This window comes from Dermacentor variabilis, chromosome 3 (assembly GCF_050947875.1).
Source record: "Dermacentor variabilis isolate Ectoservices chromosome 3, ASM5094787v1, whole genome shotgun sequence".
Taxonomy (NCBI): domain Eukaryota; kingdom Metazoa; phylum Arthropoda; class Arachnida; order Ixodida; family Ixodidae; genus Dermacentor; species Dermacentor variabilis.
Genome location: NC_134570.1, coordinates 190,650,839 through 190,722,927, shown reverse-complemented (window position 1 = coordinate 190,722,927; position 72,089 = coordinate 190,650,839). Strand labels below are relative to the sequence as shown.

At 48.7% G+C, this 72,089-nt stretch overlaps 1 protein-coding gene across 1 annotated transcript; it reads left to right on the top strand.

Moving 5' to 3' along the window:
* Positions 1-16,021: 16,021 nt before the first annotated feature.
* On the top strand, positions 16,022-65,781 carry LOC142574962 (2-Hydroxyacid oxidase 1-like). Its single transcript, XM_075683942.1, has 8 exons — positions 16,022-16,085; positions 23,926-24,088; positions 25,856-26,007; positions 34,264-34,519; positions 35,134-35,297; positions 53,562-53,653; positions 65,209-65,367; positions 65,773-65,781. The coding sequence occupies exons 2-8, from the start codon at positions 23,940-23,942 to the stop codon at positions 65,779-65,781; spliced, it is 981 nt and encodes a 326-aa protein (XP_075540057.1). The 5' UTR covers positions 16,022-16,085; positions 23,926-23,939.
* The last annotated feature ends 6,308 nt before the right edge of the window (positions 65,782-72,089 follow it).

The following is a 72,089-nucleotide window of genomic DNA, read 5'->3' as shown; positions in this document are numbered from 1 at the left end:
ACAGAGCAGCCAAAGCAGCTCATTTCTTTTTGTGATCGAAAACGTCCTCCTTAGGCAGGGCGCTTCGTGACGCGCCATGAAGGCGGACGCTATCATGGGGCTGACGCCTCGATGGGATCGTCCTCTAGAAGCGGGCAGGTGGCGCGCCAGCTGTCGGGGCAGCACCGTACATTGCGAGGAGAGGGTCTCCTGTGTTTGCCGCAAGATGGCTCTGCGTGCGCGCCAAGCGCAGAAGAAATGTTGCGGAAACGTACTTCGCTACACGTTCAACTGCGACTTTTGAAATTTACATGCTCATAATTACCGATATACACCGCAGTATAAGTTTCTACGGCCCCGTTTCTAAGGCAACACCGCATTCACTAGAGGCGCTTTTGTCCCGCTTGGAAGCATCGAACTCATGGCTGAACTTCGCGTTCGGCTTTCGAGGAGGGCGGAGGCGTGATGGCTCGCTCCATGCGAGGTTCTTAGGCAGCAGCCGTTGGCCGCGGTGACAGCTTTTCTTCTGCACCCTCAGATTGTAGGATGTTGTTGCCAACATTGCCTTCAGGCGAGAGCATGCAGCAGTGCGTTTTTTTTTGTACGGTGACCTGGCAAGAAGACCATATCGGCTGGAAGATTTTCGCGACCCATTGGAGGAAGCTGGTATCATCAAGAACATCACGGGTATAGGAGCCTTCCAGATGAATCACATCTGGCTAGTCAAGTTGCGCACCAAGGCGGATAAGGATGCTCTCCTGAAAACGGGTGGACTTCAAGTCAAGGGCGGCTTCTGCATTGTCATTGACACCGTCCAACAAGATGTCACCGTGAAAGTGCACTCGGTCGACTTTGCTGTCCAAAGTGAGAGCTTTCGGCAAGCGTTGAGTAGCTTTGGTGACGTCATTGACGTGTCGAACGACAACTGGTCCGTCACCAGTTTTGAACATGCGACGTCCACGACGAGGGTCGTGCGAATGAGACATAAAGAAGGTGTTGAGCTTGATGACCTGCCTCATCTTTTCAAGTTAGGAAGTGGCACCGTCCTTCTTGTGGCCCCGGGCCGGTCCCCGCTATGTTTGAGGTGCCGCAGGCAAGGACACATTCGACGGGACTGCCAGACGCCACGTTGTGGTGTGCGCCGGGCGTTCGGACACGAAAGCAATGATTGTGCAAGAAGCTACGCTAGAGTAACTAAAACGGTTCTCCCAACAGAAGTCCAAGAGAATATAATGGACGCGGAGCAGGCCGAAAAGTCTGCCCCGAACAGCAACACCAAGGAACGCGAAGACAAGGCCCCGAAGACGTACGCCGAGAAAGCTAGAGGGACGACACCTGACAACCGCGACTTGAGGAAGGCAACTGAGTTGCGTGCCGAAATAGGCTGCACGCAAGAGCCACTGCTCTTAAGTCAAGCAAGTGAAGAAGAAGACATGAGCGACAGCACCGAGATCACTACAGCCGAAGATAAAGCAGACGCTACGGGGGCGACCGCGGCACGCGGGAAGCGTCCCAGAACAGGAATTCCGAAGTTGACGGAGTATAGCACCGAACGCAAGGATAAACGCCTGGAGCGTCAGTGGCATCGCGTTGCTGGCGCTAAGGGTAAAAAATATGTCCCAGAAGGCTGGTCGGCGTCATCGTGCCGGTTCGGGGTCAGGGACGCGATAAGTAATACCTCGGTATTCCCACTGCAGGGTGGAGCCACGGTAAGCGTTGGACTGGTGGTTCGCGCCTACAATCATCATGATTAGTACGCCTATACCTGCACCATTATGCGTCAGTACACTCAAAGTACGGGGTTTAGGGGCTAGTCGCAAGCAATATCAGGTCAAACGCATAATATAAGAAAAAGACCTAGATTTGCTTGCGGTCCAGGAGACTAAGGTTAGCAGAGAGGAGGCGACCGAAGGCTTGGTAGCAAAATTTTCTTTAAGGTACAATGTATGCGTGAGCCACGCGGTGGGAACTTCAGCCGGGTGTATGTTGCTTGTTAAAAGTTCAATTGGCATTGTCTTTGAAACGGTTACGAGTTGCTTGCAAGGACGTTTTGTTTTGTGCGATCTTTCTTACGGGGAAACGAAATTTAGATTTATTTGTGTCTATGCACCTACAAGGCCGCATGAAAGATGTCTGTTCTTTCGCGAATTGAGTATATATTTTGATTGTGAGAGGTCTTTGATTGTGTTGAGTGACTACAATTGTGTCCTTATTCAGGAAGACCGTTCAACCACTGCTAGTGTAAATAATGAAAGTGTTGCGTATTTTAAAGAATGCGTGAGCAAATTCTCTTTAAATGATGCGGCACAGTTCGCAAGAAGTGGAAGTCGCCAGCACATCACACACTTTCAAGGCACCAGCCATGCACGACTAGATCGAGTATATGTGTGTTGGGAGATTGCGCCTTTGTGTCAGAACTAAGAAGTTGATGCTGTTTCTTTCAGTGATCATTGTTTAGTGACCTTCGAGATCGGTTAAAAGCAAAAAAGGAAACTTGAATGGGAAAGGTGGAAATCGAACGCCAAGCTTATCAAGGAAGACGTGTTCATAGATGAAATAAAAAAAAGAAATATAGCAGTTCTTTAATGACACACTACGCAGTGCCGCAGAGAAATGGATGTTATTTAAAGTAAGGGTAAAACTGAACGCAGTAGAAAGAGGTGTGCATATGAAGCATCAAGCTCAAAAACATGGACAGGGTCTGCGGCAGGAGCTCGAAGACTTGGTGCGAATCGAAACAGCTAATCTGGGTTTGGTGACGCAAGAACTGCAAGCCATTAAAAGAAAACTAGAAAGCTTAGAAGAGGATAAATACAGAGGTGCAATTATACGTGCACGAGCTGAAAAATATCTCGCGGGGGAAGTACCAACAAAGCGATCTTTGTCAGATGAAAAGGCGTACGCTCGAGGAAATGAAATATTGGAAATAGAATATAATGGTAAGATATTCAGAGAACAGAAAGTTATCATGACGGCATTTGAAAGTTACTATAAAGAGTTCTTTGCTTGTCGTGAGCCAAAGGTGCCGGGCTACGAGGGGGACTTTTTGGCAGAAATGCCGACGCTAGGCAAAGAGAAAACGAATTCATTAGAAATGAATATTGGTATGGAAGAGATTGAGAGGGCTATTGAAGAACTAAGCTCGGGTAAATCTCCTGGTCCAAATGGGATTACCGCGACATTTTACACGGCGTTCAAGACGGATATGGCAACAGCATTGCATGAAGTATTTTCAGAGGCGCTCGAGCGGGGGACTTTGCCTCCATCGTTCAATCGTGCGCACACAGTACTAAGCCCCAAAGGCAAAGATAGAAATATATTACTTAAAGTAACGGGATACAGGCCAATTAGGTTGACAAATGTTGCCTACAAGGTTTTCATGAAAGTTCTTGCAGCACGGCTGCAGGGAGTTCAAAGGAAGTTAGTTGGGCCGCATCAGACATGCGGCATCAGGGGGAGGAAAACATTTACAAATACTCATACAGCTAGAAGCATTTTAGAATATTGCGATAGCCCTCTCCTCAAGGTAGCGATGCTGCAAATAGATCTAGCTAAGGCTTTTGACATGGCACCACATAGAGTTCTCTTTTATTAATTAATTATGTCATGTGTCATGACATATTTGTCATGTGTAAAGGCATCAAAATGGCATATCAAAGCACATGTACCAATTTAATTGTTAATGGTGAACTCTCACAACGCATTCAAGTACTCTCTTCCGTTCGACAAGGTTGTCCGTTAAGTCCTTTACTTCTTGCTTTATTTTTGGAGCCGCTCTATAGAAAAATTGTTAATAGTACAGAAATCCGAGGTTTTAAGATACAGTCATGTGAAGTACATGTTCGAGCTTATGCCAATGACGTTGCCCTATTTGCTGCAGATAGAGAGAGTGTTAGCGCATTATTAAGAATTACTGAAAGGTTTTGCGAGAAAAGCGGTAGTGAAATCAATAAGCAAAAGTGTATTGGTCTCTGGCAGGGCCATTGGAATGCCACGCCGGGTGTTTTTGAAAATATCCGGTGGCTCACGACACGTAGCACTTACCTGCGGGTACCTTGGGATGGGTATCGTGAGAACCGAGTCACTATGGCTCGAAAAAAAAAAAAAACGGATGAAATGAGTGCGATGGCCGAAGTGTGGGGTGGCTGTGAATTGTCGATTTTTGCACGTGCCACTATTTGTAACGTCTTTCTCGCTGCGAAAATTATGTATCTTCTGCAGGCACTGTATTGTACACGTAAGCACATTCAAAAATTTCACCGAATCTTTGCCACGTTTATCTGGTGTTCTACGTGGGAGCGAATATCAAGGACAAATTTGTTCCGTCGAGTAAAGAAAGGTAGTCTGTCGGTGTGCCATTTTTTTATTCAGGAAGTTGTATGACGTTTCATACTGATAAGGGACGAAAGAGACCCTTTTCAGTGCTATTTATTGCAAACCATGTTAACAGTTTCTATGCCTGATTTTTTTTTTGTTCAGCCAATGGCCCTCATTACACAATTTCAAGGTTGTTGCGTGAAGTTGTAACGTCCTCTCGTTTCCTTAGGGCGCGATTTTTTCTTAAGTACCTCTCCAATGTCAAAAGAAAGCGTCTTATGAAGGATCTAATTGCAAGTGTGTTCCTTGTTCCATTGTATCGGTTAATGTTTCAAGAAGGGCCTGGGCAAGACGTACTTAAAAGGGTTAAAAATATGTGGATACCGGCAAACGTAACAAAATTCTTCTTCAAGCTTCCCACAGGAAGCTTGCGTGTTAAAATGTGATTAAGGATTTATGTGCCATGAGGAAGCAGATGCTTTCTGTGCAACAAAGCTGAAACAATCTAACATGTTTTCATTGATTGTAATAATGGCATATTCTTTTGGGATATATTACAGAGAACGTTAAAGGCAGACCTGCCCCTCAATTCACATGGCATTCGTTCTTTACCACCTGAACGCGATTTTTAACAGATGGATGTTATCTATTTACTTGGGCTGCACGCAGTCTGGCGTAGTCTGTTGGCATATAGACATTGTGATGTTAAAGGCCGATCTGTGTATGAATATTTTGTGGAAATGGTTGTGAAGGTACGTGACGTGTACAAGACGAATGACTGTGATGAAGCGGTGGTATGGTATGGTATGAAGAACTTTATTGAGGTCCTGAGGGATCCGTCTGGGACTGATGCGGGCCGCTCCCACGTCGGTACAGAGAGGCCGAGCCCCTCTGCCATCACACGGGCCCTCTGGACAGCCCTGAGTTGGTCCGCTAGCACTTCACTGTGCAGCATTCGCTGCCACCACTGTTCACCTCGAGAACCATCACCGGCCAACGCCAAGCAGCGCCACAGCATGTGTTGTAAATCGAGCAAACCCCCACACTTACTACAATAGACTGAAACCCCGCAGTCCGGATTAATTTTATTCATGATGACCGGGTTAGGGTACGTCCGTGTCTGCAGAAGCCTTAATGTAACCGCCTGCGGCCTACTTAATTTAGGATGTGGCAACGGGAATGCCCTGCGCCCTAAGTAATAGTGCTTGGTGATTTCGTTGTAGGTTAACAGTTGGTCCCTGTACTCAGGAGCGGGAGATCCAGCCCCTTCAGGGAGTACACGGCACACTAATCCTCGTGCCTCCCTGTCCGCCACCTCGTTGAGGTTACGCGGGGCTCCCTCCACTGTCCCCATGTGCGCCGGGAACCAAGTAACGGTATGCGAAGTGATATCCCTACCCTGCAGCAGTCTGTTAGCCGGTTCCGCAACAAGTCCTCTCGAGAAGGCTGTAATCGCAGATCGCGAGTCGCTAAACACCAAAACTCTTCTAGAATCAAGTAGTGCTAGAGCAATAGCCACCTGTTCAGCAACCCCCGGGTCTTTGGTATAAATGGAAGCAGCATTTCTAACGCTCCCTTTGCCATCTACTACCACCACCGAATAAGCATTTTTACCATTAATCCATGCGGCGTCAACAAACGCAGACTCCTCCTCCTGATCCTTTGCCTCTCGCAACAAAGCCCTAGCTCTCGCGACCCGCCTCCCTACATTGTGCACGGGGTGCACATTCCGCGGAAATGGACGAACCATGATATTTGCCCTAAGGTTCACGTTCAACTCGTGTAGAGGCGCCCTATCGTGCGACACAGCCACCGATCCTTCAATTGACTGTAATAAATACCTACCCGCTGGTGTACCTAGCAACCGCTCCCTCTGTGCGGTACGTTGAGCCTCAGCAATTTCATCTAAAGTATTATGCAAACCCAGTTGTAACAACATATCGTTTGACGTAGTAATAGGCAGACCAAGCGCAGCCTTGATGGCTTTTCTGATTAATGCTTCCAATTTATTTTTCTCCCCCCTATTCCAATATAGCATAGCTGCCACATACGAGAAATGACACATAATAAATGCGTGAACTAAGCGCATCGCACCTTCTTCTCCTAAACCCCTATGCCTATTAGAGATCCGTCTTATAAGTCTTATGGCCTCCTCCGTTTTCTTGGTAATACGCTGAATGGTTCTAATGTTCGATCCGTTCGCTTCAAGTACAAAACCCAGGACCCTGATTGCTTCAACTTTGGGTATCACCGACCCTTCCCTAGTATGAATTCTAATGCAAGGCTCAACTTCCGGTACCCAACCCCTCGGCCTACGACCTAGCTTCTTAGATTTGAAGATCAACAACTCCGACTTTTTAGTGGAGCACTTGAGCCCCATGAGACCCAGGTACTCCTCCGTAAGCGTTACCACCTGCTGCAGCCTAGCCTCAAGCTCTCCATCACTACCACCGACACTCCATATAGTAATGTCATCCGCGTAGATAGAATAGCCAATATCCTGGACAGTGTCCAGTCTATTAGCCAACTTCGACATCGCCAGATTGAATAACATAGGCGAGAGTACGGATCCCTGCGGAGTACCACAGCAACCCAATTTAACGACTTCCGATTTTATCTCCCCAAACCTGAGACATGTCTTTCTATCCGTAAGGAAAGCCTTGACAAAATTGAAAAGCCGCTGCCCCATATTCAAGTCCGATAGCACCCGTAGAATGAAAGAATGTCGGATTTTATCGAAAGCTTTTTCCACATCAAGTCCAATTAGTGCCTTAGTATCCCTTGTTCGCCGGTCAAGGATCTGATGCTTAATCCTGATCATAGCATCCTGAGTCGAGAGGCCGGGCCGAAATCCTATCATCGAATGCGGAAAGACCCCATTGCCCTCAACATAACGCGTTAGCCTATTTAAAATGGCATGCTCAGCGACTTTTCCCAAACACGACGTCAGGGAAATAGGTCTGAGATTTTCAAGCCCTATGGCCTTGCCCGGTTTGGGTATCAGAACAGTAGTTGCCAGTTTCCACTCTTCCGGGAAAGAGCCTTCCTTCCATAGGCAATTGATCTGCCGCGTAAGGAACTCAATTGACCCATCGTCTAAATTCCGTAGCATTTTATTCGTAATGCCATCCGGCCCTGATGCCGATCGACCATTAAGATTCTGCAGCGCCATCCTGATATCACTTTCAGTAAATTCCGCGTCCATAGCTACATTTTCGTCTCCACTATATTCCAAAACCACATCAGGTGTATCGTGCCAGGTCTCCAAAGGAAGGTATCTCTGAGCCAAATCCTTTAGCAACTCCTGCTCCGTGGAGTCCCGACACGCCTGATGGACCAGCTTACCTATCACAGTCCTCTGATTAGACTTAGTGTTTGTCTCATCTAGTAAATGTCTGAGCAAACTCCATGCGCCTCCCCTCTTAATGCGACCATCAATAGAATTGCACACTTCATCCCATTGCTGCTTGCACAATACCCGACAATGGTCTTCAATTTCCTGATTAACCACTGCTATACGCTTTCTAAGCCTTCTATTTAATCTCTGACCCTTCCATCTCGCTAACATCGACTGCTTTGCTTCCAACAAATGTGCCAGGCGACTATCCATGTGTTCCGTGTCAATATCGGTCTGAACCTCTTTAGTGGACGCCTCAACGTCACTTTTAAGCTGACTAGTCCACTGTTCCAAGGTCAACTCATTTCCTTCATCATCGATTCTCTGCGCTCTTCTTTTCCTAAATGCATCCCAGTCAACCATCCTGAATGTGCGCTCCTTTTTATTAGCCACTGCCAAAGTAATCATAAGTATGTAATGATCGCTACCAAAATCTTTATTAGAATTGGACCAGGACGAATCCACCACCCCCCGAACAAAAGTGAGATCAGGTGTCGAATCTCTACATGTCGACGTGCCACATCTGGTGGGATACGAGGGGTCTGTAATTAGAGTTAAATTCAAGTCTAGTGCCTGCTGCCATAGTCTCTCCCCCTTAATAGTGCTATAAACATACTTCCACACATGATATGGTGCATTGAAGTCCCCTCCAATAAGCAACGGTGCATCCTTAGCCAGATTGGTTGCCTTGGTCAAGAGAGATTTGAAACTCTGCTTCGTGTCCCGGGGGCTACTGTACAGGTTAAGCAGGTAAACGCTCCTCTGACATGACCTTTGCCGACCTAAGATTACTTCCACCATAATATATTCAATCTTGCAATCTGCCATGTGAAGATCATGTCTAATGTATGCCAACCTCCTATTAATGAGAGTAGCGAGTCCTCTGCCCTGTTCATTATCCTTAACTTCCGCTTTGAAATTCGTTAAGGTCACGTTAGACGTCAGTGTTTCCTGTAACATGATAACTTGAGGCTTGACACCATGCGTTCTAACAAACTGCTGCAGAGACGCCTTCTTATGATTGAACCCCCTACAATTCCACTGCCAAATACTAAATGAACTATTTAATAGAGCCATCTTGACCACGGAAATTTGGTGAACTATTTTTGAGCTCAAGTCCACTCGGCGACTTACCCTGCTGGGCTAGCGGCCGAGTGCACTCCCGCTCCATAACAGGGACCACTGTCTCGTTTAGATATATTTCAATTTTGCCTAATCTCTGATCCGTGATATTTTCCCGTTCTTCTATCCGCTCCAGTCTACTAATGATCTGATTTACACTTTCTTGCAATGTCGCCATCATTGCTTTAAGCTCGGAACCGACTTTACCCTGAATCCGGACGGTCGAGGATAAGGCCCTCTTTTTCGGAGCAGGCGTCTCTTCGTCCGCCATGTTCTGTTCTGCGACCTCCACAGACCTTGGTACCTCAACCGAGTCATCATTTTTCCCAGTCTGTCTTAAGCTATCGTTGTTACCGGAAGGTAAGCACTTCCTAAGTACAGCTATCTCTTTGATAAGCCCGTCAATGGCTGCTTTTAAACTACGATTCGCTCTCTCCAATTGCGCAATCCTATCCCTATCCTTATTACCATCCACATGCTCCTGGCGCTGCTCGGGCGCTCGGCCGGCGCTGATGCCACCCTTGACCTTGTCAGCCCAGGTGGTCTGGCTCCCAGCTGCGCCGCCGTCGCCACCAGCTGCAGGAAAGCGCACCCGCGCCTCCATAGAAACGGATCGGCTCCTGGTCGTACGAGTCCCAGAAGATGGCCGCTGCCTCGACCTGGAGCGGCTCCTAGAGCGCGAGCGTCCCTTAGAGCGTTGGCGGGCGCTCACCAGCTGCACCATCTCGGCTGCCTCTTGTTCCGCCGTTAGCTCCGCCCTGGCTCTCTCCTGTCGTCGAACACGCACGACGTAGGGAAGCTGGTATCGTTGTCTGCATTGTTTATCCGCGGTCAGGTGTCGTCCGCCACAAAGCTTGCAACAAGGCACACAGTTGTGATCCTCTTCAGGGTTCCGAGCCCCGCATCCTCGGCATTCAAAACAATCGGGGGCTGGGCAGACGTCCGCCCGATGTCCAAGCTTGCCACACACATAACATACATCCAACTGCTTTCGATACAGGAAGCACCGTACCAGAGTTGGCCCATATCTGACGAAATTGGGCACCTTTAACCCATCGAAAACAATGATGACTGATCCTGTGTTTTTGATGCGTTTGGCCGCCATAGCCAGCGGATTGCGATCGTTAACAATGTTCCGCTCAAGTGTCGCGGGGCCATCCATAATGTCTACATTGCGAATGACCCCCTTACACGTAGTGTGTGGGGCCGTCTCGTACGCACTGATTTCAAAATCCTTGTCTGCCACTCTGATTGACCTGAGTCTCACATATCGTTCAGCGTTGCTCCTTTCTGGCGTACTAGCCACCAAGATATTTTGCATAAAGTTCGGGCAAATAACATCTTCCCGAATCTGTTCAATACCGAGGCCTGCCGCCTCTACGATTGCCTTGCCCACCGCTGTAGAGCTAACTTTCTCCAAATTCAGTCCACCCCGTGGGCGAATGACTATTTTGATGTGTTCTTGTGGCATCGGTGGCATGCGCGACGCCTTCACAATGCGATTCTTGATTGCCGAGCCTCCGCGCCGTTCACTTGCGCCCCGTCGTTCAGGCATCTCACTTGGCGAACCGCCATCACCTAATCCATGCCTCGTCGTAGTTCTAGATTTTCGGTTGGACACTGTCCGCCATCCCAGGTCTTCAGTAAAGTCCTCCGCCGGGAGCACTTCCCCTTCAACGTGCATTGCTGCCATGCCGCGCTAGGTCTACCAGACGCTAGCTCTCAGCCAGCCTGGCGTGAGCACAAAAGTTCCAATGAAGTCCAAAAAAGGGGTGGCCCACCTCAAAATCAGGTATCCGCTGAATCTTCTCTTCTTCACGGATCCGATGATAACAAATTTACACCACTAGGTGACCAAAAAAGGCTCGGAAGCTTCGAAAAAGACGGACCCATAAAAGCCCACAAGCCTCCTTCGAACTTCGTCGTCGTCCGGTCATGAAGCGGTGGTGTCAATGCTTGATATTTTGACATATATAAACCGAGTGTGATCTATGATCACAAACTCTTTTGAGGCTTGTAGCCAAGCTGGAAATAAAGAAAAAGAAGAACTCATGGCTGAGTCGTAGCGTCTCTGTCTCGCACTCTGGAGACCCTGGGTCGATTCCCACCCAGCCTTGCAAGTTGTTTTTATTTATGAATTGCCTTCCGAGATTTTTCGCTCATGGCCAACGCTGCCGACACCGACGACATCGGCTTTTCTTAGCAGTTTTAACGCTATCGCGTTAAAACTGCTAAGACAGAGTGATCCACCCCCTGGGCGACGTGAATTACGAGGTCGTTCCTGACAGTGACAGCAGCTCCAGTCGCCCCAAACACTTACTCGAAGTGTTGCACCTGGTACAGATGAAGTCACACGCGTCAAACAAGCGTTTTTTTTTGCGTATGTTACTCTCAATACAATGCTCAATGCTGAATACATCATCATTGATTCTCAGGCGGTCATAAGAAATTAGGCGTATGGTAGGATCTCTCCTAAAGCATAGCAAATCATCAGAGTCAACGAAGCAAAATTCTCCAACGCAGAGAAAAGCGGCAGACAATTGATCTGGTTCCCAGCGCATACGACTCCAGGCATTCCCGCAATCAACCCCATCGAGGTAGCACACCGCAAAGCTCGAGGTCTTACTCGCCGAGCTGAGCAAGGGGTGACTTTCAACGGTCAGCAGAACGCGAAGGAGGAGATCCGGAAAGAAAAAGACAGATTAACAAGATTTAGTGACATTACCAAGTTCTATCAAAACTCGGACGCGAATATAACCACAGCCTCACACTAAACTGAACACAGGTGAGTGCGTTAGTTGGAGGTGATTTTAAACATAAACTTGTACGAGTTCCGTACAACTAAATACTTTCAACCCCAAGATATACGGGAGCCATATATGCAAGCTATGCATGTCTTCTAGAGCCACCCTTCAAGAGATGTTTTCTGGATTTAAAATGTATCAAGATTAAATGGCAGTCAGTCCGGAAAACTTACGGGCGCTTTGGTCGGCCGCGTTTCTTAGCTCAGAACTCCAAGACCAACTTTGGGCTGTCCAGCGAGCCGTGGAGGCCGCACGGGAGCAACAGCTCCCAGTGGCCATGTAGGCGGCCCCAGACTCGGGCCTCCCAATCGCCGGATTCCAAATAAAGTTATCTCACTCACTCATTACTGATTACAGTATGGCCTAGTTTGTAATTGCTGCCACTGGACAAACTACGACTTATTTAGTTTTTGGATGAGGCGGTGGACAAATACACCTCGGAATTTCGCAAAACATTCGAACCAAGTTCAGATGAATTGGCTTTTGTGATTTGGGAGGTATAGATAATCTTTTTACGTGGAAAAGTTGATTGGTCCGGTAATTGCTTTTTAAGCATGTTAGGCTCTCCATTAACTTTTCTTTCTGTCCGCTGCAGCGGACGTGTGGCTATGGCAGTGGCGTAGCTAGGTCGTCTGGCACCCGGGGCACATTTGTCTTCCGTCCCCCCCCCCCCCGCCCCCCCGAGGTGTAGTCGAGGAAGGCGAGGATATCGACAATTTCCGCGTTTTGAGCACCAGTACAGCCGCCTTGGATACCGCGCACTTCCCTCGGGCCCCCCTCTCCTTAGCTTTCTTTCCCAGAGATCGCGAATGCAGCAGGTATTGTCGCGAGGAGTTACGGAGTCGCCATCTATCGGAAGCGCCTCGCTGGCGTAGTATGAGGGATCACGCGGCGCGCTCCTCGTAGGTTTTGCTGTCAGCGCTCAGTGAAAACACCACGTGGGAGCTCTCCCGGACATTTCTGTAAGTACTTTCGAAACGAGAGAAGGTTTTTACTGTCTAAATAATAATATTGGGCAAACTGAAAGCACAGAATTGTTTACAGACGCTATCTCTTTACCGAATATGTACTGTGAACGCCACTGTGCCCGGTCGCCGCGATGGAGTCTCGCAAACCGGCTGTAGGCAAACGCTGAGAGCAAACTATGTGAAATATGTTCTTATAGTGTTTGTATAACTAAATGGAGCGCAATGCAATGAAGCCTCGATGCAGCGATCGCACTGCTTCGCAGCGAGTGGCTGCGCGTCTGCATGCTTGTCCGCGCACTGTTTCGCTTTCGCCGCGTGCGCGCTTTCGCACCGTGCCATGAGCTTTAGGCCGCAGAATATGAGCATTTGACAGTATACAAGCAACCATTGTTGCGTGGGCGCTATCAGAGCTGTTCAAAAATAATTTCGTTGTAGAGACTCCAACGCCTACGGGGACTGTGATGTGCCGTCGCGACGATTAAATCTTTTTTTCTAAATTCTTGGACGTTTCAATATTATCTCTCGAGTTGCGTCGCACTATATGTTTATCGGTGTTCTCAGCGTGCGATTTCCCGCTGCTTTTTTTTTTTTTTTTGTAGTCCAGTGCATTATTTCATAACACAAACATGACCATATGCCATGCTTCTTTTTTTATGTGCTTCTTACCGCTGCCTTTCCACTCCACTGAACTTGCCAGTATCTACAGCATCGACAAGTTCCTAGACCAAATCGTCATGGCATTAGTCGGGTAGCGCACTCGGGCGAGCGTCTCAGTGCGCGTTTTTCGAGCATCGCAGACCCGTCGCCGTAGCAGAAACCTTCCTCGCGTCCGTGCTTGCTGCATACCCGAGTTGTAGCCGATGACTGTTTGCCGGTTTTAGGTTTCACGAGCCAAGCTTCACGCAGCTTCTTGTTCTGCGGCTACGTGTGAGTAAGGCTGACACCGGGCTCCGTTGCGTACGTCTGGCACTGCGGCACTGAGCAGTAGCCTACCATGTTGCGCGCCTTCAAAGGTAGCCACTACCTATTGTAGTGCTTTCAATCGTTGTAAAGGAGACATTCGAAGCGCGGAAATCTCGCCACTAAATGAGGACCGCAGCGTACGAGGGAACTTAAACTCTCGTTCTCCGCTCGCTTCGGCGCTCCCGAAGCAGCCGACGCGGCCGCTATGTCCACGTGATCCCCAATAGCACGTCACGCCGACGGTGGCGCCAGCTTTCCAGTGGTGGACCTCGAGGCCAATACACGCTGTTTTTTCTGCGCAAAATAACAAAGGGTGCTGCACTGATAACTTGTGATAAGCGCATATGCACATCTTCTGTTAGACTGTAAGGCTTGGCAACGAAAGTATACAAACGTGACATCGTTGCAAATACGGCTCACGTCACAAGTAAAAAAAACATTTTTTTAAAGTTTTAATTACCAATTTTAGTGGCAAAATTTCATTTGCAAAATTGAAGGCCGACATTCATATCTTGCCCAACAACAACTTCACAAAAATCGTCGTAGGCACTATGGCCCGCAGTATTTTGGCTGTGGGCAGCCCTGAACGAAAACGAAAATTAAATTGTGTCTCAGCGACGCTGATCTCCACACCATATTAGAAAAACGGAAAACGCTACCTGCCACCCTGCTGCGCGGGCGCCAATGCTATGACAATTACTAGTTCTCTTCATTCTGATCAATAAAGCCTTGTTTTATTTTGCTGCTATACGGACAAACGTGATTATCCGAGCAGCGGTACGACCAAAAGATTGGGAACACAATGGAGCACGCTTCGCGTCGATTCTTGGCGTCACCATAAAAAAAAAGAAGACCGCGATGAAGCCCGTGCCAGCGAAACCTGTTGGTCTGCACTCGCAATGGAGAGGGTTGAGGGATCAACCTCACTGGTCCACTATTTCATATTTCTTTCGCTACTGCGATAGTGGGCGCCGCCCGCAGTGACAAAGTACTTTAGGCTGTAGCACCCAAAACGATTTTGTTTAAGAAGTTTTTGTTGAGTTAATAATGTGACTTTGAGTCCTCAATTCCTGGAATTCAAGTGCTTCCCCTATAAGTACTAATTAAGGGATTATTAAGGTTATGGTTATTACTTATCTGCCATATTTTTCACGCTACCGAGTTCCTAGTAATCACAAATACATAACTTCATACAATATCGAGAAATATCCTTACAAATTTATCGTTTCTTTTTAATTCTGTGCAGCTGACAGAGACACTGTACTTGTGACATGAAGTCATAGAACAACAGTTTTCTGAAACTTTCGAGGGTAAGAAGGAAAGCGTGAAACATAACGGCAGGTTTCGCAGCGGCTTCTCTGTGCGAGCGGGAGAGGGTAAGTAAAAGCGAGCTGAACATCGCGGCGCCCGCGGCTATATACAGCCTGTCGAGTAACGCCGCCAAACTCTTCGGCCGCACCGAGTCTGAAGACGATCCAGAGAATCCCATTCGCGACTTTTGACGGCCGCACTTATGCAACGTCGCTCTCAACGAACGCTTCCCCGTAAACGCGAGCGCCGGGTGCGCTGGTTGAACGCCATGTTTCTGCTGTCTTTTTTCGTCTTCGCTGCGCATTCTGAACGGAAGAGGCACCCAAGAGCCTCAACGCCTTACAACGCCTCACTGTATGTTTAGCCACTCCTGCTCCCAGCATGAACGCACGGCACGAGCGCACCCCACATGAACCGTTCCGCTAAGGCGAATAGTTTAGCGACCATTTTGCGAATTAAATTTTTTAGCCCGAACATTCGTGCAAATATTTCGTGGGGTGTTGATAGAGCTGCAGCCGACAATTCTGCGGCGCAACGCAACGGGTACATGAGCTCGGGCTACTGGATACTGGAGCATTCTTTTACCATTTGCGCCCAGTCAAGCCGGCGGAAAGAGGGATGTCTTTAGGCGTATGACCCCCCCCCCCTCCGGCCCCTTGCACACGGGGCCCACGGCTCCCCCCCCCCCCCCCCGCACCCCCTGTTGCTACGCCACTGGGCTATGGTGTCACGCTGAAGAGCACGAAGTTGCGGGCTCAATTCCTAGGCGTGGCGGCCTAATTTTTGGTAGAGGCTAAAGGACAAACCCTCTGCGTACGTTAAGTAATTTTGTTATAATGGATATATTTTCACGAAATAGAAAGAAACGGCGAAGTGCTACCCGCCGCTGAGCTGTACAAACCGCGAAGGCGTGCTTATATTTATTCGGAAAAGAGAAACTCCGGAACACTGCGTAATACGGGAGTAACACTCGCCTGCTATCCGCCGCTGTTATCTCAGTCAGAGGCGTACGGAGCTGCATCACAGTGCTGTTGAAGAAAGAGCGCTGAACTGGGAATGGCTTATCTCACGCTGCGTAGGCGCCCTGCATTGTTGACGTATTATTTGTAGTCGTCCTTCTCTGTAGAACAGCACAGTAGTGCAGTGTGTGGGCGTTTCGCCGCACAGTCACGCGTGAGTCTGTCGTTTCTGGAGCTTTCAGCGGCTGCTATTCAAGTTTTCGCTGTAAGTATGGCATTATTACACAGTGGCCTTGTGTTTCAACGTGTGCCTTGATGTCTCCTTGCTTTCTACATTTATTTATTTATTTATTTATTTATTTATTTTCATGCTGTGTAACCGGAATGCTTCGAAGAGACGAGAAGCCAGAACAGATATACCAGTCTTTTAGAAAAACAGCCAGAAATATACAGCACGGAAAATGATAAACCTATTTCTGTAGCTTTAGTTGTGGCCATTAGCGTCCCCGTTCCCAATGGGGAATCCCGGTTCAGCTTTGGCCAAGTGGGTCGTGGGCAACCATCGACTGGCTGCGCGGAGCTCGGCAAACTACCTAGTGTCGTGCGTGGGGATTGACATCGGTCTCAAGTCGGCCACCTGTGAAAACGTAGGGCCAATCATTGATGCAAACCTGGCTGTAATGCCTGACATGGCCCACTGAAAATTTTTGGATGGCTCTACCTAAGGCCAGTATACTCTTCTTACACGCCTTTTGGCTAAAAAAATTTATATGCCTGAAGGTGCTTTTCTTATTGCTAGTTTCCTCAAGCATGCATGCATGCTTCTCGTTAACCCTATGCAACGTAAAACGATACAGATTTTATTAACAGAAAAGGCACAGAGGTCGGCCTGAACTTGTGCGTTCTAATTTTCTACTCTGCAAATATAGACAAATAAAACACAGAGCATCGCATGAAACACACATTTATTAAAAGATATTACGTGGGGCACATGAAGACTAGAATAAAAGCGCAAATGTGAGATGTTTTAGCATTTGCAAGAAGCTCGTAATTTTATTTTGTTTTGCTCTTCAAATTTATATTTACATTTTCTCGCGCAATGATAACAAAAATACCAAAGGTTACAACTCTGTAAATGATGCGTTTTGGAAGTCCTGGCGAGAGAACGCGAGAGAGAAAGCTCTTTGTTGAAATACCGAGGATTCTGCGGGCCTATAAGTGGGTGCCTACATGCTTGCATAGTGAAAGGGATAGAGGAAATAAGTACCCTAGGAGCAGGGGTTGGAAAAGATAAAAGGAAGAAAAAAATATCATCTTCATACTAATAAGTGAGGCAAATGTGATGGTGTTCACGTAAACTTGCTAGAGTTTGTCAATTAATCCGATTTCTTGAAAGAATATAACGAGGAATTTAAAACGTTGCTGTGGGATTGTAGGAGTACGTATAGGAGCTAGTATCCTCCTTAAATTTAGTGGTTCATTGGAAACGGGGCCCGTTTTGCCGATGGAACAAGTTTTCTTGTCTCTGTAGACTTGAAATTCCAGCAAAATGTGTTCAATTTTCAATTTACTACAGTTATCTTAATACGGGCAGGTCAGTCCAAGGCGGTACACATAGCTATTGCTCAATGCAGTGTTCAGAAGAAGACGATTATTTTGTCTCAGGATGACCGGGAAGTTGTTGTAAAAGTCTAAATTCTAGGATGGGGTCTATTGAATGAAGAAAAGAACATTGAAGCGATAGATTCGACAGACGATTCCTTTCCACGTGGGCATATTTCCTTGCCGTTGATGTTGTATAGGAGTTTGTTAATTATATTCGCCTTGAAATTACTTAAATGGGGGCTTCTGCAGGCAGCATGTCTCGCTCTTTAATTTCATAATATGCCGCGGTGTTCGGGAATCCATGGAAATACAATAGTGTGGCCAGCGATAGTAGCCTTATGGTGAATGTAACTAATTTCTCGTATCACTGGCCGTTAGTTATGATTCCTGTTATTTCGCATCAGTTTTAGCGCCACCTTTGAGTGTGTAACGTTGCCCATCGTCGAGGAGGTCGCCGAAGCATGCGAAAAACCGCTTCTTTTATGCCGTAACATTCACCTGGTGTGCTTGATGCTAACCGTTCAAGACGGTAAGAGGAGCACTGGCCAGTAGGCGATACGCACAAAGCGCCCGATGAACTCCGTTGAGAAGACCCATCGGTGAAGCTGTAAGCGGAACCCTACTATTCTTTCGTGGTGTCGTCCGCAGCGATTTGTAGAAACCCAGCCTGCGACATGTGTTCCTTCGTGATGATACCGGAAATATGTAACAGAATTTTCATAGCAGAGAGTTTCGAAGGCTATACAATCAGAGGCCTGGGCTGTTGCACCTGTGCAGTAATGGAGTCAGATATATTTTGGTTGGCCATCCCAAAGCTTTAGTTCGCACAGGTTTGAGCTATGGGCCCAAGAAAATGCTTCCTAATTAGAGTAATGTGTAGAAGACGAATGCTTAATATTTCCTGCGTGCTTAAGGTGTCAATAGGTAGGCGTTTTGCTTCTACCACAATGCAGAAACAGCGCGATCCTTTTGGAAGGGCAAGGCGTATCCGTAAACAGTTGTTTCATTCTGCATCGAATTCCTCTCTTTTGCTGGTCAACGATATTCGCTGCAGTACCAGTTGACTGTTGCATAGAAAACTGACAATGAAAGCTTTGTGCATTAGCGCCATCCAGCGGCAGTCGCTTCCTCCAATAGTTGGGCATCACCGCTTCACGTGTTACCTAAGAAGAGCGGAGACTGGCACCCGTGCGGCGATTACCGGGCGCTGAACAATATTACAGTTCCTGATCGCTAACCTCTCTCGAACATACAGCACTTCACGGGAGATTTGCACGGTGCGACGCTGACCAATGCGTAATGCGGAAACCGGGCTCTTTTCACGCGCTTCTTTGTGGACACGTTGCGGCATCTGGTGGCGCTGCCGAGAAGCCTACGCGTAACCTCTGAGACAAAAAGCGTGGCGCACCGGGGCCTGGAAACGCTTACAATGATTTCCTCGCTTGTCGCACTCCCAGTGACACCAGCTCAGTGGCCTTAGTTGGCGAGCTGTTCATTGAAGAGCGGCGCATACCAAGCGCATTCGTGGCGCAGCTCGCTGAGCGCTCACATGAAGGATGCTCATTGAAAGCGGCAATGTCCAGTGGACATGCGGCGCAGCCTGCTTGCTGTCCTTGAGGAATCATTGCGACGCGGGCTCGATTCCACCCAGCATCGTGGAAACTTAAGGGGCCCTTTGCGTTATTGTGCAGCGGAACATTCCCAGTGACGCGTACCTGGTTACCCTAGATGGCGCATATTTCTTTTTCTGGCGAGGCCATGCTCAACCATGTGAGCGTGCGCGAAGATAGGCTAGAAGGAAGAGGAACGCACGGCGGGTGGATCCGCAGTTTGGTTTCTCGCAGCCGCTGAAATAAAGTTATGAAGCTTTTAATTGTGCTTAGTAGCCCACACATTCACTGAAGGACGGCGCGCATGTACGGGCGCATACCCAGCGATTCAACTATGAATTAAAGGGATTCCTGAAATAACAGCACACACCGAGTGACACCTACCGAGTTGCTCAAAGTCGGCGTCAAAGAGTTTCTATTGTAACTAGTTTTAGTAGCCGGTGTCAGCCAGAAACACAACGGCAGAAACAAGCGATCGGCGAAATGGCGGCGCGACACGCGATGGCGACTGCGCTTTCAAGTGTGCTGATTTTCTGTCTTCGAGAGACTGGATGCCGACGCGACTTTCCGGCGACATTCCTCTTCCTTAGAATCACGCCACCCCCCGGCTGAAAGGAGTCATCGTGGTTACCTACGGCGACGACTGAACTATGGGCTCGTAATAAGGCATGAGCCTGTCCATATGAACAATTTCACGTCCCCGGCGACGATGGTGATTCGGGGGCGCCATTAGAGAGGTTTAGCTTGACCAGTATTCCGGTAAAGCGCAGGCGGACAGTATTCCGTATTCTTCTTCGCTGCTGGTATAAATATTCGGCACTGGCATAATCGTGTTGCTGCCAAAAATTTACACCAGCAACAAAGTAAAATACACTTCGTTACTGGAATATTAGCTGTTTCTGTCTGTTTGAGCACTGCGCCACCAGGTGGCAGCACCATGCAGACCGCTCACGTTTACGCCTCCGCCCCAACGCCCCAACCGCCTGCGTTTTACCGGAATACCGGACAAGCTAAACCTCTCTAGTGGCTCGACGATGTAGTTGACGGGCGAAATTTGGGCACTTACGCGATAAGGAACATCAAATTTTGGTAGTAGTTTCGAAGAGAGGCTAGGTCTCATAAGTGAGACGCAGAGCCATACAAAGTATTCAGTCGGAAAGGTAGGAGCAGGTCGGTCGTCGTCATGTCGAAGCTTTTGGCGGGATTGTTCTGGGGTAGGGGCGAGCGGGCGAGCTGCGCACAATCTCGGGCACGCTTAGAGACGGTAGAAATCGGAGCGTACTCTGAAGCATCTGGATGATATGGAAGGATTATGTCGATGGTACAGGAATGCTCACGGAAGTAGAGAAGGAAAAAGGGAGAGAATCCAGCTGTGGCTTGTCTGGCGGTGTTGGTGGCGTAAGTTACAAAGGGAAAAAGAAGAATCCAGTTGGAATGATTTGAGACAATATACATGGACAGCACCTCGGCCGAGCAAGGGGCCATTGCCTTGGCCCTCCAGGACGACAAACGTGTCATTATCTTCAGCCACTCCAGGGCAGGCATGCGCGCCTTCAGCGTTGGCGCCGTGTCTAAGGAAGCCCGTCGCATCTTCCATGGCAAAAGCATCGCCACCCAAACTCTCACGTGGTTCCCCGCTCATGTGGTATCCATCATGGGAGGCCCCACAAACCTCAACGAGCTGGCCCAATCTAAGTCGCGAAGTCTCGCTTTCCGCGACCATGGAGAACTTCCCCGCCGGCCCGCAGTGGTGGAGAACAGAGATCAACCGACCGCATACAACGAAATCACGCAGCACTTTTATCTCGGCAGGAGAGACTTTCCCCTTCCTCACAAGAAGTTAAATAGAGCGCAGGCATTGACCTTCGGATTATTGCGAACAGGCTCGTATCCCACCCGGCTTTATTCCACAAGCTTTATCCCGACACTTATTCCAGTAGTTCTTGCAGCCACTGCAATGACATCGCTAGCCTAGACCATAGGCTCTGGCGTTGCCCCTCGTTACGAGGCACAGAACAAATCAATGAAGACAAGTGGCTTTCCGCTATCAAGAGCCCCGATGCCGAGGCGCAACTATGGGCTGTCCAGAGGGCCTACAATGCGGCGGTCGGGCATCCATCCATCCATCCATCCATCCATCCATCCATCCATCCATCCATCCATCCATCCATCCATCCATCCATCCATCCATCCATCCATCCACCCACCCACCCACCCGACCGACCGACCGACCGACCGACCGACCGACCGACCGACCGACCGACCGACCTCGCCGAGAGTACAGTTGAACCGTTCCGTCTGGTTATTTGTCTGGGGGTGGTCGGCGTTGGTGCTGCGATGTATAATGTTGCATTGATAAAGGAGGGACCTCACTAGTTCAGAATGAAACATGCGCCCTACTGGCTAGATGCTTAACCAGTCCCGCATCTACAGTGGTCCATGTCGGCGCGAAAGAGTTTTGCTGTAGAGTGGCACATATATGCACATTATCACATACTCAGTGACCGAATGTTGTCCAGTGGTTTGTTTCGAACCCTGTTCCCTTATCACAGTAGCCCGATGCGCTAAGCCATTCGACCATGGACTACCCTGTGAACCAGGTAGGCAGGAAGACGGTTAGATACAAACATACGTAGAAAGATAGATGAAAACACACGTAGATGCATAGATAAGCCCCCAAAAGTGTGTGAAGTACCCTAGGAATACTGACGCATTAATATGGCACCACGTACGTTTCTATTGCAGCACTCTAGATCCTATCCCCCAACAGATAGTATAACAGAAAGTGTAATGCACGGTCGATGTTGGCGAAGTTGACCTTCCAGAAGTCGTTTTCTTTGTATGTTGTACCTATGACATTCTTAGAGAAATCATCTATAGTTTCTGGCTCATTGAATCAATAATTTTGAGGGTGAAGGAGCCTAACCAGATGTGTAGGAATAAAAAATAAGCATTGGTAATTGGCAATGCACCCTCGTAAACGAAAGTTCAAATTGTCGGGTGAAGCATAATCTGCTGTGCCAAGGAAATCTGAGATGCTGAAAATTGGCTTTATTCAATACACATGGTTTGGCATATGCCTCTTGAAGGGATTTTTATTTAAATCTTAAAGCTGTGATGTATGCCGCAGGGCATAGATTCCTCAGTACTAGGCTTTTAAAAGATGTCGCCGCCAGCGCCTCTGCTGACTCGTTTAAAGTTAGTCCCATGTGCCCTTGTACCCTTATCAAATGGTCGAAGCGTTAGCGATGTGGCTTAGATGAATAAAATACTTACAAAATGGTACATGAATTTGACACAGATAAAGCAGCAAAACAGACAAGGCGTCGGCCATGATAACGGCTGAAGAAATATATTTGTAAACTTTTCGTAGAGCTAGAGCGATAGCGAATAGCTCTGCCTGGAATATCCTTGTAAAGTGGGGAAATCGACGAAAAAAAGACCAACTTAATGATGGTGAAAAAAATACCTCTCGGCCCGACTTTTCGGCTCCTTGCACTATCTGGGAGTTACGACAAAAACGCAACAAAAAGAGAAAATTATAGGCATTGGAAGTGGACAGCATAGTCGAGCCCTCACGGGCTGAAGAAGGTTGCATTACAATAGGAAACTGCACACACCGACTGTTTGATGCAAGACAGCCACTGCGATATAAAACGAAATAATGACGTAAATGAAACGCCAGTAGACAGGCTTATCTAGTGAACATTGTTTCATACCTTTACGACGAGTACCCCATTGCCAAAATCGTGAATAAAAGTGGACTAAAAACAAGATTTTTTATGTTTGGCATGTAATTTTTGAAAATTTCTTAGGTGTATTGGTGCTTAAATAATTTTAGTTTGTTTTACAAGTCTGGGACGATCTGGTAAAATATTGCAATAAACAAATCGACAGCATTTCTGTCTGGAGAAATGGTCAAATTTGATAGATATTTGTCTGTCTGTATTTGGAACTGCCTAGGAATTTAGTCCGACGAAGTAGTCAATAAGCACCTTTACATATTAAAAATGAATCATTGTAGGTTGAGATGGCAAAGTTGTGAAGTGACTAAAATGATTTGACGTAGTAGTTCTGCGGAAACCCGCAAGGTGGAGAGAAGTAATTAATAAAGAGAAATTGGACATCCACCCGTTCGTAGCAATTGCTACAAAGAAAACCCACACGGGTTCCCCGAAAGAAAAGCCTCATAGTTGAAGAAAAATTCGTCCTGGTCCGGGACTCAAACCCGGGACCACCTTGCCACCCGCCTTGCCCCCCTTACCTATGCTTCGTGTTGTCGACAAATTCGACTTCGCCCTGCCATCTGCTAGCCGCCTGGTTAGCTCAGATGGTAGAGCGGCTGCCCCGGAAAGGCGGTGGTCCCGGGTTCGAGTCCCGGACCAGGATGAATTTTTCTTCCACTATCAGGCTTTTCTTGCGAGGAACCCGTATGGGTTTCCTTTGTAGCAATTGCTTGAACGGGTGGATGTCCAATTTCTCTTTATTAATGACTAAAATGACTTCAATAGTATTTTTTGCAGGACCATACTTCCCGTACTTGAAGAAATATTGAGAGCATCTCACGGGACAGGGGATTTTTTTCAGCAGAAATGTATTGGGAAATAACTGCGCCCGCCAGTAAATAGTTATTACTTTTAAAGCGAAATCTTAGACGGTCACACGACACGCCTGGGACACTTGGCGTGGTATGACCCAGCTGCGGCATTCTTTCCTTTTTGTTGTAGTTTATCGCCAACGTAGGACATGGCACAGCAGCTCATTCCTTAAGGTGCTCTCTATAAGAGTTCATGCTTCGTGGTTCATTATAGTCATGTCGATAACGCAAAACGAAAGTCTCATGCGCATATAGGCAAGGATGAAGTGGCGCACTGATCTCAGTTGATGTAGCAGGGTCACTGGAGATGCGTAACGCAACAGCCCCGATGGCGGTCACGGTGGCGGACGTTCAGCGCCTAGCCGAGGCCAAGCTCGAAGAAAGCGCGAGAACCTACATCGCCATCGGAGCGGGACAAGAGCAGACCGCCTTGGAGAACACGCGCGCGTTCCAGAGGTATGTGTATAGCACAGCTGACACGCCCTCTCGCTTTGAATGACAGCTTAGCCAGTGGGCAAGCATATGTCTACATCTCACTTCTTTCCCTCTACCACTAGTCCGCTACTGTAACAAATGGCATGTTTGTTAAACTTATCTGAAAGCTAAAGGTAGCGTAATAACTTGCAGGCAAGGATCACATAGTCAACTACTGCCACGTCAACTCCATTACGGTAATGGCAAGGAGGGTAAATAATACTGTCCAATTCATTACGTCGAAGATGGAGAGTTCGGATAGAGAGAAGGCCATAGACGTCGGGGATGGAAGCGAAAGCTACGCACCGTGGTGACGCCTGGCTATGGCGTAGCAGTGCTGAAAAAAGAGGTCGCGGGTTCATCCCCGGGCCTCGGCGACCGCATTCCTATGGGAGTGGTGGGAAGGAACGCTCGTGCACTGTGTTTTCGGAGCACGTTAGAGGACGCCAGGTGGTCAAAATGTATACAGAGCCTTCCCACTATAAGACGTACATCATAAAACTCTGGGTCAGTTTCGTTGCGTTAAACCACACAATTTACCTTCCACTGTAAACCGATGTTTCACCCTCAACCCGTGTTTTCTTTCTACAATTCTGTCACACTGTAACTCTGTATAACTCTAAAACACCTTGACACCTTGATGAGTGTAATGCTGTAAAGTTTGGTTTCTAACTCACAAAAAGATTGTTCTATAAATTAGTCTATAGCTAAAGTTGTAAAATTGGTCTATAGCTCTTACTCTTACACATTTAGGGGTGTAAGGTGGTGATGTATATAGACCAATTTGCAGCCTTAAGGATCATGTAAGGTGTAAATTTGTTGACAGTGCGCTGTTTCATTGAACAGAGATATTTCATGGAACAGAGATAAAGCAAACAGCTTTTTTATTTGAAGCGGAATAAATTGCTTTCGAAGGCAGAATCAAAAACAGAAAGAGAATTCATCGAGGCGTACATCGCTAAAGGAGGTGACAAGTGTGTTAACTCACTGTCTTTATCACACTATCAAGGAAAGAAGTGGGGACATTTGGACTCTCCCGCGCTCTTAATGCACTCGTGGCCTTGCCGTTTTGCGCCGCTGACTTGGGCACGATTTTGCGAGTTTTCCTTGCTGTTCTATTTAGAAGAAATTTATAAATTGCCTGCCTTCATGAAATAAAACTCATATTGAAATCTGCGTTTTGTGTGTGCGCCTGCGCTTGTGTTCGTGCCTTGTTTTCCTCGCGCAGTTTAAAACATGGCTGAACCTATGAATCGACTAGCGCAACAACATACTCGGTGCTGGAGCTCACGTCTGCAGTCATGTGCATCACCTGCCACCGCGGGTCTCTCCTAAGTTCGCATTACATCCAGTGTTTGTTTCCACTATGTCCGGTAGCGGCCAATCGGGCCACCATAATTGGCACCATATATCCACATTTTTAGATTGCACTACTTCCCGAATCGGGCCACGTTTTGAGAAGACAAAAAGTAATTAAAACTTCGTCGCGTCATTGCGTGTAAGCTCGCTCTGACCTTCGCTCCGTCTAGGTAAAGACACGCTTCGCATTTATCAAATAAATGCTGTTTATGTTTGAAAACCACCACATTTTACATTGCGGTGTATTCCTGAGAAATATCAAACATGTGCCTCTTACATAAAGAATGGCTATATCAACAAATCGAGGAATATTTGCTTGCTCATGCCGCTTCGGTTTCGTCTCCTGGTTCGCCCGGATTACTGATCTCCTAACCCGGGGTGTTGACATAGGTTCCGCTTCAGGCCCCGGATGCTCATTGACGTGGAAACGATTAGGACGGCGACCAGCGTGCTCGGCCACACAATACCTTTCCCCCTAGGTCTGTCCCCGTCCGCGGCTCACAAGATCGCGAACCCTGTGGGAGAAGTTGGCACGGCGCAAGGTAGGTCGCCCCGCGGTAAGCTACTGCACGGCATCTTGCGCCCTGTTTGGTTGTATTACGCAAAAAAAAAACATTCGTTACACATGATTACGAAGCGGTCCCCAGCATTAGAGCGATAGATAAAAAAAAGGAAGAGAAAAGGGAGGTGGGTGTTAACTTGATTTGCCACTTAGCGCGCCCGCTATAAAGGCACGTTCACACCGAAGGCGGAGCGGACAAGCGGACAAGCGGATCCGGCCAAGCGGCCGCGGATTTTCCGCTTTGCGGAAAAAAATGCGGCCGCTTGGCCAGATCGCGCCGACCGATTTTTTCCGCGCGGATAAGTTGGCTGCTTTGGCCGCAGCCAATCAGAACCCGACACTGCGGAAGCGCTGGTGAATGAATGTAAACGAATGTCTTTCTCTGGGCTTTTCGCTTCTGTTATTCAAAAGCGTCAAAACGGCAAGTTGGGCCAGTTGGTTGGGATTCATAGTAAGGTTTGTTACAGCGCAACACAAGACAAGGACAAAAGAAGGTATAAAACGACGACACGGCGCCGTGTCGTCACTTTGTACATTCTTTTGTCCTTGTCTTGTGTTGCGCTGTAACAAATCTTGAAAATCGACTAGACAAGTGGCGAGTAAAATGCCAACGATCTCGTCTTCTTCGTCTGAGCTCATTTTGCTGAAGTAGATAGCGGACGGGAGCGCGCCGACCCACGAAGAAAAAAATATCGAAAGTGCGCGCACAAACCCAAAGTGCCGCGAGATGGCGGCACGTCCTTGAAATTGCTAAAGAAATTGCGAGATGCCCCGATTTCCCGCCGGCGCGGTAGCCAGGCAACGCGACCGGTCTGAACAGGCGCGGGCACTCGCCGCCTCGCCGCTTTGAAAATCCGCTTGTCCGCTTAGACGCTCCGATTTCGCTGTGAATGTGCCTTAACTGTTTACTGGCGCATCTTTTATTACCCGCTTGTTATTATGTGGGTTCTCGGACTTCTATATTTTGCAGATTTGTTGTCACTCATTCACATTCCCTAAAACCACGCATTAATTGCGTAAAATATTTCAGCAGAAGCCATCTCGCGATAACTGTCGACGGTAATGCGTTAGCATCGCGCGGCGACACAGTGCATTGCCACCGTCAAAACGAGGTATGCACGAGGCGTGTACAGCTGCGGGACTCCTGTTTCGCGCCTCGCTAAAAGCGCTCGTCGCCATCTAGCGTCGCCACCGCGATACCTGCGCGTGGCGTCCGAGATGCATGGCGCCTGAGAAACGTGTCATGTAGCAACCGGACTCCTCCCTCGCGCTTGTTTATTGACCCGCTGCGCCATCTAGGAGCATCGCACGCCGGTGCTTGCGAACGCTAAGAATTGTTCCCTCGCTTGCCGTACACTCAGAGGCAGATACTCAGTAACCCAACTTGGTGAGAGATTCATTGAAGAGCGGCACATACCTCGTGCATTCATGGCGCAGCCTGCTAATGCGTCCAGTCGCTGTCCTTGAGAATCCCTCGTGATTGGTTCGATTCCGCTCAGGAGCGGAGGAACTAGGAATGGTATTCGTTGTTAAAGAGCGGCACATTCTCCATGGCGTATACTTATTTTCCCAAGTTGTCATCAAAGGCGTTCACTGATGAGCGGCACACGTCTACTGGCATATGCCCGATAACCAGAGTTGGCGTCAGACAGGTTCGTTGGAGAATGGCACAGACCGAGTGGCACATACACAGTACTCCAAGTCGTCGTGAAAGGGTTGCTTTGAGCAGCGGTACCCACCTAGGAGGTTACGGACTGGATTCCAAGAGAAGGGAAGCGCAACAGGGGGCGGGAGAAAGTTAGGTGGACTAATAACATTAAGAAGGTTGCAGGGACAACATGGCCACAATTAGAACATGTCCGGGATAGTTGGAGGAGTATGGGAGAGGCCTTTGCCCTGCAGTGGGCGTAGCCAGGCTGATGATGATGATGATGACCCATCTAGTCCCGCGTCTGCAGTGACCTATGTCCGCGTGAAAGAGCGGCACGAATGTAGATTTTGCCACATACTCAGTGACCCAAGATGGTCCGACGCTTGCTTTCGAACTTGCTTACGTCGGCACAGCTGCCCGATGTGCTACTTATTCCACTACTGACTACTAAATTATCCAGGTCGGCGGTAAAACGGTTAGATACTAACACGCAAACACATGTAGACACATAGATATATACAGACATTTAAACATACATACGTAGTTTAATGGCCCGCAGAAGGTTCGTGAAGTACTCTAAGAATGCTAACGCATGAAAACTGGCTTGCATACTGTTTAAACGAGAAGAAAGGTGGTTAACCGAGGCGCCCGATTTTATATTAGTCATACCATAACAAGCCAACAAACACTGACACCAAAAACAACATAGAGGAAATTACTTGTGCCTAATAAATTAAATACAGAAACGATAAATTAATAGAAATGAAAGTGTATGAACAAACAACTTGCCGCAGGTCGGGAACGAGCCTTCGCATGCGAAGGTTGCGGGCTCGTTCCCCACCTGCGGCAAGTTGTTTGTTCATCCACTTTCGCATGCGAAGGTTGTGGGCTCGTTCTGACATTTCACACACAGCGCTGTGTGTGTAAGATGTGCTTTTCTGTTGTCCTTGTTCAGCTTGCGCTTCAACAAAGATATGTCATATTTAAGCTCTGTGATGGAGGCCGAGGAAGCCCTGAGTACAACGCTTAGCTGGTAGTTCTTCAACGCAGCATTGACAAAATCCACCTGGTACTGCGGTGCTGGCAAAAAGGACTTTGTAAGCGGCCTGGCGGATGGGTTATATATGTAGAGGGACACGGAAAGAGAAGGAAAGACGACAGGTGGGTTGAGCGGTGTAGGGCCTTCCCATAGAATGCGCTACGAGGTAACTCACAGAAGAAGGGCAGACAGGTTCATCTGCGAACCGGCGAAGAAGGTGGACGAGGGTTGGAGAAAGTATTGCGTCAGCACATGCCTGCCGTTAGAGAACACCACGCTCCCTCTGCAAGTCGTATCGTGGCAGGAATGAAAACGCGCCTATAAGGAGATTATAGGGCACTAGTTGTAGGGCGCGGAGTGCTGGGAGTTGGCTCTGGGACGTTGGGAACTTGGCGTTAAGGTTCACGAGCGAGATCCTAATGCCGTTCATTTCCTGACAGTGTGCGTACCTCCGCCAGTGTGCGTACGAATTATGCTATAAGAGAGGCAAGTGCAGAGTAAATGTGCCCTGAAGAAATGTGCGGCAAGCATCCAGGGAATGAATAATGACGATCGGAGGTTGCACAGAATTCGGAGGTTGATGACGGAAGCCCGTGGCGAGGGCATGCAGGTCGAAAAGCGTAAGATCAGTATTAGGAAACAGTGCGTGATGAACTATAACTAAGTACTGCGACAGTGTGATAACGGTGAAAGCGCGGGTGTGTATTGGGGGCGAGGTATTCGTATTGAATGCGGGCTTCACGCAACCGAACGTCATATTAGGGATGCATTGCGGCGTGGAAGGGAAGTGACTGTTAGAAGGCTTTATGTAGAACGAGGAAGTACAGAGATAGCTGTAGGAATGGATTAAGCGCTCAATGATAGTGCGACACTGTTGGGTGAAGCATAGGGGAAGTTGTTGATTCCGTTTATGAACGGAGGGGGATCTCGTCTGTCGTGTTGCGAGCGCCCCCTCTGGAGCAGAAGAGACCTGCTGGAGCTGACAGGGCAAGCTTTATCTGCATGTAAATGATCCACATCGATGGTGCGCAAATTAGTGTAGGGCTATAAGGGCGTTACAGCGGCGCGGCACGTCTGATTCTGTGAGGCCACGGAAGCACGAGGAAACTCAACAAATCAATGTGCAGCATTTGCTCCCCCTAGCGCAGAATCGCGCAGCAGAAGCCCTATGACTCTGACTGTAAAGGCTAACGACATTGATGCGCCTTGGCTGGAGTAAATTAGCGGCAGCAGAAATGTTATATAGATGGAGGCAGCCACCGAGGGTTGCGCACGACGATAAGTTCGGTTTTCTCTGGTGAACACGGAACGTCAATAGCGATAGTAGCAGAAGATGTCGAGTGCGTTTCGCATTGTGCCCTTAATTTGGCTAGTTGGGCTAGAAGCCACCCAGAGAGAACTTTCATCTGCATACTTAACGTTATAAATATTGGAAACAGGACAAGAACCCGTTCGATGCAGGCGACGGTGAGAATTTCTCATATTTAATGATCGCCAATGTGACAGCTGGACTCGGGCGAAGTCTTCGATGCCTTCTTTCTACGGATGAGACTACCCGGAACGGGGGGCAAGGAGCACGACAGGCCGTGAAAGCTCGCGTTGTACGCTAAAAGTTTTCTTTGCACACAGAATGAGTGCCTTCTGCATGTTCTAGACAGTCCGGAACTACATTTGGCCCTCGCTTACTCTCTTACGCTTACTATGCTCTCGATTTACGGAATGTGTGACATTCTTTCTTTCATAACAATACTTTGTATTTATTACTACTATGTCAAATGCAATAGCCTAGACCATCTTCAAAGGTTCATGGATGTCTTTCTTTTATTTTCATGTTAACAACAAAAAAGGCCTATGGCTTGTTAGTCCTGCTCCTCCCCTCCCCCCCCCCCCCCCTCCACAGATGACGTTTACTGCACTTGGAACCGATAGTGTTTGCTTTCTGTGCATACCTGAGACCGGGCTAGAAGGTGATCAATGGTACTGTGCACTAGGGTGCACACCTGGACGAGTACAGTATATGTAGTCGCTTCCTCGATGTTTCCTGCTCTTGCCCCTGTGCGCACTGTAATTGACCGTACCTCTAAGACTGTCGTGTCTCACCTCTCCTCGCGACTAGCGAAGGGATTCTGTGTTTCCAGAGTTTTTCGTTCTGCCTCTCTGTGTGTGTTTATCCAACGCGAAATGTATATTACTTTTGCGTTTGCATTTCTTTAGCGAGGATGCGGCTGTACCTTATTCTTTATTCCTATCGACTGCGCGTGCCATACAATGCTCGCTTCGATATTGCAGACATAATTTGGCTTCCAGCAAATACAGCCTTATCTTTTTTCATGCATTTAACAAGATCGGTGACAACTTTCAGGGTTCACGTGTCGCATATTGGAAGTCGGGGGATGTATTGAACGTTTTCAACCACATTATAAAGCCCTATATTTACTGTTGCGTCGGCCCTCATAGTCGAATGGTGCTCTATACACCGGCAGCTCTTTTTTGTTCTGAAACAAAGAAAGGGAAACAGAATAGATTACGAAATGTAGCGTTAAATTCCGACGCAAGAACACCTCCATGTACGAGTACATGAGCGCCGCCTTAAAGTGTAGTTGTGATATTTCACAGAGTCGCATAAATATGAGGCTACGAACGAGTTTTCTAAAGTAGCTTAACCTTTCTCGTATGTCGTATATCTACAATACGCTTCTGGTGACTGCCCTTCGATAATTCGAGTGTATACTCATAACATAAAGATACGCGTATATCAACGAAGCGATCAGTGAGTGCCAATATAAATGCCCGCCAATTCTCCTGACGACCGGCACAACCCAAGAAACGTCAGTGACGAAGCTTGGAATGACGCCGACAAAATGTACAAGAAAGAGTAAAGACTTTTGAGGGGCACACAGTGAAAAACCTCAGCGAAACGCGGCGCCTTGGCAGTCAAAGAGGGCACAATCGATTGCCTCCACAGCAGTACACAGTCGGCATGCAGTCAACAAATTTCATGAGAATGTTGCGGTCGTTCAACCGTACTTGTGCAGCAGTGTCACCGTACGTCAGGGCAGTAATGTTTGCTGAACACCACGGCACGTGATGGCCTTTGATATGCAAATTATAGGAACTATATTTGCATCCTATAAAACTTGTGTCGCTTTTATTCGTATGCCTGTGAAGAAAAAAATTTAAAAAATAAGCAGAACCCATATCACGATGATTATCGACGATAACGCACTTATCATTGAAAGATATATCGACACAACACTTTTCCAGCGGCGAAGTGATTTATGTATGAGGCTACGGCTGGACGTATGAATGAATTTGATGAGCGCCCCCTTTGGAATGCGGCGGTGAGTTGTGCCATCAAGCTCTTTTCTTCTTTTGCCTAATGCCCTACCTATCTTTGCCCTTTGTATCTTTCTCATCTTTGTCACTGTCCTACCCAATGTCCTACCCACAGCACTTTGCGTACAATTACGGCCGCATTTCTCTTCCGCTGTGCCATTATTGCTTTATTTCCTGTGTTTTCATGTATCTATCGTCTTCGTGTATCCTTACTCCAAGGTATGTGTAATTGTTTGCCGGAAGTATTTCCTGACACTGTACTCACATTGTATGTTCACTGTTTTCATTAAATGCCATGCGCCGTGATATTACAACGTTACATTTCAGGGCTGAATTCTGACGTTCCTTCTCAAAGATATTAGCCAGACGTTGCATATTGCTTTGTCTGTTAGCACGCAACATGATGTCCGCCGCATAAGATAAGCCTGGCAGCTCCTTTTTTACAATCCTTCCCATCTGTTTATATGAGAATAAACCCGCTGTTGATTCCTTCTAATGCCACTTCCATCCTTAGCGTACATCCCATCGACAACAGCGGGAATAACAGGCACCCTTGTCTCAGTACTTAGAATATATCAATTTTCTCCTTGCTCCTCACCCCTTCGCATTCAATACAAACGATACTTTATGGGTAAATATCCCTCAAAAGTTGTGTACAACCGTTGCATAATACTTCTCTTTACACGAATATCCCAATAAATGTTCCGATGCGCGTGGTCATACGCTTCGGTAATGTCTAAACAGGCACATAATAATGGTCACCTTCCTTTTCTGGTATTTCGACACACTGGACATTTCAATTACCAATTCCTCATCTAATGTCACCACAGCGAAACCTGTGCGTGGCGTCCTAAATGCATGGCGCTCCGGTGCACGCTCTGAGAAACGCCTCACGTGGCAGCCGGCCTTCTATCTCGCGCTTCTTTCTGGACATGCCGCGGCATCTGGTGGCGCTGCCGAGGAGTTCCCGCGTGGCCTCGGAGACGAGATGCGTGGCAGGCCAGTGCGCGCGAACGGTGATAATTGGTCCCTCTCTGGCCGCACACCCCACTGGCACATACACAGTGACCCAGGTTGGTGAGAGGTTAACTGAAGAGGCTGCACATACCCAGTGCATTTATGGCGCAGCTCGGTAAAGCCATGGTGTGAAAGACGTCCCTTGAACAGTGGCATGTACCCACTAGATTTGTGACGCAGCTTGCTAAACCCTAAAGTGCCTGCTTGCTCTCCTTGAGCAACCCATGTGAACTGGCTTCAGTTCTACCCACCTAGGGAGAAATTTCAAAGGTAATATAATGTTACATTTCGCTGGTCAAAATCGCCAATCGCGAGATCAGCGGGTCGGAATGCAGCCGGGTTGCTCTGCACTGCCTTAAAGACCGCGCTCGGTGCCGGTTAGATTTCGTTGAGCGTTGCAGAAATTAAAACGATATTTCTCTTGTAATTATAGAGGGCTACATTCCTAGTGGCGATTACCTAGTTGCCGAAGTTGGTGTGAAAGACGCTCATTGAAGAGCGGCACACGCCTACTGGTACATACCCAGTGACCTAAGCTGGCATCAAAGAGGTTCATTGAAGTTGAGCACAGACCGACTAGCCAGTGCTCCAAGTTGGCGTCGAAGAGTTTCTTTGAACAGCGATACCTAGCTACCCATTCCCGCATCGACAGTTACCCATTTAGGCGTGAAAGAGGTTCGTTGAAGACCGGAACATATGTGCACATCGTCACATACACGACGACCCAAGTTGGCACGACGGTTGGTTTCTAACCCTAGGTGCTCCCCTAGCTCAGCAGTCCGATGCGCAACCCATTCTACCGCGGACTACCCAGTTACCCGGATAGGCGGGAAAACGATTAGGTATATGCATATATAAATAAAAATAAACATAGGTAGAGAAAGAACTGGTGCCAGGAAAGCGCGTGAAGTGCCCTAAGAATGCTAACGTGTCAAAAGCTTCTCAGTCGACCGCTGCACTTAACTCCTGCACCCTGTCAGCGCGAAAACAACGGGAGACACAGAGTTAGAAGGAGGAACGCCGACTAACGCTTTCGTCGTTTTCGCGCTCATTAATAAGTATGCATGATTTCCAACTCCTCTATCTTTCTACGTTATTGTAAATGCAGGTGCCGATAGTTGTTCACGCGTTTGAGTAAGCATTTCGGTAAGGGCACTCCGGAAGATCTCTGTTTCTATTTCTGTACGGCATAGCTGCGCAGGAGGTCGGAACTGTTATGATCCTGAGCTGCTTGAGCACCGTGACGCTGGAGGATGTCAGGGCCAACGCGCCCGACTGCGTGCTCTGGCAGCAGGTGTACCTATTCAGCGAGAGGTGCCTCACCGAATCGTTGGTTAAGAGGGCCGCACAACAGGGCTGCACGGCCATCGTGGTGACCGCGGACGCTCCGGTCGACGGAGACAAGATCAGCCGCCACGAGTACCCGCATAGCCTTCCCCACGGACTCAGGTCCGCAAGCGTTTCAGAACACCTACACTCTTGCACAAATTATATTTAGCAGTAAACCGGCATTTTATGATTTATATGGATGGATGGATGGATTAATGGATGAACTGATGGATGGATGGATCGATGAACCGACGAACAGACGGATTGATCAATGGGTGCGCGTATGGACGTGAGTGATGGATAGATGTATGGACGGACAAACGGATAGTTATGTATGGACGGATGGTTGTGTATGGATGAATGAATGGACTATTGGCTGGACGGATAGATGGATGTGGATGGACGGATAGATTAATGGACATGATGTACGGGCGAATGGAAGGACGAATGAATGGATGGATGGAGGCACTCGACCGATTGATGAATGGGTGCGTGTGTGGGTGGATGGATGCGTTGGTGTATGGCTAGCTTAGTGGGAGGAAGGGTGGGTGAGTGAGTGAGCGGGCGGAACGGTGCGGAAAGAAGGATGGCCGCATGGATGAATGTACGGATGGATAAATGTTGAGAGATGGACTAACTAACGGACGGACGGATTTATGTGTGTGTGCGTGTTCGGCGACGTCATTAATGCGGCATGCTTGCTTATTCTCTTTTCGTACCTCTTTTTTCTGCAGTACCGCCAACTTGGATGCATCGTTTTCCTACCACAGGCCCGATTGCACTGCCGTGAGCGAGCACTCCCGCGAAGTAAGCGCCATGCATTGCGCCACCTTCAAGGAGATCGAATGGCTGCGCACTGTTTCAGAGCTACCTGTGGTCGTCAAGGGTGTCCTTACGGGTGAGCGTGATGTCCTAGTAATGCACTAGGCGTTCTTAGAGTACTTCACGCGCTTTCCGGAGTCTGTCTGTCTTCAACGGTCTTTCGGTCTTTGTCTGTCTTCAACTTGCGTCACTGGTCCATGGTCTAATGCTTAAATACTTGAAGAAAAGAGCGCTACGAAGACGTGGACTTAAACGGGAACATGTACGACGGACAAGGCGCTTTGTCCGTCGTACATGTTCCGCTTTGAGTCCGCGTCTTCGTAGCGCTCTTCAAGTATGCAAAACCAACTCGCCCACATCAAGCTTCTGCTGCTAATGCTTAAAGCATGGGGCTGCTGTGATGAGGGAACCAGGTTATCTGGTCAACTTGGATCACTGGTTAATGGTTGGGACAAATGTGGTCCCTGATATGCGGCAGTGCGTATGTGCCGTTCTTCACTTTACCTGTTTCACGCCAACTTACGTTACTAGATATGTGGCAAATGTTACTTCTTTATGTTAAAACCATTCATTTCCCTCGCTCGGCCATCTGGTGCAGAACTACCTCCAACGTGCTATACTAGGAACCGCCACGTTGTAAACATCTAACTAACCTTTCCACGTACTCGTTTTTTTTTTCGAGACACGAGAAAATACGCCAAAACCCGCTTCGCCATGAATGTCGACGTTCCTGCGATTAGCATTGGACCAATGCGTCGACATACTGTAGTGCAACAGCTGAAACATGTCATGTATGAGGCGTGTATGCAGCCGGAATGCGCCCTCACGCTTTCCTCTGTGCACGCTTCGCTATACAGCGCCACTGCAGTGAAGTCCATGCGCGGCGCGTGTGTGAATGTGTGTCTGAATATTTGTGACGTGGGTTTGACTGCACTCAGCGCCGGAGAACTTTAAATTATTATTATTTTTCTGTCATTGAACATGTGGCACATACGCAATAGCCCATTCCCAGAGACCCTAGTTGGCGTCAAGGAAGTTTATGTGACGCTAGCAGAGGAATTAAGGAGGCGGGCCGCAAATAAATACCTTGTATTTAGGACGAGATATAGCTAACATTAAGCTGCAGTCTGTTGCACTGCGTCGCAGGAGGAGAGCGCAGCTAAGGATGTTCCAGGTATATTTTAAAGACTAAGCCCTCCTCAGTGAGTTAGCACCACTTTTCTGTATCGAGTGTATCTATAGCCTTTTTCACGGGCCGATTCCAGAGCTAGTGCAGCCTAAACGTATGTGCTGTTATGACCTGCTAGGTGTGTGTGCCCTTCGGACCACTCGTCGGTGCGATTTTCTGGATATGCGTGTTGAATAAATAAAGAAATACATAAATAATAATGAAGGATTCGATAGCGCTGCCGCCAAAACAAGAACCCGCTACTCGAACCATTAAGCCACTAGAATGTTTTTTTTATTGCTGTCACGGTGCGGCATTATTCGAGTCGGCGAAGCTCCGATTAACGGGCGCCAGAAGGTCGCGGGAATAAGAACCGGCGAGCAGGACGAGTATATTGCCGGCCACTCAGCGTAGCAATAGCATTCACCACAATAAGATCGGCTCGCCAGCGTTCTTGGGGAAAGCTCTGCCGTCGACTCCATGGTTTATGGAAATGCTGCTGCGGCCCGCACATGCGTATGCCGTCATGTGTTTTCTTTAGAACTCTGTTTTGGTGGAACTCTGTTAAGTGTATTCTTCTGTAGTGCTAGTTTTTATATTCACTGGTAATCGTTCGTTGTATCGTTGTATCGTTGTCAGTCGAAAATTTTTTTTCTCTTTTTCTTTCGACCCTGACTCTCGCTGTGTTCGCTTGACTACGGAACGACCAACCGGCTTTGCACCCCGTCGACTACTTCGCCGTGATAATTAACTTTCAGAAAAACAAAGCGTTACATAAATTAAAGGCAACTGGAGACACATTTACAAGTCAGAGAAGTACGTGAAGCGTCCAATACAGACATCCAGTACGGCTGAGTTTCTTGTGCAGCGCACACACTGCGACCGTAAGCAGCGGATTCCCGAAAAAAACTGCCGAGTGCTTCGTGGTGGTTGAGTCTGCCTGTCGCAAATTCTACTGCGCCAAAGGCTTTCTAGACCAAGTAACATGAACATGTATTATGGCGGGTTTCGAAGGGAGCTTTAAAGGGTAAGAAATGAATCGTGTATTGTGTGATATCTAAATCTTTTTTATGCCTTCTGTGGAGAATGTCCCAGAAAAACACGGCTTCCCTACTGTTTGGATCGCACCGCTGGTACGATCTGTTGGGAACTCGGCGCTGACGCCCGTGGTTGTACCTGGGTCGCAAGCCCCAAGGGTAGCGTTGGCCTGGCGGCCTGGGGTACAACTGGAAGCATCCGAAGGTCCCGGCAAAGCATGAGTCGACTGGTAACAACGAAACAACTTGTTTATTTTAACATCGCAAAGAGTTGGCGGTCAGGTTTGACCGTAGTAGAGAGACGGGAGAGCACTTCACTCAACAGAAGAAATCGGAGCCCTCCTTTTTGCGTCCGGGGGCAGCTGTTTTTATACTCTCGCAGTTGAGGGCAAGAAGGAACCCCTCAAAAGACGAGCACGTGAATGTACAATGGGCTAATGGTGACGCACACTGTCGTAGCGATGCCGTAGCACCATGACGAGCACGATCTCGTAGCACCCTGTCGAGCACGATCTCGTAGCACCCTGTTGTAGCGCTGCCGGTCGGGCACAATGACTGTAATGAGAGGATGGTCCCTGCTTTGGCATCGCCTGTTTCGGGCACAATGACTGGAATGAGATCCCTGCTTTGGCATCGCCTGTTTCGGGCCCAATGACTGGAATGAGATCCCTGCTTTGGCATCGCCTGTTTCGGGCACAATGACTGGAATGCGAGGATGATCCCTAGGCGGTCGCATCGCCGCAGTCGCGCCTGGAAACACCTGGCGATGAGTGTTGCGGCGACGACGATCGGGCCAAAATGTCTGCCGCCCCGCCGCAGTCGCGCCGGCAAAACCACGTGTCGCAGGCGAAACGCAACAGACCGCCCCGCCGGGGGAAGGAGATCCCGATGGACAGGGGACTGCATCCGCTGTCCGGAGGGATGTCGCTCGATGATGCACATAACCGAAGTCGGGCGTCCCTCGACGTTTCTTGAGCGCAGCGCACAGAGAAGGCCTCGTTCTCTCGTTCAGGTTCGCACGGGACACTGCAAAGTGACTTCGGGAGAGTTCACATTTTTGTTCTCGTTCCCGGCAAGCGTTAGAACTACGCTGAAACTCAACCGCTCAGTCAGCAAGCACGGCACAACCCTCACTAAGCCCTGCCAGGCTCTTTCCCCTTTTTATACCACTGCCTAGTTCCTTACAGTAGTCTAGCATCACTCAGAACGCGTCCACAAATTGAAAAATTGCACTAGAAAGCATATCATCACTTTGAAACACTAAACAAAAGCAATATGTTAAAAAAATTCTGCCTCAGGAAGAAAAACATCAGTAACAAACAATTTTGAGGCTGATTCCTACGTTAGGGGCTTCGACTTAAGCCATCGGCGTTACCGTTGAAACTCCCCTTTTTGTAACGCACCTCAAAGGAATATTGTTGTAAAGCGAGGCTCCAGCGCAGGAGGCGGCCATTTTTGGGAGAGATGGTCTGCAGCCATTGGAGAGGGCAGTGATCCGTCTCAATGATAAACCTCGAGCCGGCTAGATAGCATGACAATTTCTGAACGGCCCACACGAGACACGCACACTCTTTCTCGGTGGCGCTATACGCCTGCTCACGACTGGTCAGCTTACGACTAGCATACAGGACGGGGTGTTCTACTTCTCCATTTTCCCGTTGGCACAGTACAACGCCCATGCCTCGCTCACTAGCATCGCACTGAACAACGAACCCTTTTGTATAGTCTGGCGATCGTAGCACAGGCTGGTTTGTTAGGGCACTCTTTAGGGCGCTAAAAGCTCTTTCCTTTGTCTCGTCCCAGACGACTGTTTGAGGCTCTGTTTTTCTTAGAGCATCCGTCAGGGGAGCCGCGATATCAGAGTACCTAGGGATGTACCTCTGATAGTAGCCGGCGACACCCAAGAACGACCGAATATCGGTCTTGGTGCGCGGTTGCGGAAAGTCTCGCACAGCGGCCACTTTTATTTCAGAGGGGCGGCGACGACCCTGACCAATCACGTGACCGAGGTAGACAACCTCGGCCTGTGCTAACTGGCACTTAGGAGCCTTGACTGTCAAGCCCGCTTCGCGCAGGCGGGTTAGCACTGCCCGCAAGTGTGCCATATGCTCAGACCAGGATGCGGAGAATATCGCTACGTCGTCTAGATACGGTAAAGCGAATTCTTGCTGTCCCCGCAACACTTTATCCATGAGACTTGAAAAACAGTATGGCGCGTTCTTCAAACCAAAACTCAACACTTTAGGACGGAATGTTCCCATTGGTGAAATGAACGCCGCATACCTACTAGCCTCTTCTGTAAGTGGAACCTGCCAATAACCCCTGACAAGATCTAGGGTGGAAATAAACTGAGCGCTACTAACTTTCTCAAGGCGCTCCTCGATGTTAGGGATCGGATAAATTTGATCCTTAGTGATGGAATTAAGCCTGCGGTAGTCGACGCAAGGACGAGGTTCCTTGCCCGGTACCTCAACTAAAATCAAAGGGGAGGTATAATCACTCTCACCTGCCTCAATAACACCGAGCTGTAGCATTTTCTTTACCTCAGCCTCCATAATATCGCTCTGGCGGGGTGACACCCGATACGCCTTGGATCGTACTGGCTCTGGGGAGGTAAGTTCTATATCATGAGTAAGTACAGAAGTCCTACCAGGCCTCTCAGAGAACAGACCTTGAAACTCTTGTAATAGCTGGTGTAGTTCGGTTTTCTGCTCGGGCGACAGCGGTGCTTTACTGATAAGGTCACTAATGACTTGACCGGTGTCTTCCCTGTTCGTCACTGAGCCTAGTCCCGGAAGCTCGACCGGAAGCTCTTCAGGAACGTTTACCATCATGCACACCACTGCTTCCCTTTGTCTATAAGGTTTGAGCAGATTACAGTGGTAAACTTGCTGTGCTTTCCGCTTTCCTGGCAGACTTACCACGTAGTTAACGTCCGACAGTTTCTGAACAATTCGTGCTGGGCCCTCCCACTGCACGTCTAGTTTGTTGTTTAGCGATGTGCGCAATATCATGACCTCATCGCCAACCTCAAAACGACGGGCCCTGGCTGTCCGATCATAATAAACCTTGGCCCTCTGCTGGGCCTTTGTCATTGCTTCACCTGACAACTCCTGTGCCCTTCTTAAGCGTTCGAGGAGCTTAAGCACGTACTCCACCACGACTGGGTCGTCGCCCCTACCTTCCCACGATTCTCGAAGCATGCGAAGCGGAGATCGAAGCGAGCGACCGTACACCAGTTCAGCTGGCGAAAACCCCGTAGCCGCATGCGGCGCGGTCCTTAAAGCAAACATCACCCCAGGCAGACACAGCTCCCAGTCAGTTCGATGTTCAAAACACAACGCTCTCAACACGCGCTTCATGACGGAGTGGAGCTTCTCAACGGAATTCGACTGTGGGTGGTACACTGAGCTGTGTAACAGCTTTACCCCACACCTTTCGAGAAAAGCTGTCGTCAAAGCGCTAGTAAACACTGTGCCCTGATCTGATTGGATTTCCGCAGGGAAACCAACTCGCGCAAATATGGACAGTAGTGCATTAACTATCTCAACTGAGCTGAGTTCTTTAAGCGGCACTGCTTCAGGGAACTTTGTCGCTGGGCAGATCACAGTCAAAATGTGTCTGTACCCCGTGGCTGTTACCGGCAGAGGTCCCACAGTATCAATAACGAGCCGTCTAAAAGGCTCCGTAATGATAGGTACCAATTTCAACGGCGCCCTCGATTTGTCCCCTGGTTTGCCCACCCGCTGACAAGTGTCACATGTCCTCACGAAATGGTCTGCGTCCCGAAAACACCCTGGCCAATAGTACTCTTGCAAGAGACGGTCCTTAGTTTTCTTAACTCCAAGGTGTCCGGACCACGAACCCCCGTGTGACAAGCGCAACAGATCCTGACGATAGCATTGAGGCACGATCAGCTGATCGAACTCCACTCCTCTGCGGTCTAGATACTTCCGGTACAGGACTCCACCTCTTTCCACAAAACGCGCAGTTTTCCTGGCGATACCTTCTTTGACATTGCAGCGCACGTTTTCCAGGCTGCCATCCTTTTTTTGCTCGGCTATCAAAGCCGTCCGGCTGACTTTTAGCAACCTATCAAGTCCGTCTGACGTAGGCGCGATGAGCAAATCAGTAGATAGCTCTTCTAACTTTCCCGCGTCGGGCGTTTCCTCTCCAGTATCTGGCGCCTTTAACGTTACAGACTCAAGTTTATTCAGTTCGGGCGTGCTCGGAATATCAGCTTGCTGCGCCTCTGACCCTTTTTCGTTGTTTGATAACGTCGGCCCCGCAACTACCGCCTTTGCAGCGAGCTCCCGAACCTTCGATCTGGTTAAGGCCTGAACACTAGCTTCACCAAACAAAAGCCCCTTCTCGCGCAGGAGGTGATCGGACCTGTTTGAAAATAGGTACGGGTACTGGGGGGGCAGCATAGATGACACTGCCGCCTCCGTCTCAAGCGCTCCGAAAGGTCCTTCAATAAGCACTTTTGCTACCGGCAGACACACGCTATGAGCTTCCACGGCTTGCTTGATCCATGCGCACTCGCCCGTGAACATATGGGGTTCTACGTAAGACGGGTGAACTACATCCGTCGTAGCTGCGGAATCGCGAAGCACTCGGCACTCTTTCCCGTTCACGAGGAGGTCTCGCATGTAAGGCTCGAGAAGCTTCATGTTCTCGTCAGTGCTGCCTATTGAAAAAAACACAACTTTTGGTGTTGTTTCCGGACACTGCGCCGAAAAGTGACCCGGCTTCTGGCACGTATAACAAACGCGCGCTTGCCTCATCTCGAACCGCTTTCTGCGTTCGGCTTCGGCTGCTGCCGTCTCCTTAGGTTCGGTCGCACTGCTTCCACTCGCCTCCGCACTACGCGTGTTCCCCTTTGCTCTCATGGGTGTGAACTTCGGCCTCTCAAACTTCGAGCCAAATTCACCCTTTTGACCGTCCTTAGCTCCGCGAGCCCGACGCGTCACAAACTCCTCGGCTAGCTCAGCGGCTTTAGCCACCGTACAAACGTCTGGCCTATCCAAGACCCAGTATCGCACGTTCTCCGGTAACCGACTATAAAACTGTTCTAGCCCGAAACACTGCAGAACTTTATCGTGGTCACCAAACGCTTTCTCTTCTTTGAGCCACTCCTGCATGTTCGACATAAGCCTATACGCAAACTCTGTATATGACTCACTTCTGCCTTTCTCATTTTCCCGAAACTTCCGACGGAACGCCTCCGCAGACAGCCGGTACTTTTTTAGCAGACTCGATTTTACTTTGTCGAAATCCTCTGCTTCCTCTCTATCCAAGCGAGCGACTACGTCGGCCGCCTCGCCGGGTAACAAAGTGAGCAAGCGCTATGGCCACGTTTCCCGAGAGAACCCCTGCTTCTCGCACGTTCGCTCAAAGTTAACCAGGAACAAACCAATGTCCTCTCCAAGCTTAAACGGCCGCATTAGGTCAGTCATTTTGAACAATACGCGTTCTCCTGCACCGTGTGCCTGACTTCCATTACGAGCGCATTCCATTTCTACCTCAAGACGCTTCATTTCCAAAGCGTGTTGACGGTCACGCTCTTGTTGCTCTCGCTCTTTCTGTTCTTTACGTTCACGCTCTTCTTTTTCTTTTGCAGTCTCCCTCTCTTCAATAGTCTCAAGGCATTCCGACAGCTCGTCATCCTCAGCCTCTAACTCAAGAATAGCCTTTAGCAGTTCTGGTTTTCTGAGTTTGTCTGAGACATCCAGACCCAACTCTCTTGCAAGCTCCAACAATTTCGGTTTGCGCAACGACTTCAAATCCATGGCTGCTCTGAATGCTGCTTTCTCTACTGCTTACTATTGTCTTGCCGCAAACTAACCCGGCAGCAACGACAACCACAATTACCAGCTCTGTTTCTGACACTAACAAAAGCCTGGCAAAGCTCAGAAGAAGAAAGTCCCGCACTCACCAAACCTCGCAGCCAAGAGTCCAGCGCAGTCGTTCCGCTGCAGGCAACCAGTCATCACACAGGGCTCGTTGCACTGCTCCCGGATCGTCGATGAGCTGCTCAGCATACAGTCAACTGCATCTCTTCGCTGCTGGCCTCCGTTGTCGCGATCCCACCGCTGCCACCAGATGTTTGGATCGCACCGCTGGTACGATCTGTTGGGAACTCGGCGCTGACGCCCGTGGTTGTACCTGGGTCGCAAGCCCCAAGGGTAGCGTTGGCCTGGCGGCCTGGGGTACAACTGGAAGCATCCGAAGGTCCCGGCAAAGCATGAGTCGACTGGTAACAACGAAACAACTTGTTTATTTTAACATCGCAAAGAGTTGGCGGTCAGGTTTGACCGTAGTAGAGAGACGGGAGAGCACTTCACTCAACAGAAGAAATCGGAGCCCTCCTTTTTGCGTCCGGGGGCAGCTGTTTTTATACTCTCGCAGTTGAGGGCAAGAAGGAACCCCTCAAAAGACGAGCACGTGAATGTACAATGGGCTAATGGTGACGCACACTGTCGTAGCGATGCCGTAGCACCATGACGAGCACGATCTCGTAGCACCCTGTCGAGCACGATCTCGTAGCACCCTGTTGTAGCGCTGCCGGTCGGGCACAATGACTGTAATGAGAGGATGGTCCCTGCTTTGGCATCGCCTGTTTCGGGCACAATGACTGGAATGAGATCCCTGCTTTGGCATCGCCTGTTTCGGGCCCAATGACTGGAATGAGATCCCTGCTTTGGCATCGCCTGTTTCGGGCACAATGACTGGAATGCGAGGATGATCCCTAGGCGGTCGCATCGCCGCAGTCGCGCCTGGAAACACCTGGCGATGAGTGTTGCGGCGACGACGATCGGGCCAAAATGTCTGCCGCCCCGCCGCAGTCGCGCCGGCAAAACCACGTGTCGCAGGCGAAACGCAACACTACTCTCTATAAAACAACAATCAATAGTTTTAGCATGCGGACACAAAAGGCAGTTTATCGACCATGGCACGAAACATCCCATTTACTCCAACCGGGTTTTGACAGGAAGGGTTGCCGAATATACCTTAAAGAAAAATGTTTTGATCCCTGCAGGAATGATCATTCGACGGGCACGCTTAAGTACTTCTAGGTGATAGTATCTCAAATAAGACGCACCATAAAGGGGATCAGGAAAGAAAACATTGTGTCTGTGAGTGCAGGAGAAATTTCATTCGGGGAGGCAGATAAAATTCACACTAAAAAGCGAGCGTTTAGAAAGAAAATACCTTCAACTACCTCCTTCAAGAATCCTTCAAATAATCTCTGACACATGACGACAAACCTATTTCCGGAATGTAATTGATTAGGCGTACCTCAAAAGTCAGAATAACATAGCTTTAAAATTTTTTCCGCGCGTAAACCAGCGCGTGAACACGATTGAAACGTTTTCCGAACGCCGACGGTTTCCCGCCCGTCTCAGCTCGTGCACTTTGCGACTCGCGCAGCTCTACTGGACGCGCTGTTCATCAACGTTGTCAGAAGTTTCGTAGCTGACAGGGCGCTCTTATTTCTGTCCAGCAGGAGTCGCCTTAAGTGCTGCGTGAGCGTCAGGATGTCGCACCCTCATATACACTGAACGCCATCTGATGAGCACAGCGCTGTACCTTGCTATCGCTGTCAATAGTTGGTCGTATGCTGATCATATGTTCATCGCATGTTCATCGGATTGCGAACAAGGCTCCCGTGGGGGGTGGAGGGAACACTAGTTTGAAAAAATTCACCTTTGTCGGCGTCTGTTTCCTGTCCGGTGATCGGCTTCGAGCACAGTTTCCTCACCACACTAGGCCGATACCCTAACGATTACACCATCACTACGCAACAACTCCTGTTGGCGGGAAAACTGTTAAAGCCCAATCACACTAGGCTGAAACGTCACGACTTTTGGTCTGCCGACTGTTGGCGACAGCGTTTTCAGTCTTTTCGGTGCCCCTGCGACATTGCACTGACGCCTACAGTTTGCAGACGCATCGGCGAAGGTCGTCGGCCGGAATGGACTCTTGGGCAGAGGATTCGGCGATTTTATTTCCACGTTAACTACACGACCATACACAACTGAACACGGCGGCGTCTTCGAGGCGAAAGCCGGCAGTTGCGGACTTATGAAGTCATCGTCCTGCACTGCTTTGTACTATCGCTCCGAACAGGTAGCTGCATTTGATATCGATGTTGATTTTGATCCTTCGACAACAAATCATTGCTTCCGGATTCATTCTCGCTCTCTTGGCTCATTAGGCCTAACATAAGCTGGACATGCCTTCCGAGATTTTTGCGCTGTCGGATTTTGGAGGACATACATCACGAATGCTTGCTTGTTTTTATTCATGCACAGAGGGCGCCGCAAAAAATAAATTTGTTCATATTTCCAGGCAAGGAGGTTATAAACTAAAACTTCTGGAGTGGCAGCCATTGAGGCTGCCTAAGAGAGCGAGTGATGTCCCTGGGGCCAAAAGACTGCGGGCCCAGCATATAGGTGGCCGCGGAATACGCGCGAAACTCGTACGTTCTCGGTTCCCCATCAAAAACTGCACAAAAGATAGTTGTTTATTTTACATAAATATTTTACTTGCAATCAGGCAATTTATTTACGGTAATATATGACACTACATTTATATTTTGTGTGCATTAAATCGTTTTAATGATTATCTTCTTTTAACGCGTAAGCACTTTTTGGCGAGTACCCCAGCTCCGTCACACGAAAAGTGTAATTCTTTGTATCTGCACAAAATTGCGTGATTTGCGATGTTAAGATATTTATTCGTTACACTAGTGAAAATTATTGGCAACGTTATAAGCGATTAGGGGCAATTTGAAGCAATAACAATATGAGAGAATGCCCATAGGGATACATAGGGCTCCTTGGAAAATGCATGGGGAAGCCTATGGTAGGTGTGGGACAACTTGAAATTTGGGGATGAGAAAACTGAAATTTGGGGGTGGGTAAGCTAAAATTTGGGAGTGGGCCAACTTGAAGCTGGGGGTGGGCAAATTGAAATTTGGGGGTAGCTCAACTTGAAATGTGGGGGTGGGCCAACTTGAAGGTGGCGCTAGGCCAGCGAATCTTGGGGTGGGCCAACTTCGAAATTTGGGTCAACTGAAACCTGGGGGTTTTCCAACTTGAAACTTCAAGTTAGCCCGTTCCCAAATTCCAACTTGGCGAACACCGAATTCCAGTTTGCCCAACCCTACTATATGCGACCCTATGCTTTTTCTATTGAGCACTACATATCGCTATGGGTATTCTCTCTTATCAGTTTTTAAATGCCAAAAATTTCTTGGCCAACAATTACCACTTTGACAGTATCTATCTATCTATCTATCTATCTATCTATCTATCTATCTATCTATCTATCTATCTATCTATCTATCTGTCTGTCTGTCTGTCTGTCTGTCTGTCTGTCTGTCTGTCTGTCTGTCTGTCTGTCTGTCTGTCTGTCTGTCTGTCTGTCTGTCTGTCTGTCTGTCTGTCTGTCTGTCTGTCTGTCTGTCTGTCTGTCTGTCTGTCTGTCTGTCTGTCTGTCTGTCTGTCTGTCTGTCTGTCTGTCTGTCTGTCTGTCTGTCTGTCTGTCTGTCTGTCTGTCTGTCTGTCTGTCTGTCTGTCTGTCTGTCTGTCTGTCTGTCTGTCTGTCTGTCTGTCTGTCTGTCTGTCTGTCTGTCTGTCTGTCTGTCTGTCTGTCTGTCTGTCTGTCTGTCTGTCTGTCTGTCTGTCTGTCTGTCTGTCTGTCTGTCTGTCTGTCTGTCTGTCTGTCTGTCTGTCTGTCTGTCTGTCTGTCTGTCTGTCTGTCTGTCTGTCTGTCTGTCTGTCTGTCTGTCTGTCTGTCTGTCTGTCTGTCTGTCTGTCTGTCTGTCTGTCTGTCTGTCTGTCTGTCTGTCTGTCTGTCTGTCTGTCTGTCTGTCTGTCTGTCTGTCTGTCTGTCTGTCTGTCTGTCTGTCTGTCTGTCTGTCTGTCTGTCTGTCTGTCTGTCTGTCTGTCTGTCTGTCTGTCTGTCTGTCTGTCTGTCTGTCTGTCTGTCTGTCTGTCTGTCTGTCTGTCTGTCTGTCTGTCTGTCTGTCTGTCTGTCTGTCTGTCTGTCTGTCTGTCTGTCTGTCTGTCTGTCTGTCTGTCTAGCCGCATACGTCTTGATGCTGTCATGGTCGTTTCGTTAACTTGGAATGTACCAAAATTGGCATACTGCAACAACAGTTTATGAGGAGCATAAATGATCGGCCATGACACGAATGTCAAAATATGTGTGTCATGTAGGTCATGTAACAGCCGCGTAGGCCGTGGTGTCGGCATGGTCATTTCGTTAACTTGGTATGTACAAGACAAGAGTGTATAACGAACATAAATGATAGTCCATGACCTGACTGTCATGATATGTGTGCCATGTAAGTCATGAAACAGCCGCCTACGTCTTTGTGCTCTCATGATGGTTGCGTTAACTTGATTGTTCCCCAATACACTGCTTCGCATAACATCGATTCCCACAGTGCGTGGGATCTGCCAGCTTTTTTATTAGTTTAAATTGTTTCTAATCTCTTTTAAACCTAACCATACTGTATATTTGTACTATTATAAGGATTAAGTTTCTTAACTCCAGAAATTACGAATTTTACGAAATTACGAACTAGGATATTCGCCAAAGATTGCTGTCGCAATTATAAACGCGAAATTGAAAGCGCATTCACAGCTGCTTACTAGTACACACTAGTACATAGTGCACGGTGCATAAGCGTCCTTGTACTTAAGTCCTATTACGAGCAGATACATTGCGGTTGATACAAGCAGACCGCGCGCGTATTTGAAGAGCAACACAATCGCACTGCGAGCTAACGGTGACATCCCACCGCAACCACACGTAGCGACGCGCCAATGAGTACTTAAGTAGTAAATTTGACGAGACACCGGTAATGTAAAACGTCTTGTAAGTGCTTCTTCCCAGTGGTTCTCAACTGAAGAAAGCGCACACCATACAGGCGGCCGTAAGCAAACAGAGAAAGGTGTACCTACAGGTGATATCTTATTCCCGGCGTATTCTTAAGCCGCTTTGTCGTATCGGCCTAGCGTGACCGAACGTTCAGGCCCGCATTTATTGGTATACTTCACTCTTAAATAGTTGCACCCTTTGGGTTGTATATTTGTGCCGCAACAATAATCTCCCTTGCTTGCGCATTGTTTCTTGAAAACGCTGCGCTCGCTACTTTACTGACGAGAATGCTGTGTCACACTGATAACGCGCGCGCCGTTCGTGACTTGGAAATATCGGGGTCGCAGCGTTAAAGAAAATACGGGCAAGACACATGACAATTATCGGTGCGAGCAAGATACGACCCAAAGGGTGCAAACTTTTTTAAGAGTGTTGCACGAACATTTCGGCTGCAGATAGGTTCACCGCTGAAGAAGAAGCTGCGTCCAGCTAGAGCCGGTGCCGATATTCATATACATCATGATGATGATGATGAATATCGGCACCGGCTCTAGCTGGTCGCAGCTTCTTGTTAAGGGCTTACGATTCCAACTTTCGAATACGTATCCATTAATATTGAGCACAATTAAGCATATGTAAAGCGCAGCTGCTGCGGTAAGCCCGTTCTCGGTGCGATGTTTCCGCTCGGCGGCTGGTTTCACGAAGACTGGTCGAACGACAGTCTGCAGATTTGTTGGTGCCGGCGACACGAGATTCTATCACGCTGCTACGAATCTCTGTCGTCAGTAGCGTCGGCGACGTTGTCGGCCTAATGCGACAGAATGCTTGTCTGCGACACAGGCTGCCGACTAATTTAGCCGATCACCGGCGTCACTGTCTTGTCGACATACGGTCGCCATACTCTGAACAGGCCTTAAGAGATATACCCATACAGAAACAGGCAGACAGGCATACGCACATCTTCCGGAAACTGCGTGAAGTACCCTAATAATGCTAATCGCACTAAATTATAATGGTATTAAAACAGCTGAATAAAGACAACCATCACCAGAGTTGACTACCACTGATTCTATTACTCGTATATGTTATTTACCGCTACCGGGATTATCCCTTCTATTGTATTTTATTTTCTGTGAAAGACTCTATTTTTCAGTTGCCCTTGCTATTGCGATAGCAATTACATGGAAACTCCAGACTCATTTCTACCACCGTCGTCGCCATGATGCTCCGCGTAAAGCCCAAGTGCGATAACATCGTTACCGCGTACTGTTTGTTGAATGTGCGAGGGAAAGCGTGCGAGGTTGAGCCGTCGATGCTATAGTTCAGGTGCCGTATTCTGTAGCGGTTCGCTTTGGAACCGGTTTGGTCTTGCGGTTACGTCTGGATTACGTCACTAGGAGAAAGAGTGAAACGGGGCGGCGTGAGGGGAACCAATCAACGAGCGGCGGTCTGCCGGAAGATCACGTCATCATTTTTGTTTGCATTTGGGGGACGGCATAGCAATTGAAGGATGTTGCTGGTTTGATAAAAACATTGGTTTGTATAGAACACTTGCAAATATAATTTTCAGTAATAAATGTGAGCTTGCGGCGCAGACGGCTACTGGGAGTTGTAATTTTATTTGTGTTGTTTTCTTATTTAGTCGCTAGGTGGTGTGCGATACGTTATGCAAACAACTTGCCTCGCTTTGTTTACGTTTTGGACTTGTTCGCGCGCCGAAACCGAAACGATGTCGTCGCACAAAAACAGGCGGCTGGGTCCTCATGTTCCAGCGAGGCAGCGCGAAATACTCGTTTCATTTGTCGAGGAGCACCCCTACCTAGCAAAGGCGTCGTGTTTGTTGGGCCAGCAGCTGACGGCGGCTTTCTGTTGCGCCGTGGATCGGAATCTAACCCATCCTTTTTCTTTGCCCACAAGCGTAATGGCCTTGGCGATGGCTGTAATGGTCCGGCTGACCGAAGGCTGCGACAATGCAATCGCTTCTTAATTCCCGACGCACTGGAAAGCTCCCGGTGGCAAAAAACCGCCGCGCGCACAGCACTTTCATCGTAGTGTCGACACCACGAAACCTTTAAAGTCCGAGATGTTCTTCCAGCTCATCGCAAAGACGTCGCACTATGCCTTTGGAGAGCCGTCCTCCCTTCGAGACTCTTCTTTGGCCATGCCGAACGCGTCGCGTCGTTGCCTTTCGGCGCTTGCCAGCAGCACAACCAAAGGAGCCACCATTGCCGTCTCTGTCTGGTCTCGTCTAGGTGCCGGCTCGTCAGCTGGCGCCAGACTAGCCGGCAGCCACGGTTGCCCTAGCAACCCTCGACATCATGCTCGCCACCACGCGCGACCCGCGAGCGAACCACTTCTCCGCGGTTCCTCTCGTAGCAGGGAACCGGTTCCTTTCCAGATGATTGGCAACCTGTGTGACGTCAACAAAATTTGTCGTCCCGCCCACCACGGATGAGGACAACGAAGCGCCGCCCAATGGCAACAGCCAGACCGAACCGGTTCCAAACCGAACCGCTACAGAATACGTCCCCAGTTTTGCGTCCGCAAGGGAGGAAAGCGCGGAGGAAGCGCGCCGTCTTCCATCGCGCGTAAAGCACCGCGGGGCATACTACTCTGGTTGCGGCTTCGCATGGCGTGGCCGCGCGTGCACTATCTTGAAAGCGATTTGGGATGGGGGCTGAGTGCGCCGATTGGACAAACGTTAATAAAGGTCCTGCAGGACGCACGTCAGCGCACAGTGGGCGTCTCCCACGCAGGGACCGACAGGGAATACATGGCGGCCGCTGCGCGAGCCTGCTGGACGGCGCATTGCTGGTCTTGTAGTAGCCGGCTTCGTAGAGTCTTCTCCCACTTGTCCGAGGTAGAGTCGGGCGGAGCGTTTCTACACTCCCAAACCACGTGTACGAGTGTCACCATGACCCCGCCCGAGGGGCACGCATCGTCGGGCTAGACATCCGGGTAGATGATGTGTAACGTGGCTAGGTTGGGATCGGAATGTGTTTGTAACAAGCGCAGCGTTAGTGCCTACGGCCTGTTTAGTTAGGGGTGCGTGGGTGGAAAGAGACGTCCTCCCAAGTAAAAGAGTTTAATGATTCCATTGTACGTTACTGGTGTGGCCCTGTTCGCGTCCAACTCATCGAGACGCGGTTGCGCAAGGGTGATGGCGCGGTCGGTAAGTGCGCGCGCAGCGTCGTGGGCTGTCTCATTCAGGTTCGGCGGGGCGCCCGGGATCCGACCCAGGTGGGTGGGAAACCAGATGACCGTGCGGTGCTTGAGGGTGCTCGGGTCAGCGCCGCGGAGGACGCGTAACGCCTAGTCGGAGACGCCTGGTCGGAATGCGCCGAGTACCGAAAACTTCGTGTGCGCTGTGTTCTCACTGATTAGTAGCGTTGAAACGTGAGGCAGCACGAACGTGAATTCGTTCGGTGCTGCTACCGCGCTTCGTTACGGCAGCGTTTTGACAGCGAGTGTGCATGGTCATCGTGTGTGTTAACGTTTGCTTGTGCGGTCATGACACCATCCTTGTTACGTTAGTTATTAAGCAAATGCTTACAAGGTTACACGGCTGATAAAGCTACTATCCGTAATTCGTATAGCTGTCTACTACCTAAATATCACAATCGATGCGTGGCCTTTCTGGAGGCTGACTTTCTTTTCCTTTATTCCAAGGTTATTCACTTGTCCTCTCTTTCCATTTTCTGCTGCGCGAAATTCAACTTGACGAAAGTTCTTACCAATGCTATTAAAACGATAGCGTTCTGAGAAATATAATTGCTTCCCCTAGTTCTTGCGTCTGGCAGACGGCGACATAATGCTGTAGGGACTAGCGAAAGACGCGAGATGAAAATAGCGGAGAGAAAAGTGCAGCTGCTGACATTGGAGGAGAGAGGAAGGAGAGTAATTGGTCAGCGCAGGCGGTGATATTACGCACATAGGAGGAGGGGGAGGTGAAAAGGCGGGTTCCACGTGGCCTCCTCTCCACACGATAAAGGCAGCAGGGTAGCTGGGAAGCTGTCGTCAACTATGACCATCATCTACCATGGTTTCTTTCTATCCACAATACATACATTTACTGACACGTGTGTGGGAACTTGGGAAACAGGGTTCAAAACCAACTGCTGAAAAAAGAAATTAGTCACTGGATTTGCATCGCTACAGATGTTTCGCTTTTCAGTGAAGCCCTTTCATGTCAACGTGGGTCGCATCGTAAGTGCCGCTCTTCAAAGAACCTCTTTCACGTCAACTAAGATACCTTGGCATGTGTCACGAGGTATGTGCCGATCTTCTATAACCGAAAGTTCTGGCAGAACCCATCGTATTGTCGACCTTAATGCCGTTTGCATTGAAGCGATGCAGCGGCAAACCGCGTCACCAACGTCGAAACGTGTATTCAGCCGTACGTCTCTCTCGTGCTTCCCGATTTACTCGCGAGTTACGCGAGTTACACGCGAGTTACACGCGTGGCATGGGTTTTATTATGCCGAGCATCGGATACATTTTAAAGGGACGTTTTTTTCACTGAAGGGCAGCACATACACAGTGCAACATATAAAGAGACCCAAGTTAGCGTCAAAAAGATTCATTGAAGAGTGGCACAGACGAAGTGCCACATACTTAGTGCACCTAGTTGGCATCAAACAGGTTTATAAGCGGTACATACTGAATGCCACATACCCAGTGACCCAGGTTGATCCGATGTTTGATTTCGAACCCTGTTCCCTCAGCACAGGAGTCCGATAGGCTACCGATTAGACGATAGACCACCTTCACAGCGACCCAGGTTGGCGAAAAAAGGATTGGACACAAATAGGTACGAGTCATTGCACTTTTGCCTGCTTACGGGTGTATGAGCTATTGCTGATGATGATAGATGCTTGTTTTGAGCTTCTTCTTTATTGAAACGCGCGCTGTTCTGTAATTTGTATGCGTAATTCCAATGGTTGTATGCACTGTTCGCTTCACTTTGCTGAGTACTTGTAGCCTTTGCTTTACGAAGGCGATGAACCATTACATTTATACTTGCTCAGAGGGATACGACTCATTGCTGCTGATGATAAATTTTGTTCATGGACGCACATGAAAAATGCCGACTACCGATAAACTAAGTGGTGCGAGAAATTGACAAATATGTAATGGGGGCGCCAACAATAACGTTCGCACATGCAATTCTTTGATATAAATCGGGAATCTCGTTCGCGTTGAATGTTGCGTCTCCTGTCTTTCTGTCTCCTTGCCGCAGCCGAAGACGCCCTCGAAGCACACCGGCATGGTGCAGCAGCTGTCCTCGTGTCCAACCACGGTGGACGCCAACTGGACGGAACACCGGCAACAGTGCGTGGACTTCCTTTCACCTCTTTCAGGCTTGTAGGCGCGTTGGCATGACGCCGCGTGGTTTTTTTTAGCATCGCAAACAAGAACAGGTACAGCACAAAAAACTATGCGTGTGGTGCATTCATGTCCACTTTTCTTCATCTTGCGATTTCCGTTGGACGCGGGAGCATGCTCACTGCGTTAGCATGACACCGTGGGAAATGGCAATTTCGCACACATGAGAAAATGTATTTTTTTAAACATTAGTTCTTATTACGCTATTTACAATACAAAGCACGCAATATGGAAGGCCAATTAGTCTCAAAGCCCGAGGCTAGTCAGATTTCCTAAATTATACATGCAAGCAAGCGAAATGCGAACCTAACGTATCTATTATTTTTTTCAGTTTCAGTTTCCAATAAATATTGTGGAATATAAGTTGTGTAAACGGGGATAAAGTGCCTGTGGCATGCTAACCAACGCTTCGATAGGTGGACCTTTGACAAAGTAGGCCCACCCGATAAAACGTTGGCCACCCTGCCTGAGGCACTTCATCCTTGTTTACACAATCTCTGTCTCACAGTGTGGCCGATAAGTTGACATTAAATATTGACACGTCTACTTATCTTTATCGTGCGACCACGTTTCGCCGCCTAACAAATATTATCGCACAGCGCGGGACGCGCCTGCATGTATCCGAAGTTTCTGGAAAGTTATCGATGCTTCTATCCGCTGTCTGTTGTCGCCGAACCTTGTGTTATCTGATTTCATCACCTAACACGAATGGTGTAGAACTTTGTGAAAGGCACGCGGGTCACAACGATTAGTCTGAAACGTTCGACGACTGCTGTATAAAAGCTGACGCGCTTGACCCGCTGATCAGATTTTCGACGATCGCCGACCGTGTTCGCCGCAATCGTTGTGCTATAAGCGCAGCCTATTTTGTGGGCACAGGTTCGCCCAATAAAAGTGTTTTGTCGGTCACAGTATTGCTACTCTGTTCTTCAACGTCACCACCACGTGACATCTGGTGGAGGTGCTAGTACGTTCGTGTACCGAGCGATCCCGCAAAGCCGCGATCCAAGCCCGAAGCCCGAGGACAAAACCAACATCGCCCAAGACCAGCGTGCTAGCCGCAGACTACAGATCCGGTGTATAACACCGCAGATACGGTGTATAAGAGCTTGAAAAACATAACTCACGGAAGCGAAACTGGAATGGTTGAATATGATGCATAAACAACGACTAAGGCTCATGTGCACGTTGGAAGCTCACCTGAACACTAATTGAAAATAAACTTAATTTAATTTTGTCGGCTCGTCGTGATCGTCACTACGGTTTCTCCACCAATTATTTATTTGCCTACTTTCAGCTGCTCGCTTTGTGCATTACACGCTGCTCAGCCAGACAGCAGAAAAATTTTCTTTACCAGAACACCTTATGTCGGCCAGTGTGCGATGATCTGCGCACAAGATGACCCATACAAGATTAAAAAAAGACCTTGTATTCCTTTGTGTACGCTCTAAAATACCTGCCAAGTAGCCTAATTTGCAATGTTCTGGGAGACAAGAAGACCGGAAGAAAGATGCCGCGCTCATCAAGACGTGAGTTTCGATACCCGCCACGGCGGCACAGTGGCTATGGAGTTCTGCTTGTAAGCATGAAGTTGCGGGTTCGACTCCCGGCCGCCGCATTTAGGTGGGGGCGAATCCCATGATGTTCGTGTGTAATACTTCCAACAGATATATTTTAGGTGAGGGTTAAGGAACTCCAGACGTCCAATAGCCTTCCTCTAGCTACGACGGCCGTGATAATCAAGTGTGCAATTTTTTCTAATAACCATTTCTATCCAACATCGACTATTGGAGCTTGTGAGCAGCTTGTATTATGCTGATTAATGAGTGGGAACAGTGGAATAAACTTTTTTATGTACATGTTGTATTAGAGGGAGGAGGTGTTAATGTGTGTTGATTGATAAACTATAATTAAGAGCTATTGGCAACTCTGCAATCCATTACTTGCGCTAGCAACACTGTCCAAAAAAAGGTTCGTGTGGGGTCCTGAGGCGAGACCTACCTACTTGCCAACTACCATCAAGATTTCAATATACGCAGACGACATTTGTGTCTAGACTTCGGCAGTTACACGTCCTCAGATACGTACGCGGCTTCAAAGAGCGGCAGCTTTGACAGCGAGCTACTTGTGTAAACAAGGTCTCAGCACATCACCATAAAAATGCGCACTAGTGGCATTTACTTGCAAACCAATGACGCTTTATGTCATCTCAATCAATGGACGGACCATTTACTATGTCAGAACCCACAGATTTCTTGACGTAATTGTTGACCGAGACATCTGTTGGAGCCCGCACGTGGCCTACATGAAACGGCGCCTGACAGCTACTTCCCAGTTGTTCAAATACTTGACAGGAAAGACGTGGGGAATGTCAGTAGACTCAATGCTGAAACTCTACAGAGCTCTCTTTCTTGGTTTTTTAATATATAGTCTACCTGTACCGAACAACACCTGCAAGACAAATATTCGTGTTCGGCAGGCAGCACAAGCTCAAGCACTAGGAGTTTGCCTTGGTTTGCCCAGATGCACGTCAACAGAGGCAACTATTGCGATTACTCGGGACCATCCGATGCAAACTCAAATTACGGTGGAAGCCCTGAGAACGCACATCGTGCCCCCTATCACCGGCTTACAACACAACCTTCAGACAGGCACTAAGCATCATTCTCTAAAGCTATCGTCAAGTACAACGAAAAGCTTCCTCGCACTGCACCGCTGCATCTAAACCATCGATGCCCCCCTGGTGTCTTATCAGCCCCACAGTACATCTCAGTGTACCAGGCATCGGGAAAAGGGCTGAGCTGTCCTCGCCTGTGCTGAAACAACTGTCTCCGCTTCTTCCACACGAGAGGTATGCGGACAGTGTACATATTAATACTGATGGTTCCACAAAATCCAGTGTTGGTCCGGTGCTATGGTTGTCCAAGCAAGAGCTATTACCATCAGCTTTAGGACTGACCACCCAACGACATCGACATCTGCGGAACTAGCTTCTCTTCGCGCTGCACTTTGTTTCGTCAATCGGGAACCACTTCGACAATGGTCAATCTTCAGTGACTCAAAGGCAGCCTACAATCTGTGCTATCAGCTCTGCGTTGCCGGTCATAAGAAAAGCTCGTATTCGATATTAGATGCCTACTCCATACATCACATGAGAGAGGACACCACGTGACGTTTCAATGGCTGCCAAGTCACTGTGGCCTCATAGAAAACGAAGACGCCGATAATGGCGCTCGGGCAGCTCTTGAAGACACACAGGAAGAGGCCATACCACTTTTATGGTCTGACGCAGCCAGCAGACGTCGAGTGCTTGCACAAGAGATCGCGCTCTCTCTACGGTGCACGCCAAACATCCAGGCCAACCGGAGCAATCGTCAATACCACCTGCCCTCTTTGATGCATCTTTGTATGCCAACTGGACGCCGCCGGAGAGAGGCCACTCTGCTTTATCGCTTATGGCTAGGGGTGGCATTCACAAAATCTTACTCATTTCGCATTGCAATGGACGACAATGCCCTCGGCCATGCCTGCCTTTGCGAGGAGATGCTAGAACACATCCTGTGCGACTGTCCTGAATGTAATGTTCAGAGACAGTCCCTGGCGTCGGTTCTAGCGCACCTTGACAATAGACCATTGTCAGTTGAAACGACTTTCACATGTAGCCTACAGAAGACATCACAGCTGAAGGCGACGAAGGGACTGCGGTTTTTGAAGGAGACTGGCTTGGACAAGCGTCTGTGACAGTGATGTCACGTACCACGCAAGAGTGACGGACAGTAACTGACGATGAGGGTGCTGTGCTATGTGGTCTCGCTCTCTCTCTCACCTCTCCATCTTTCATCCCTCCATCCCGCTCCCATGTGTAGGGTAGCGAACCGGTTGAGCTAAACTGTTTAACCACCCTGCCTTTCCTTCTCCACTTTTCCTTCCTTCCTGTCCAAATAAACAAAGATGACTACAACATCCAGGTTCAGGGCGGCTCCTTCTCTTGGTGCTGCACTCACGTGTTTGTCGTTCGTAGCGTCAAATGGAGATGTTTAGTCGAAACCGAAAGGGTCCTATCTGCCGATTACCCTACGGCCACATGTAGGTAGGGGGTCGAGGGCAAGAGTGGGTTGAGCCCAAAAGAACAAAGAATACCGCAGTTCACTTTCCCTGCTCGCGAGCCAATCCCGACGTACTCGTTTTCCAGGAGCCAGATGCTCTACGGTTTATTAAACCCCCAAGAGTACTTCTGAAGGCTCCTGACACTACTATGAACGGTCTCAAAGATTTCACCGGCGAAACCGCGGCAAATCGTTAGGCTGTGTGTTCCAACGTCCGACCTGACCAGCGAGCCGCATAAGACATTTATTTTCACAGACAAAGAACCTTTCAAGCGAGCCGGATGTTTAAAAAAGAGACGTTAAAGAAGAGAGGTGCAAGCACTTGCTCGCGGCATTGCTTCCCTGGTACAGGTATTATACTTGACATTTATCGGCCTTCATAGGCAACTCCACACTGCGACTCGTGTTGCAGTATATAGCCTCTCACAATGTATAGGCAGTAGCCCCTGTCTTGCTTTCAGAAGCTAAATACGGCTATTGTACACAGAAACTAAAGACTGTAACGTTACCTAGTCACTGTGTCTTGGGATGAAACCAACTGACAGTTCCATTGGTAAGTCGAGGCCACACCTTTCTTTTTATAGTTAACTGATACGTGTGATAATGTCGTGTGCATCCGATGACTGGTGCTTCTTCATGATTGAAGCACGCAGTGTTCGAGGTAGGGCTGGGGCTCGCGAAGGCAGCTGACACCCGCCACCCGTAGAAGTTCCCAAACCCTAGCGAACCGCCGTGTGTCAATAGCAACCAATCGGATCAGCTCAAGTTTCTTGCAAGAGGTTTTAAAATTTAGCAAAGCTTGTTTTTAGGCAAAGTCACGTATATTAGCATAAATGCGTGAGTTGGCAATCAAATTAACAAGTTCTAATTAAATATAGGTGTGTGCACAGTGTTGGAAAGGAAACTAGCGGCGCTGGGCGCAGCTCGAACGGTCCAAAGCTGCGATGAGCACAGTCTGCTGATGCTCCTAAATTTCTTGCGAGGAAATAAACTGACAACTCAACGAGTTCAAACACAAAATAGCATCTTGTGCATGCACCGCTAAAATAAAGCATGCTATAAAAACGAGATGTCGGCTCGCGGCATAACACGTGTCACGATCACCACCAGCCCTCCCGAGCTATTCTTGCTATATATGTATACCGCGCCTGCAGGCAGAAGTACATTAGCGAGAATATTCCTGCTGCTTAAAGCGTTAGTGACATTAATGCTGGGTAGAGAGCTATAAACAGGGAAAACAAAATGAAGCCTAAACGAACTTCACTAGGATTTATTATAGAGCCTGGCGAGCACGCTCCGCGATTTGAAACGCCAGCAACATATTGAAAGTAATGTTGTTCTCGCCGGGTAGAAAGAAGTCCCGAGTGAAGTGTTTCAAACAAACCGGTGTAGTATCGGTTGCAACCTTTTTCCAATGCGAAGTTTCCTATCCAAGTCGCTCTCCAGTGCGCGTCACCTGCTTTTTTTGCGAAAAGGTTAATTGAGCGCGCCGGCATCCCGACGACTTTAGAACTACGAGGTATTCATCGCACGGCGTTATAGGAGGCCCTGTTACGCTTTAAGCTGAGCCTGGACTAGCTGTTTCACGGCCCGGCCGTTAGGGGGCGAGCATTTAGTTGGTGTCGCCAATAGCAATGCTAGCTGCTGCTTCTTTAGGATAGGTGAACAAATATATTTCATGCGATTAGCACTCCTAGGGTACTTCATGCACTTTCTTGTGCCTTTGTCTCTATAAGTTTTCTCGCCAAACCAGGTCACTGTGTCCATAGTTCATAGTCTAATGGTAAAGGATTGTGATGTAGCACCGAGGGGTGCCGGTACAAAGCGAACCGTCCGACCAGCTTAGGTCACTGCGTCTGTGACACTGGGTATGTGCCGGTGGTCAATTCATCTCTTTGCTACATAATTGGGTCACCGGGAATGTTCCAACGGTAATGTTACACTCTTCAATGAGGCTTTTTGGCACTAAGGCTGGTCGCTGAGCGTGTGCCACGAGGTTTGTGTAAGTTTTCAATGACAAGCACTATCTTGAAATTTCTTCAATGCTGGGTAATATATATGCAGGCAATCTTATCTACATGTGTATTCTCACGTGCCCCGCGCGCGCATATTGTGGCAGCACCACTAGGTGGAGCAGCATGTCCAAATGGATGCGCGCGAGAGGAGCTCGGCTGCATATACGCCATGACGCATTTGGCCGGTGGCAATATCGTTTGCGACTAGACTGTATCGTTGCTAATCGCATTAACGTCAATGTTCATCAGGACATTTTTCTTGCTAAACTTCTGGCGAATATTTCCAGCAATACTGTAGGAACGGAAGGCCCACGCAGGGTTGGAATTTATTTATCAGGTTACTGCGTTGATGTCGCAGCTATTATCGAGCCTATATGCCTTACGGCGATAGTCCAGTCTCTTCTTCCACGGCGGTGCTCTATTAGTACTGTCCAATACATGGCTCCCCCCCCTCCCTTGGAATGAAGATATTGCCGTTGGGCGGTTTAAGTTCTGCAAATGGCATTGCCAGAGTCTAGATGAGCTGGCTTCAAGCGGTCGATCAAAATTGTCCCTTAGCGTCCGCTGACAAGAAGTGTGAAAAACTTGGTGTCACGCTTGAGGACTTTGAAGGGATCGTCGAAATGAGCTTGTAAAGGAGCGTGAGTGGCGTCGTGATGGATAAATAAGTGACTGTTATGAAGTAAAATGCTCCACAGCAAGCGTAGTCCTCCATAAAGAAAGCAATAAAATCCCAATAAAGAAAGGCGTTAGGCAGGGAGACAAGATCTCTCCAATGCTATTCACAGCCTGTTTACAGGATGTATTCAGAGACCTGGATTGGGTAGAATTGGGGATAAGAGTTAATGGAGAATACCTTAGTAACTTTCGATTCGCTGATTATATTGCCTGGCTTAGTAACTCAGGGGACCAATTGCAATGCATGCTTACTGACCTGCGGAGGCAAGACAGAAGGGTGGGTCTAAAAATTAATCTGGAGAAAACTACCGTAATGAGTAACAGTCTCAGAAGAGAACAGCAGTTTACGATAGGTAGCGAGGCACTGTAAGTAGTAAGGGAATACATCTACGTAAGACAGGTAGTGACCGCGGATCCGGATTATGAGACTGAAATAATCAGAAGAATAAGAACGAGTTGGGGTGCGTTTGGCAGGTATTCTCAGATCATGAACAGACGGTTGCCATTATCCCTCAAGAGAAAAATGAATAACAGCTGTGTCTTACCAGTACTCACGTACGGGGCAGAAACCTGGAGGTTTACGAAAAGGGTTCTGCTTAAATTGAGGATGACGCAACGAGCTGTGCAAAGAAGAATGATGGGTGTAACGTTAAGGGATAAGAAAAGAGCAGAGTGGGTAAGGGAACAAACGCGAGTTAATGACATCTTAGTTGAAATCAAGAAAAAGAAATGGGGGGGGGGCATGGGCAGGACACGTAATGAGGAGGGAAGATAACCGATGGTCACGAAGGGTTACGGACTGGATCCCAAGGGAAGGGAAGCGTAGCAGGGAGCGGCAGAAAGTTAGGTGAGCGGATGAGATGAAGAAGTCTGCAGGGAGAACATGGCCACAATTAGTACGTCACGAGGGTAGTGGAGGAGTATGGGAGAGGCCTTTGCCCTGCAGTGGGCGTAATCAGGCTGATGATGATGATGGTGATGATGATGATGAAGTAAACACGGGCTTATGCAAGCATTTCGGCGGTTGTTACGAACCGGCAGTCGCATAACAATGTTCATTGTAATTCGAAGGCAGTCGGCATCAGATTGTAGGTCAGCAGATGACGGCCCGAGGCGAAGAACTCACCGGATATGCTAAGTGTCGTGTCGAAAACGAGTTCTGCTCATGAAAACTGTGCATCTGCTTTCAGAGTTGTGCGAAGACCTAGTAGAACCAAAGGCAGGCGCTCTGTCCATGGAATCATGGAGTCATGGTTTCGATGTGCTGCTTTCAGTTGACGTTGGAAGCGTTTTACCATACTATTAGAACTTGGGTGACAAGCTGTTGTTTGTATTTGCGTGACACCCAGAAGACTGGAGAGAGCTTGAATAAGGGTGGAGGCAAATTGTCTTCCTTTGTCTGTCGTTATAGTGTGTGGGATGCTGTAACGAGAAATCCAGGTATTTAAGATGGTCAGGGTTACAGACTCTGCAGGAATGTGAGAGAGTGGCATTGCTCCACGCCAGTGTGTGAAGCGGTCGATACAAGTGTGTATTTATCTCTGGTTCGAAGGACGGTGGGCGAGAACTAGCGATATCGATGTGAACGTGGCCGAAACGAACGTCTGGTGGTGGAAAATAATCCGGCGCTCACATAGTGTGTCGACTAAGTTTGGCGCGCTGGCACTGTATGACTGCCATAGCCAAGCAACGGACTTCAGCGTTCATACACGGCCACAAATAATGGGAAGTGAGGAGATGTTGTGTGGCGCGCACTCCAGGGCGCGATAACGAGTGTAGTGCGTCAAAAACTTGTTGGCGAAACGGTTGCGGAACGTACCGCAGAGGACGACCAGGAGACATCGCGCATATCACTGTGATATCAATGTGATATCACTGTGACGTTGCAGGCAGGCAGTAAGATATCTTCGAACCGCAGAGAATCGTTGGCAGCCCGGAGTGTTTGAAGTTCATGGTCTGTGCGTTGAGCGGTAGCGAGGTGGACGAAGTCACTGCCGGAACGATTTACTTGGCTTGCATATATATCGATCCCTGCGAGAACATCAGCAACGAGATACTCGGCACCCTTAATATACCGAATATCAGTAGTGAATTCGTAGATATATGCAATTTCGCGGGAAGCGTGCCAGGATCTGTTTAAGGTGATAGCATAAATGAGTGTTGTATGGTTAGTGAGAATAAAGAACTGACGCCCTTCCAGATTGTGACGGAAGTGCCGGACTGTGAGGTAGAGTCCTAGCGATTCGTGACCCGAAGTGTTGTAGCGGGTTTCTCGTGGTGTCAACTTCCTTGAAAAGAAAGCTATAGGCTGTCATGTCTTGCCAACCATCTGTTAAAACACGGCGTCAACAGCTATGTCCGAGGCGTCTACAATAACGGACAGTGGAGCGTCTGGTTGCGGGTGTTCCAGCAGAGTAGTGGTAGCAAGAGCGTTCTTGGCGAGGATAAAAGCAGATTCAGCAGCATTAGTCCATGATATAGGCGTGCTAGCTCGTGTTGTGCCAGAGAGCCAAATGTGTAGAGGCTGCAGAATTGAAGCACAACGAGGAATGAAAATGCGATAGTAATTCATGAGGCCCAAAAATGCCCGTAATTGCTCGGTGGAAGACGGACGTGGAAAAACTTTAATGACTTGGACACGGGATGGGACAGGTTCGATGCCGTGCTCGTCTACTTAATGCCCAGGAAATCGAGAGAAGCAACGCCAAACTTACTCTTCGAGATGTTTGCAACCGGGCCATATTGACGGAGGCGTTCAAACACATTTCGTAGGTCAGATTCGTGTTCAACAGCAGAGCACCTGAATACAAGAATGTCGTCTAAGTGGACGAAGCAATAAGTCAGGCCACGGAGTACTTGATCGACGAACCGCTGAAACCTTTGAGCGGCATTACGGAGGCCGAATGGCATGCGCACGTATTAAAACATGCTAGAATGGGTAATGATTGCGGTTTCAGGAATGTCGGTAGGCTCGATAGAAATCTGGTGGTAGGGTGTTACCTTGTTAAACATGCAGTAACCATGAAACGATGCGGTGAAGTCGTGGATGTGGGGTATAGGCTACCTATTGGGAATCATCACTTTGTTTAAGGTGCGGTAATCACCAAACTGCCGCCAATCACCTGCCTTCTTAGACACCATGTGTGAAGCTGGTGGACACGTTGTCATACCTTGTACAGACAGGCTTGTTCGGGAGTCGAGAAGGTGGCAGTGTCGAAGGTCGACGAGAAGCTTAAACTTCCATTGAAACTAAGCGCTGATGATCAGCCAGTGGACATCAGCGATGGTGAATAGCTATCGAAAAGGGCGTCGCAGACTGAGGTCAAGAGTCACGGATATATGGCCATACGTTTTAATGTTGGAATCGTTGACGGCAGAGAGAAAAGACGTGTCACGGCGATGTCTTCTGGCGGTTTCGAAAAGTAGGGGGAATGACACAAATTTCCGCGCCAGTGTCTACAGGAGAGTGAACTTTCGTCACACCATCGGTGACGTAGAAGAGACGCCTTCATATAGAGACAGTAGAACTAGTCATCATCAGTGACTAGCCCGTCCGTTTGAGGGACAGTTGCAAGGCGGGCGGCATTGACGTGCGCAAAGGCCATGGCTGGCGTGATACCAACAAATAAAGAGAGGCGGAGGGCGTGACACGTTTAAGTCATGCGAGCGATGCCGCTGCTAGTGGTTATTCGCCCGAAAACGAAAGGCAGCCAACTGGTTGCTTAGCTCCTCTACTAGCGCAGCAAGGTGCGTACTTGAACTGTCGGGTTCGCCAAAGTGCTGCTATAACTGGGGTTGTGTCGCAACGGGTGCATTACAATGGTCAACGGTGGATATCACAGAATGAAAAGAATCCATAATCTGGTCTGGCTGTGTCGCTATGGCCTCGACAGATGCCGTAGTAGGTGAGGCACATAAAATCATGCGTACCTGCTTCGGTAGACGCTGGAAGAAGCGCTCCCGAAGGATTTTCAAGTCTGCTGATTATGGACTGGTTCCCAGGAGTTGTGTCATGCGGCGAAGCTGCTCAATCGGTTTTCGGTCAAGAAGCTGCTCCGATGTGAGGAGCTGTGGATGCGCCGCGACTCAGAGTCGTGTGGTGCGCCGTAGTAACGCCCGCTTGAAGGTGTCGTACTGATCATCGGTCGGAGGGGCTAGCAAAATGTCGTGGACCAAAGCTGCAGTGGTCGGGTCGAGCGCACTCTCGACGTTGTCGTACTTGGCCACCTGAGATGTCCGTCAGTGACGGCGAAACTGCGCTTCGATGTGGACGAACCAGAGTTCGCAGTCCGAGGGCCAGAAATCGGGAAGTTTCAGTGCGGCGACGGAAGACGTGCCGTTTTCTTCGAGACGTCGTTGTTTGGAGGCCAGTTCCATGGCGTCGAGATAAAACTTGGTAGACGTATACAGTTGTGATGTGGTATCACGTCCCTGGTCAATAACTTGTAGGAACAGACGTCCCACAAAAAATTGCCATTTATTAAACAGATGACCGCGTTGATTTCGTGGCTATAATCGTCGAGCCTATATGCCTCATGACGATGGTCCAGTCTGTTCTTTCACCGCGGGGCTCTATGAATAGTGTCCGCTACAATACTAAAGCCTTTTTTGATGTTCTAATTGTTAAGAGGAGCTCGTAATAATTCGGGCAGTTTGCTCACTGAGACAGGTTCATTCCAAATCCCTCTTCCCATCACTGCAGATTGACGTCCTCGCTGAGATCGTGGCTGCTGTGGGTGACAAGCTGGAAGTGTACCTGGACAGCGGAGTGCGCACAGGTGCCGACGTGGTCAAGGCGCTCGCGCTCGGAGCTCGCGCGGTCTTCATGGGACGACCGGTGCTGTGGGGACTCGCATACGACGTACGCGTGTCATGCGTTGTCATGGCCGAAAAGAGCATAAATACTATTGTTTTTGCGAAATTGTGCGCAATCCGCCGCGGTAGCGTAGTGTCTATGACGTCGAGCTGCTACGTTGGAGGTAGCGGGTGCGATCCTTGGCGCTGTGGCTGCATTTCAGTCTGCGCGAAATGCAAAGAAACGCTCGTGTACTTGGTAAAGTTAGATGGATATTTAGAAAACATATGGTGACAATTATTACGCAACCCTCTACGACGATGTGCCTCATATTTATTTTGCAGTTTTGGGATGTAAAACCCTCCAGAGTTTTTTTTTAACACTTGCGCATGCCAAGATATATATAGTGCACTGTAGGTATATGACTGATCAAAGTAATGATATTTAAAATATGTCGCATACATCTTGCAGCGCTTCTGACTGCATGCATTATGCCAGTTTAAAAAAAATATTTGTAAAGTATTTTATTCAAACAATTAGAAAGTAGGTGGCTGGGGTGTGTCGTCATGCTGCGGGTGCACTTCTTTGTTTTTATCGATGTCTTACAGCCGGTATGTTAATCAAGTCGCTGCATAGCTAGGGGTATACCACGCAACAGCCGCGGTTTCCGGTTTGGGGCTACATTTGTACCAAGAGAGAGAGAGAGAGAGCAAACGGAAAGATAAATGGAGCGAAGGTGCAAGAGAAAAGTGTCTTAATGAAAACTGGAGAAATTTGTCTGGCCGCGGGCCTGGCAAGCTTTGCCAAATTAATATGAGGACAGAATAAATGACACAGACAAGACATAAAAGAGATATTTATTACGAGGAAAGAAAGATAGACAGCTCAGTTTTATTTATTGCGTTCTAACCTGCTCCTCGGCATTGGTGTAAGAGATCGAGAAAGTGTGAATGATGATAATGAAGACAAAAGGCATGAATGAAAACGGTAGCAAAAAATTATCCGGAGAGCCTTATTACAGAGTCGTAGATTCGCTTCACTATTTCTCAAAGAGCCCGATGGCCTTCATGACCTCGACCGTCGGTTACTTTGGCAATCGACGTAAAAGAAGGTTTTCAGAAAGTGGCTGGTTGCCAATGCAGGCCAAAGATTCATCCATAGGTTGCCTGCCTCGCAAGGCTAGCACAACATGCTATACACACGATCGGGCGCATCCGAAGCCAATCAGAGTATCTAGTATAGAGTCACCCGCAGAGAAGTTACGAAGCCTCTGTATAGCGAGGTACGCCCTAATAGCGCAGGATTGCACTATAGACGTTCACTGGGATTCACACAATTCAATCGCGTTCGGAAAGCGCTCCCCGTGAAGTACGCTCACTTGGCTTTCGGCACAAGCAAACTTAACACTCTCGTACACATATGCCTTCCCTCTAAAGAACCCTTAGGTAGTGAAAATTATCCGTAGCCCTCTACCATACGGCGTGCCTCTAAGCCCCTCCCCCCTCCTGTGCCCATGCCGTTTTGGGACCTCAGAGCCCATGTTTTCAATAATTTCTATCCAACGAGCAGTGGTTCTTGTGCGGAGCCGTATTGTGACGAAAGCTGTGGGACGACCATTAATTTCCGCAAAAAAGCATAAAAAATGTTCGTTTCATGACCGGACGGTATAACACTATGCGTACTTACTTGATCTCTCGTGAACGATACTCGAAGCTACTCGCCATGACAGGTTAGTCCCTATTTCTCCAGTGAAGTCGAATTCCAGGGTTTTACCTGCCAAAACCACGATTTGATTATGAGGCATGCCGTAGTGCGGGACTTAGGCCTAATTTTGACCACCAGGGCATGTTTAACGTGTCCCCAAATGCACGGGACACGGGTGTTCTTGCAGTTTGCCCCCGTCGAAATGCGGCCGCCGCGGCCGGGATTCGATCCCACGACCTCGTGCTAGCAGCACAACACCATAGCCGCTAAGCCATCGCGGCGGGCTGCCTTTTCATAGTGCGCAACACTACACAATCTTGGAGTATATGTTGACAGTAGCTCTTCAACTTGCAGGGCAAACAAGGAGTCCAGAGGGTTCTGCAAATACTGAGGAATGAACTGGAGCACACCATGCGACTGCTCGGTTGGTGTTTTGCCTTACCGCCACTTCATACTCCGTTTCATACGTATATCGTGCAATGCTGTGGAGGCTAGCGAGACTTCTAGCAGTGGCTGCGTTCGAACCAAGAAATAGTTCGTTTCCTTACCAGCCATTATGTCAAATTGTACCGTATATGGGCGCAGTAATGAATGAAAACGTTTTAGCCCTTAAAATGAACAAACATCGTCTTGGAGTTGTTAATACGTCGTTTTAAATCACTTTGCTTTTCGCAGTGTTCCAGTTAATGTGTCCATTTGCAGTTCGTCGCGGCAGCCTTACGTGCAGGCTCGCGATGGATTCGCGCGGACATGCTCAACCACGAAACTTGACCAAGATACGGACGGAGGTGTACATATTGTGTCGAGCTCTGTCATAAAACACTGCTGCCGCGCAGACAACCAGGTGGAAGAAAAGAAGAGGACGACGTTAGCCAAGTTGCCTCGGGACCGCTTTCAAAACGCGCCTATCAACCAGATTCTTCTGGTTCTGCATTAAACACCTTGTGTGTAACATTTGGTGGAAGTGCTGGGTAAGAACTGGGCTCGCCAAGGCACTGCTGGTGAGGGCGTTTTGCTCTGTGGCCATGATTGAGCGCGACGGTGATCAATCATGGCCACAGATTCATGGTCATCAATCATGGCCACAGAAGTCCGGCGAGGCGACAGCTTTGGAGTAGTTCTTGTGCTGATGGCTCCGTTGTAGGTCATGGGAGTCTGGGGATTGACTTTTTGCAATTTTGTGGTGAAAATGTTCACTGCCGGACGGGAGAACTCAGTGTCGACAGCAGTGTTTCGCCTGTGCTCTTTGAAGGTGCAGCTTGCCCGGAGAGTGTATTGTGCGTTCCTGATGATACAGTTGTGCCCACCTTATCCGCGATGCGTGTTGCCGTCACCTGTTCATCTCCGACTCCTATCTCGTGCGATGCTGCAGTGGAACATGTACATCGAAACTGCCTCAAGAAAAAGGTGTTAGTTTCGCACTGCGTGGTCTCAGTGACCAATGGATGCGCGGGGCTGTGGGCGCTAAACTGTTCCACTGAAGCGGCAGTGCTACCTCAAGGCCTAAAGCTTGCCACGTTTCAGGAAGACTCGCCCGTATAGGTGGCAGTACTTACAGAGCTACCCGATGGAAGAGCAATCAGTGCCTCGAGCCCCGGGAGCTCGAAGATACTTTCCATGATTGATAAATCACTCAGTGATTACGAGCGTCGAGTGTTCATGGCCCTGCTTACGAAACACACCTCGGTATTCGACTTTGCGCAGCATGATGGCACGCCATCAATTCCTGCGTCCAGAACTTGTCACCGCATCAACGCAGGAGCCGCCCAGCCAATCCGACAAGAACTCTATCGTGCGTCCCCATCAGAACGCAAGATAATCAGTGATCAAGTCCAAGAAATGCTATGCAAAGGCGTCATTCGAGAATCATGTAGTCCTTGGGCTGCCGCCATGATATTGGTGCAGAAGAAAGACGGTACGTGGCGATTCTGCGTTGATTGTCGTCGCCTAAACGCCGTTACTAAGAAAGATGTATATGCGCTCGCGCGAAATGACGACGCCATCGACTGTCTTTTCGCGGCATCTCACTTTTCCTGTATTGATTTATGGTCAGGTTACTGGCAAATTCCTATGCACAAAGACGACAGAGAAAAGACAGCATTTGTAACGCCCGACGGATTATTTGAGTTTAACGTCATGCCTTTCGGATTGTGTAACGCGCCCGCAACGTTCGAAAGGTTTATGGATACGATATTACGCAGCTTAAGATGGGAAGTTTGCATGTGCTACTTAGACGACGTTGTGGTCTTCGGGCGAACATTTAGTGAGCGCAACAAACGTTTGGACTTGGTCTTGAACTCATCGGAGAAAGCGGGTCTTGTGCTCAAGTAAAAAAAAATGCCGTTTTGGGGAACAACAAACTCTTGTGCTAGGACATCTGGTCGCTAAAGAAGGCATCCGACTAAATCCACAAAGGAATGTGGCTGTAGAAGCAATTAAGGTGCCTAACTCTGTCAAGCAGTTAAGAAGTTTCTTGGGCTTGGGTTCCTACTTTCGCCGATTCATTCCCCAGTTTGCTGACATGGCTCATCCCCTTACACGCCTTCTCCAAAACGGCGTTCCCTTTGAGTGGACTGCAGATTGCGACTCATCGCTTCGCCATCTCAAGTTCCTGTTCACGTCCCAACCAATTCTTCGCTACTTTGATCCTTTATCGCCAACTGAGATTCACACCGATGCCAGTGGCGTAGGCATCGGTGCTGTGCTAGTTGAGCGTGTTGGCGACAGTGAGCACGTGATCTCGTACGCTAGCCGGTCCTTGAGCCGGTCCGAGCGCACTACACAATCACCGAACAAGAGTGTCTGGTGGCCATCTTCGCAGTGCAACAATTTCGTCCGTATCTCTACGGGCACCCCTTCACTGTGATAACAGATCATCATTCACTATGCTGGCTTGTGAATCTGCGGGATCCTTCAGGACGACTAGCGCGCTGGGCCCTCCGTCTACAGGAATACGATTTCGTTATTTGCTACAAGAATGGCCGGCGACATGCTGACGCTGATTGTCTCTCTCGGATGTCACTTTAAACAACTGAATGTTATGCGGACAACTTTGATGAATACGTCGCTTTTGTGTACCGGGAATTTCCGGATATGGGTACTGTCATATCCGAGCAGCACAAGGACGAGAGCTTATAACCGCTCTTTGCGGCAGCACAGGAGTCACCTGCAGGCAGTCGTTTTCGCCTACGTGATGGTGGCGCGCTGTATAAGAAGAGCTAGTCGACCACCGGTGCACGCTACCTTTTAGTTGTGCCCAAGAACCTTCGCCACCAAGTATTACACGCCATGCACGATGACCCATCTTCCGGTCATCTTGGTTCCACACGTACGCTCTACCGGGCTCAAGAACGTTGTTACTGGTTGTTACTGGTTACTGGTTAATGCACATCCTAACACGATCACTATAGCGCAGAACTTCAGATCATTAAACTGCTTTAAAAGTGCCATGAAAAAATATTTGCTTTCCCTTTCTGATTGACATTGTGCTAATTGGTTTTTGCGTGTTTTACGTACAATTATTTTAAGTGCGTTTCATTTTGTGCTTGTATATATATAAAGTTTTTTTCGTGTTCATATTACTCTGTTGATCCTAAACTATCTCTACTTGGAAGGTTGTATAGTGATTGTTGAATTTAATGCACGTATGTTTGCAATGTATGCTATGTATGTCTAATCCACGCTATTGATATGTGAGTATACTATCTGTATGTTATATGCTACCGCACTGTTGAGCAATGTATGGGTGACAGGGCCTTAGTCAGGCAGACAATGTACTGCCTTTAGCCTTGCCATCCAAGACCTTCACTGTGTCTAAATCAATGCTGAATAAATAAAAAAAAATAAAAAGATGCGGAAGGATATCGAACGGTACGTCGCCAGCTGCTCTCAATGCCAGCGCTAGAGGCGTCCGGCACAAACGCCACACGGCCTGCTTCCACCAGTTCCCCCTTCTAGCGTCCCCTTTGAGCAAGTTGGTATATATCTTCTGGGCCATTTCCCGCGATCCTTCAAGGGCAATCATTGGGTTATCGTTTGCGTAGATCATCTTACCCGCTACTGTGAGACCACCGCGTTGCCATCGGCCACAGCTACAGAAGTTTCTATCTTCCTGCTGGCTCACGTTGTACTCCGACATGGACCTCCTCGCATAGTAATCAGTGATCGTGGGCGACAGTTTACCGCGGACGTGGTAGAAGAAACCCTTCGTCTGTGTTCATGTAGCTTCCGCCATTCTACGCCCTACCATCCACAAGCTAATGGTCTGGCCGAGCACACAAACAGAACGCTTGCCAACACGCTGTCCATGTACGTCGATTCAGCACACAAGAATTGGGACAGTAGCTTGCCTTTTATTACCTATGCCTTCAATACCGCGAGACACGAGACTACTGGTTACTCACCATTTTTCCTTCTTTATGCTAGTCCGCCGCGCTACACCCTCGACACCATATTTCCTTACTTCGCTCATGACAACGAATCAATTGATGAGATCCTCTGTCGAGCAGAAGAAGCGCGACGCCTCGCTAGGCTACGCATCCTGGCATCGCAGGACCGGTCCAAGATACGCTACGACGGGCGTCAGCGCCACGTTTACTTCGATCCTGGTGACCTTCTGTGGCTCTGGACGCCGTTGCGAAAGCGTGGCTTGTGCCAGAAGTTTCTCGGCCACTACGTCGGCGCCTACGTTATTCTGGAGCGTCTCAGCGAAGTGAACTTTCTCATTGCGCGTCTGACGAGCAGTGGACGACGCTCGGCCAAGGCTGAAGTGACACACGTCGCGCGTCTGAGGCGTTACAATCCACGAGATGACTGACTCTCCCCGCGGGCTTCGCCTCACAGCGGGGAAATGTCACGAGCTCTTTCTTGAAGCATGGCTGCCGCGCAGACAACCAGATGGAAGAAAAGAAGAGGACGACGTTAGTCAAGCTGCCTCGTGGCCGCTCTCAAAACGCGCCCATGAACCGGATTCATCTGGTTCTGCATTAAACACCTCGTGTGTAACAATATTTTGACCCCCGAACTTCTCGCGTAGCTTATATTGCGTGTCACGCGCATGAAACAGAGTAAGTGTGGCGGACCAT

Excerpts from the sequence above, each read along its gene's own strand:
- LOC142574962 (XM_075683942.1), top strand. The coding sequence starts at position 23,940 with ATGCGTAACGCAACAGCCCCGATGGCGGTCACGGTGGCGGACGTTCAG. Across the intron at positions 35,298-53,561 it reads CGTCAAGGGTGTCCTTACGG|CCGAAGACGCCCTCGAAGCA; the intron begins GTGAGCGTGATG and ends TCCTTGCCGCAG. Across the intron at positions 53,654-65,208 it reads TGGACGGAACACCGGCAACA|ATTGACGTCCTCGCTGAGAT; the intron begins GTGCGTGGACTT and ends CCATCACTGCAG.